Source organism: Miscanthus floridulus, chromosome 16, assembly GCF_019320115.1.
Source record: "Miscanthus floridulus cultivar M001 chromosome 16, ASM1932011v1, whole genome shotgun sequence".
Classification (NCBI taxonomy): Eukaryota; Viridiplantae; Streptophyta; class Magnoliopsida; order Poales; family Poaceae; genus Miscanthus; species Miscanthus floridulus.
Genome location: NC_089595.1, coordinates 118,497,987 through 118,569,146, shown reverse-complemented (window position 1 = coordinate 118,569,146; position 71,160 = coordinate 118,497,987). Strand labels below are relative to the sequence as shown.

Sequence of the window (71,160 nt, the reverse complement as noted above, 5' to 3'; positions counted from 1 at the left end):
TGGGGCATCCCGGAAAAGGACAAGAAGAAGATCTGGGACCACATCGCCGCCATCCATATCCTAAAGGAGAATAGCCTGAAGGGGTCGGGAGTCATTGGGGCCTACTACACAAGGAGAGTGGCGCCGTTGATGACGTGTGCACTCCCACTGTATGCGATGGCGCCCGAGACGTCATTCGACGGAATGGCGCTCGCTGAGGGAACATTCCCTAACTCTGAGGTCATGCAACGCATCAAGGAGGCAATGGAGCCTTCGTGGGATGACACGGGTGCCCCCCTTGATTTCATCTACCCGATGTCGAGACATCCTCCAAAGCGGCCGGAGCCAAGGCACATCGTCTTCATAAATTTTCCTTCCTCTTGCCTTCTCTTCAATTGATTTCCCGACCCCTTGATACTAACTTGAGAGAGGTGGGACCAGCCGAGGGACCTCATCCTCATGAATCACCTGGCATCGTTGCCAAGGGATTCGGTCATGAAGATGGCGAATCATGCCGAGGGTGAGTGGCTGAGGAAGGCGAAGGAGGATAAGAAGGGGAAAAAGTAGTAGAAGCTATACGTGCGGGAACAGGGGGAGGACACTAACAGCGATGACGATGATGATGATGGTGATGATGATGAGGTAGCCGACAATATCGAGTGGGACATCCTAGAGAACGAGGATGCACTGACAGGTATCGGTTCGTCCTTGCAGGCATCGGGACCCTTCTAGTTCCACAGACGGGAGGGTACATCCAGGGAGCCGACGGTGGCGCGCCATATCATCGGTCTACCCTAGGGGTTAATAGGGGCGAGTGGCTCTGCCTGAGGTGCCAGTGGAGGTGGGAGGCTCTACCGTTGTGCCCCAAGAGCCAAGGGGTGTGAGCCCCTTTGCCCAGGAGCAGGGGGCAGGCTCAAAATGGCCTCACTCCGACGAGGCGGAGCAAAGGTTGGGGGGGGGTTGCCCCCCAAACAAATCTGCCACCTGACGGCACTGAGGTGAGTTATTAGTTCCTCTGTTTTTCCCAATTTTGGTCGGATTTCATCGTGACTTATGTTTTTTGTCCCTTATAGTGTCGGTAGGCAATAGAATCCTTTGATGCTAGTGCCAAAGAAAAGCATTGCACTCCAATCAAGGTGGCAACCGTCAGCTGGTGTCATGCCCATTTCTAGCAGGAGTGACGCTAGTGTGACCGTGTCACTGGCCAGTAAGGCATCGCCTATGGTGGCCCCTGTGCCCTCAGTGGGACGGGCAGACGTGGGTGCTCAAGGGGTGCCTTTGAAGGTTGTGGAGCAGTTGGTGATAGCTGCGACACCGCTGCTGATGGCAGGGCGAGCACAGCTGCTGACTGTGCCTGTGGCGCCAACTGTGGCAAGTGTGACGCAGCCGGTCGTGACCCCACCGATGTAGGTGGAGGTGGAGGTGGCCGTGACAGACAGGTCATAGTTGGGCGCAACCGTAGTGGCGCATGAGGCACCAGCATGACCCGCGCCATTGGTGGCCCAAGCGATGGTGCCTGGCATGGGGTAGATAGAGGGGGACATGGCCAAAGGGTCCCCAAGAGTTGTGGTGCTGGGAGAGGGGTCCGCATCAGCATCGCTGACCCCTTCTGTCGCCAATAGGGTTGTCCCAACAAGGATGTCAGGGCGAGAGGGGTCAGAGGCGAGAGGGGTCAGAGGCGCTTGGAGCCGGTGGAGAGTTGTCCCTAGCCCTAACGTTGGTGGGAGGTGGCTCGCCTACGCGGGGCGAGCCCCTGCTTTAGTGGGTAAATTCGCAGGACCCAGCGTCAACACTTTTCACCCTTATGACGCCGTCGAGAGCATGGAGCGGGAGAGCCTCGACATAGGGATTGTGTCCGTGCTTGAGGCCATGAACCATGCTAGGGGTGCCTTGCATGATGTTGTCATTCCCTCTAGCAGGGTATATGCTTGATCTTGCTTCTTGTCTTTTTCTTTCTCTATATATTTTTTTGTATTCTGACCATCATCTCCCTGCAGTCCCTCATAGCTCGTAGCCGGGGGAAGTCTAGGTTCCTTCATCAACAGAAGGAGACCTGGGACCACCTCATCGAGGAGGTGTGGCTACGTGGGTAGGTGACTGCCCAGCTTGTTGCCACCCAGCAGAGTATGGCCGAGCTGACTTCCCTCATCGAGGAGGCGGCCGATCTTGGGTCATGGGTGGCCAAGGGCCGTCAGGATGCTGACGAGGTCGAGAAGGCGTTTGAGGCCCTATCGGCGAGGTCGTGGAAGGACGACGAGGAAGCCACCAAGGTCAGGAAGGAACTAGATGAGCTGCTCTAGAAGGACGTCGAGACCCACCAGTGGATCCTCAACCTTCTGGCTGAGGTTGAGAAGGAAAGGGACCTGAAGCTAGGGGCCGAGGATAAGCTCATGGCCCTGGAGAAGAGGGCGAGCCTAGATGCCTCGATGATCGCTCGGCTACACAAGGAGCGGGATGAGCTGCTCCAAACCATGGAGAGTCTCCGCTTGGAATGTGGCGCGGCACATGAGGAGCGCAACCAGGCCTTCTGAGAGCATGACCAGGACTACCAAGAGCGCAATGATGCTCAGTAGAAGGTTGGCTCCCTCCGGGCCAAGCTCAAAAACATGACAACCTAGAAGCTAGAGGCCAAGAGCATTTCTGCTGAGCTAGTTGTGGACCTTGCCAAGGTGAGGAGAAATCTTTAAGCAGAGAGCAATGAGCTTGGTATCCTAAGCGCCGCCCTCGAAGTGGTCTGCGATGACCTTGAGGTGGTGCAGTTGGAGGAGACCAGCTCGCTCGTGGCCCGTGCCGTCAAGATCATGGCTTGGGTGCGCTAGCTTGAGAGGAATGCCCTTTGTGCTGGGGTCAATCAATCCTTCATGATTGCTCGTTCTCATTATGGGGACATCATTGATCTAGAGACGATAAGCCATGGCTACGCGCTTGGCTATGAAGTCCATGAGCTAGAGGAGATGGAAGCAGCAGTGGCTCCCCTTTCGTAGGACCTAGCGGATAGGATAGAAGACGTAGTTCTTCCCTAGAGAGGCTAGTTAGTTAGATAGGTCGGATGATCATTTTTGTCATATTTGGACAAGTTTCGACCATTGTGTATCGTTTAAACAAACTTATCATTTTGTTTGATCAAATCTGTTCTTTTGTCCCTTTTTGTGTGTGAAAAGGGGTTAATGTGTTCTGACCCTTCCATTTGTTAAGACCGTAGAATTCGAGGTGTATGAGGGAAACTCTGATGAGGCTAGTAAGCAAGAGTGTTGTAGCCGCTAGGGCGTAGGTTTCTTGTAGTCCAACCAGCCTTACTCAGTCATTCATTTCCATGAACATTGCCACTAGGTTTTTTAACATGAGGAAGGGGTCAGGCACAACGTCCATTTTAGAAAGGGTGTAAATATACCCTTATCAGCCTCCTAGTGAGACCCGACCCCATGCCGTTGCTAGGATCGACTGTCACTAAAGATCGAGGAGAGGATAGCAAAACTAGTAGGAGAAAGTGTCTCTTGTTTTTGTACGTACCCCCTCCCTAGGATCTGATCCATTGTTCTACGACTACGCGTTCGGTCTCCTTGTGAGTCCAACTTTCCTTGAGCCCCCGCACGTAGCGGGGGTCTAGTCGAGGGTCAGCTCCTCTTTGTGATCCTTACCACGTCCATGGTTTCCGCAACCAGAGGGGTTGAGCTAACGTCACTTGCCATGATGGCTCGAGTGACGCGCTCGGTGAGCTCGCTAACAGGCATGTTCGAGTGGAATCTGGGTCCGTCGTTCGCTGATGGGTCGACATAGACCTCATGTGGCATTCCACTGATCCTTAACCTACCTCTCGGCAGATGCTCGTGTCGCTCTGGAGAGCGACTCAGGTGGCCCGTTGGCCTTCCCTCGATGGGGATTCTATGGGCTTGGCTAGAGGTTAGGATCAAACAAGAAAGGTCGAGATGTCCCTGTCCGCTTCTAAGCAAGGTCGAGCAAGGCCGCTGGGGCTCATCTATGTTTTTCTCCCCTGGCTCTGGTTGATGCCAGGCGGACTCAACCCCTTCGTGGGCCAGCCTTCGAACCTCGGTCGATCGCAGCTCATAACGAATGAGATGACTACCGCTTCGTGACGCGACACGAAGCATTATGATGCAGCAATTGCATATGCAATGCTTGGATGTATGGGATGAATGTATGGATGAATTTATAAGTGAATGTATGAATGCATGCATGAGTATGGATGAATGAATGATCATGTACTAGAAAAGTGGAAACAGGGGTTGGTAAAGTTATCTCGACAGCTCGAGTGATAGGTTCGGGGAGCTCTTACTGGGTATGTCCATGTGGGGTCCAAATCCGTCATTCGTGATGGAGTTGGTGTAACCTGCATGGGGCATCCCACTGCTCCTTAACCATCTCTCGGCCATGGCCCGAGCCATTTGATCAACTTTGGGCGACCTGCTGGCCTCTCCTCGATGGAGATTCCACAGGTGGGGCCCTCCTAATCCTTCCTAGGAAGGCAGAGGCAAAAGCTCAGGATACGGGGACAAAAACACTGATCATGCTGGTGATCAATAACATCGTAGCCGCTGGGGCGTAGGTTTCTTGCGGTCTGACCAGTTTTACTCAGTGTTTGTTTCCGCACTCCTTGCCTCTAGGTTTTAGCAAAAGAAAGGGGTCGAACATAGAGAATATCTACCGAATAGACACTCTTGCCAGCCCCCGAGCGAGGCCCGACCCCTTGCTATTGCTGGGGTCAGGGGCTCGATAGCGAAATTAATAAGAACAAATGTGCATAAATTAAGGGTGACCCATCTCTTGGCAGCGGCCCAAACCATCCGATTGACAAGGGTGACCTACTGGCATAGGACTTACCTTGATGGCACGAGTGACAGGTTCAAGGAGCTCATACCAGATATATCCGAGCGAAATCCAGGTCCGTCGTTCGTGACGAGGTCGGCATAGCCCTCATGTGGCATTCCATTGCTCCCAAACCGTCTCTCGACAGCGGGTGACCCACGGAGATAGGGGATGAGATCATCCTTCCTAAGAATTTTTGTTAGGCAAATATGTCAGGTGGCGAACTCGTAACAAGTGAACAAGCTCTTAAATTTTGTTATGGCCTAACATATTTTTAGCCCTTCTCCCCTTTTTGTATAAAAAGGTTAGTGCGTTCTGACCCCTTTCCGTCATTAAGGCCGTAAAGCTCGGGGTGTGGGTGAACAAATTCTGATCACGCTGGTGAGCAAAGGCGCCGTAGCCATCGGGGCATAGGTTTCTCGTAGTCCGACCAGTTTTACTTAGAGTTTGTTTCTATAACCCTAGCTTCTAGGTCTCCACGTGAGAGGAGGTTGGGCATAGAGAACATTTGCCAGGTGGACATACTCTTAGACACGCACTGACTCTTTCCGTAGCTAAGGCTAAAAAGCCCAGGGTGCAGAAAAAACTATGATCACACTGGTGAGCAAAGGTATTGTAGCTGCTAGGGCATAGATTTCCCACAGTCCAACCAGTTTTACTCAGGGTTCATTTCCAGAAACCTCACTTCTAGGTCTTAACGCGAGGAAGGGTTAGGCGGAGAGAATGTCTATCGGATAGGTACGCTCTTATTAGCACCCAGGTGAGGCCTGACCCCTTACCGTTGCTGGGGTCAGGTGTCACAAAAGATCGAGGAGTTTGATAGCGAAACTGATAAGAGAAAGTGTGCTTTTATTAAGGGTAAAAGCGACATAGCTGCTCGATGTTCCAGGCATTAATGAAGACTTCGCCGTCGATGGTCTTGAGCTTATAGGCACATTGTCGGAGCACCTCCACGATGATGTACGGTCCCTCAAATGGTGGTGAGAGCATGTGGCAGTTCTTGTTGCTCTAGACGAGGCGGAGCACCAGGTCCCCGACATTGAAGGCCCGACCTCGCATTCAACGGCTATGGTACCAGTGCAACGCTTGCTAGTACTTGACCGAGCGGAGGAAGGTGACGTTGTGCCCTTCATCTAGCTGGTCCATGGCATCTTTGAGGGATGCTCGACTCCCTATTTATCGTACGCTCTAACCCTTGGCGCTCCATAGTCAAGGTCGGTCGGGAGGATAGCCTCGGAACCATAGACCATGAAGAAAGGTGTGTAGTCGGTGGCCCGGCTGGGGGTCATCCTCAGGCTCTAGAGCACCACGGGAAGCTCCACGACCCATCGTCCGCCAAACTTGTTCAACCGGTTGAAGATCCTAGGCTTGAGGCCTTGTAGGACTATGTCATTTGTGCGCTTGACCTACCCATTCATGTGGGGGTGCACCATGGCGGCTCAATCGATGTGGATATGGTATTCATCACAGAATCGAAGGAACATCTTTCTAGTGAACTAAGTGCCGTTGTCCGTGATAATGGAGTTCGGTACTCCAAAGCGATGGACGATGTTAAGGAAGAACAACATGGCTTACTTGGACTTGATCACAGAGATCAGTCAAGCCTCTACCCACTTTGTAAACTGTCTACGGTGACAAGCAAGTGCGTATAGCCCTGGGTGCCCTCTTGAGAGGTCCAACTAGATCAAGCCCCTAGACCATGAATGGCCACGTGATAGGGATCATCTGGAGCGCTTGGGCCAATAGGTGGGTCTGCCAAGCATAGTATTGGCACCCTTTGTAGGTGCGCACAATCTGTTCAGCATTGACTACTATGGTCGTCTAGTAGAAGCCTTGTTGGAATGCATTTCCGACCAGGGTTCTAGGCGCGACATGGTGACTGCAGACCCCACCGTGGATATCGCTTAGCAACTGCTTCCTTTGTTATTTGGGGATGCAGCGCTGCAGAATCCCGGTGTGGCTTTGCTTGTACAGCTCGCCCTCAATAAGGATGAAGGACTTGGCGCGATGCGTGAGCCACCGAGCCTTCGTCTTGTCCATCGGTAGCGCCTCATGGAGGAGGTAGTCAAGGTAAGGTGTCCTCTAGTTGACTAGAGGGTTGGGCTCTGTCGTTGGATCCTCGTCGAGCTCCATGACCTCGAGGTCAGATGGAGCTGATGACTGGTTAGCTCCCAAGCCCGAGGCAGGCGACCCATCACTGGCTTATTCTAGCTCCTCATAGCGAACCAAGGGCTTATGCTAATTGCTGGTGAAGATGCCTGTTGGCACAGGCTCTCGACCAGACATCGCTTTCGCTAGTGCATCGGTCGCCTTATTGAGATGCCTCGGGATGTGATTGAGCTCGAGGCCATCGAACTTGTCTTCCAGCTGGTGGACTTCTTGATGGTATGCAGCCATCTTGGCATTGTGGCAGCTCGACTCCTTCATGACTTGGTCGATGACTAGCTGGGAGTCGCCTCGGGCTTCGAGGCATCGGATACCCAACTCGATGGCGATGCGTAGCCCATTGATGAGCGCCTCATATTCAGCCACATTGTTGGAGGAGGGGAAATGGATGCGAACCATGTACCTCATGCGTACCCCAAGGGGTGAAATGAAGACTAGCCCCACGCCGGCACCTTTCTTTATCAACAATCCATCGAAGTACATCGTCAGTACTCCTGGTCAATGACTACTAGTGGCATTTGGAACTCGGTCCACTCTGCAATAAAATCAGCCAGCACTTGGTACTTGATAGCCGTCTGGGAGGCATATGAAATTCCTTGACCCATCAGCTCAAGTGCCCACTTCGTGATTCTTCCCATGGCATCCTGGTTTTGGACAACCTTGCTAAGGGGGAAGGACATCACAACCGTCACTGAATGTGACTCGAAGTAGTGGCGCAACTTCCTCTTAGCGATGAGGACGACGTATAGGAGCTTCTGGATTTGGGGGTAGTGGGTCATGGAATGGATAGGACCTTGCTGATGAAGTATATGGGATGCTGCACTTTGAGGGCGTGTCCCTCTTCTTCTCGCTCAACTACCAGGATGGCACTGACCACTTGCATGGTGGCTGCAACGTAGAGCAAAAACGGTTCTTCATTGGTCGGAGGAACCAGGATCGGGTCCTTCGTCAGAAGTTGCTTGACCGCATCAAGTGCCTCCTGGGCCTCAGGAGTCCATTCAAAGTGGTCGGCCTTCTTCAGGAGCCGATAGAGGGGGAGACCTTGTTCGCTGAGGTGTGAGATAAAGCGGCTGAGCGTAGTGAGGCACCCTGTGATTGTTGTACCCATTTTATATTCTTAATCGGGCCCATCCTTGTGATGGCCGAGATCTTCTTTGGGTTGGCTTCGATGCCACACTCAGAGACAATGAAACCCAGCAGCATACCCCGCAGGACCCCAAAAATGCACTTCTTGGGGTTGAGTTTGATGTCGTTTGCTCAGAGTTTCATGAAGGTCTGCTCTAGGTCGGCTACGACCTAGTCAGCCCGTTTGGACTTGACCACAATGTCGTCTATATAGGCCTCAATGGTTCGCCCAATGAGGTCCCTGAAACACTTGAGAATACAATGCTGGTACGTAGCCCCAGCATTCTTTAGACCAAATGACATCATGACATAGCAGAACGATCCGAATGGGGTGATGAAAGACATTGCGAGCTAGTTGGACTCTTTCATCACGATTTGATGGTACCCAGAGTACGTATCAAGGAAGCAAAGGGTTTCGCACCTATTCAGAGGAAAGCATGGTGCCAATGCGCACCACTTTGCCCTTGGAGCCACTGAGATCTATGAGGACCTCCTTGGCGCCCTCTACAGGCTCAAAAGATCTGGCCAACCGCTTGGGGTCGGGTGCTTCTTCGACGACCTCCTTCCTAATGGTCGCGAGCTCTTTGGAGGCGATAATTGCTACGACGTGTTCGTAGCACTCAACCTCGCACTCGTAGGCGTGCTGAAAGGAGGTGCCGATGGTGATGACCCCGCTTAGGCCCGGCATCTTCAGCTTTAGGTAGGCGTAGTTGGGGATGGCCATAAACTTCGCGTAGCATGGATGTTCTAGGATGGCGTGGTAGGTTCAATGGAACCCAACCACCTTGAAGGTGAGGGTCTCTGTCCTATAATTGGACAGATCCCCGAAGGTGATGGGTAGATCGATCTGCCCAAGTGGCACAGCCTGGTTTCTAGGCATGATGTCGTGGAAGGGCGCTCCGGTCGATCAGATGTGCGATCGGTCGATGCCCATGGTGTCGAGCGTCTCGGCGTACATGATGTTGAGGTCGCTGCCTCCATCCATCAGTACCTTAGTGAGCCACTTTGTGCTGATGATCGGGTCGACCATGAGCGGATATCTCTCTGGTTGCAGGATGCTCTCCGGGTGGTCAGTCCGATTAAAGGTTATGGCGGACTCCGACCATCGGAGGAAGGTAGGCGCGGCCGACTCGGTCGTATAGACCTTGTGGTGTGCGAGCTTCTGGTGATGCTTGGAGTCATAGGCCATCGAACCTCCAAAGATCATGAAGCAGCCATCCAGCGTCGGAAAAGCCACCATCCATCCCCTTGGCGTCGTCCGTGGTCGGCTTGGGGTCCTTCCTATGCTCCCCCTATTGAAGCCTCCGGACAAGAACCACTTCATGAGGTCATAGTCCTTGTATAGATGCTAAGCGGGGAAAGCATGGTTCGAGCATGGCCCTTCGAGCAGCTTCTCAAAGTGGTCCGGGGTACCCTCCATGGGCTTTTGACCCCCCTCGCGATGATGCTTGTTCTTTTTCTTGCTGGGACGGTCGGAAGCGCCTTCGCCAGCGTCCTCGTCCCTCTTTGCCTTGCCCTTGAGGCAGTCAAAGATTGCTCTGACTACCTCCTCGCCTGAGGCATGGCTGGTGGTAATGTCGAGGAGCTCCTTGGTGGTTCATGGGCCCTTACATCCCAGCTTATGGACTAGGGACTCGCAGGTGGTCCCAGATAGGAAAGCTCCTATGACATCAGCATTGTCAATGTTAGGCAACTCGTTGCACTACCGAGAGAAGCGCTGGATGTACCCACGAAGGGTTTCCTCGGCCTTATGTCGGCAGTCCTTGAGATCCCATGGGTTCTCATAACACTTGTATGTGCCCTAGAAGTTTCTCACGGAGATCTCTTTTAGGTCTGCCCAACTTGGATTATGTTGGGCGAAAGGTGTTCTAATCATGTTCGTACCGAATTGGGCAGGAACAATGGAAGGTTACGGATAATAAAATTGTCATTATCCACTCCACCGACTTGGCAAGCAAGCTAATAATCCTTCAGCCATAGTCTAGGGTTCATTTCCCCAGAGTATTTCAAAATGTTCGTTGGTGGTCGGTACCATGGTGGGAAGGCGGCGTTGAGAATGTGTCGACCAAAGGCCTGAGGTCTTAGCAGACCGAGGCTTAGGCTTCGATCCTCACCACTGTCGTAGTGTCCACCACGATGAGGGTGGTAGCCGTAGCTAGCTCCCTCCTTTGAATCACCGTGGGCATGCCTGTGGGCGTCGAGGGTGTCGCGCACATCATGGTTGCGGCCGAGACGCTCATGCACCGGGTGGCTCTGAGGGCGTGCCCTGGCTAGCATCGAGCTCATGTCATCGAGACAATGAGCTCTCGGCCTGCTGTGTCGCCGCATGCTCGAGTAGCGTACTAATCTCACGATGGGCCCGACAGTCTTTGGACATCGTGGGCCCTAGAAGCCCTCGGAGCAAGGCCGCCACAGCAGCGATGTTCTAGCTCACCAGGTTGAAGTATGGGAGGGCTTCATCATCCTCGATGATCCTCCAGTTCATGTCGTAGGCCATGGCACGCGCGCGTCCACTGTCTCCATGGCGCTCGATCTCTCTCTCGAGTTTCGCGCGTTCCTGCTCTAGTTGAAGTCGTGCTTCCTTAAGCTCTTGGTGCTGGGCCTTCAGCTGCTCCACCCATAGGCGGGGTGGGGCCCCTGTATCCCCCTCGACCTCGTCGTTGAGGTCGTTCATTAGGGTAGCCTCTTCTTCGTGGATGCTTTTGATGTGCCCCTTGGGGGTACCTACCATGAAACACTCACGAGAGGGGTGATGGCCCTCCCTGGTGGAGTCAGAGCTAGAGGACGACTCTGATTCTCCTGCGAGGAGGTCGTGAAAAGACTCCGTGACATATTCGGTCATTCCCACGAACTCGTCGTTAGAGGGGGATGGAGGCGTGTGTTGCGCCACAAGGTGGTCAATGGTCTCTGCGGCGTTGTCGAGACCGAACGGGAGCACTATCGGGGCATTTCGGATGAGATATTCTGGAGAGGGGCTCTCCTCCGGCAAGCTGCGCCATGACGTTGGTGAATGAGAAGGTGAGGTGAGTAGGTCCTTCCGGGATGCTCGAGGTCCTAGGAAGGTGCCGAGTTGGTGCTCTAGCCTCTCGTAGTCGAAGCCAAGGCGTCGGTCACCCCCGGGGGCGCGGACCCTCGGTGCGTGCAGCTGTAGCTCCTTAAATGCCTCGGCGATCGCGTTGAGGCCGGCGAAGTGGAGAGGTTGGACGACAGCGGGAGCCTGCGCCAACTCTCCCTCCGTCGTGACGATGAAGTCCAGGTCCTCGAAGCGCACGTGCGCGCCTGGGACCCAGCTGACGTTATGACTAGCCATCCGAGGCCTGGTGTGGATGTCGAGACGCGCAAAAGGCCCCTACCTAGCATGTCAACTGTCGGTGTTTCGAGTTACCATCAACAAGTAAATTTCTAGTATTACGCGTCTAGCTCGGATAGTGTGCTTAGAGGACACGAGGTTTATACTCGTTCGGACAGAATGTCCTTACGTCCAGTTCGTTGCGGCTGCTCGTGTTACTAGCACTGAAAGTTTGTATTAGGGGTTACAAACGGGCGAGAGAGGACATGTCCCAAGTCTCTAGTGGAAATAATGAACAGGTGCCGAGGACTCGGTCGCTGCTCGGCTGTGTGCTTGTGTGTTTCGATCGGTTGATGATCAGATTGTCCGATCGTTGGTCAGATGGATTGGAGTTTCTTTCATGGGATACCCTGCTTTCCCTTTTATAGGCTAAGGAAAAGCACGGGTTATATCGGAGAAAGAGAGAAGAAAGAGAGGAAGAAGAAGTCCTTCAGAATCGTCGAGTCCTTCTTCTCCTTCGTGCGAGTTCCGTACACCATGTAGACGTCAACAGAAATAGCTCTACGTCGTCCAGATTCTTCTGTGTACGACAGGTGCAGGATTCGTTCGTCATCAGACCTGTAGAATAGGAAGCAAAATCCGGGGCCTTTTTCCCGTTTCATAAATAGCAAAATTCATAAATAAATTCGTAATATTTGATTCATCTACGGAGGATTGATGATTTGATTTGATTGATTATAAAAAAAATATGAATCGGGAAACGTGCGCTGGACGAACCTTCCGGATGCGGCCACGTGCCTGCTCCGACGTCCGCGTCACGGACCGCCGGCGTCGCGCGCGCACTGCTCGGCCTCCACTTGCACGCACGCAGGCGCAGACGCAGCCACAGCCAGAGTCCCCGAGCATGCATCTTCCTCTCCACCTCCGTGCCGCCTCTTACACCTGACGTCTATATATACGGGCGCCGAGCGCGAGCTCGGCTGCACATCCACGCCACGAGTGACACCTCTGGCGGCGACGCGAGCTGAGCGATCCTGACGACCGAGCTGCCATGTCCACCAGCGAGAGCGTCCAGATGGCGGGGATGGGCGACGGCGCCAGCAGGGCGCGTTCGTTACCGGAGCCGCTCCGGCTGCCGCTGCCGCCAGCGCGGGCCGCCTTCGTCGACGGTGGTCGCGCTTCCGGTTCCCCCGTGGCTGCTCCTGCTGCCAGGACGGCGGAGGCGACGGAGACCCCGTACTCCGTCGCCTTCAGCGTGCCGGCGTCACCGTCGGGGCTGCACCTCGGCGCGTGCGCCTCCGTCCGCAGAGTCGCGCCGCCACAGCCGGCGGAGCACCAGCACAAGCACGCGGTGGCGGCGCCGCTGCCGCAGCTGCTGAACCAGGCGCGGTACCACTCGCAGCCGGCGCTGACGATCCGGACCGAGGAACCGCCGCCGCTGCAGCGTGTGCGCACCGTGTCGCGCAGCGACAGCACGCGCGACCGGCGCTTCGACCACTTCAAGACCTTCTCCGGCCGCCTGGAGCGGCAGCTGTCCAACCTCCGCGGGGTGGCCGTGGACATCGAGCCCGCCGCCGCCGACTCCAACTCCAACAAGATGATCTCCGAGGAGGAGACCGACGACGACGGTGGCCGCGAGGTGCCCACCGCGGACCGCTACTTCGCGGCGCTGGAAGGGCCCGAGCTCGAGACGCTCAGGCCGACGGAGGTGTCGGCGCTGCCGGAGGACGAGACGTGGCCGTTCCTGCTGCGGTTCCCGATCAACGCGTTCGGGATGTGCCTGGGCGTGAGCAGCCAGACCATGCTGTGGAAGACGCTGCAGTCGGAGCCGTCGACGGCGTTCCTGCACGGGAGCCCCGCCGTGAACCACGCGCTCTGGTGGGTCTCCGCGTCGCTCATGGCGCTCGTCTCCTTCATCTACCTCCTCAAGGTCGTCTTCTACTTCGAGGCGGTGCGGCGCGAGTTCCACCACCCGATCCGCGTCAACTTCTTCTTCGCGCCGTGGATCGCCTGCCTCTTCCTCGTCAAGGGCCTGCCGCGCCCGGTGGCGGACGTCCACCACGTGGTGTGGTACATCCTCATGGCGCCCATCCTTTTCCTCGACCTCAAGATCTACGGGCAGTGGATGTCCGGCGGCGACCGCCGGCTGTCCAAGGTGGCCACCCCGACCAACCACCTCGCCGTCGTCGGCAACTTCGTCGGCGCGCTGCTGGGCGCCAAGATGGGGCTCCGCGAGGTGCCCATCTTCTTCTTCGCCGTCGGGGTGGTGCACTACCTGGTGCTGTTCGTGACGCTCTACCAGCGGCTGCCCACCAATGCGCAGCTCCCCAAGGAGCTCCACCCGGTCTTCTTCCTCTTCATCGCTGCGCCCAGCGTCGCCTCCGTCGGCTGGGCGAGGCTCTGCGGCGACTTCAACTACGCCGCCAAGATCCTCTACTTCACCTCCCTCTTCCTCTACATGTCACTGGTACGTGTACATCTATTGTCTTTGTTCTCTTCTTGACACACGTGATGTATATATATACAACATGCACTTACTACCATGTATATACATACGCATACAGGTGGCGCGTATCAACCTGTTCCGTGGCGTCCGCTTCTCGCTGGCGTGGTGGGCGTACACGTTCCCGATGACGAGCGTGGCCATCGCGACGGCGGTGTACGCGTCGGCGGTGACCAACGTGCTCACCCGGGCGCTGTCCGTGGGGCTGTCCGGGGTGGCGGCCGTCACCGTCGCCGGCGTGCTGGTGACCACCGTGTACCGCGCGTTCGTGCGCAAGGACCTGTTCCCCAACGATGTGTCCATCGCCGTCACGCAGCGGCCCAAGGCCAAGTTCGGCAAGATCCTCGAGCACATCCGCGCCTCCGGCGACGGCGTCAAGGACCTCGTCTTCGCCGTCTCCAGGCACGGCGGCTCCTCCGGATCCGGCACCAACAGCGCCAGCGAGTTGCCGTCGCCCATGGCGCGTGGCCGCCGCAGAGCAGGGCCGTAGGCCACCATGCATCGATCTCCAAACAATTCTTTATATCTCATCTACTTGTCTGTACAGGCTTCAGATAGACTAGCAGTAGTTCTTGAATTTCCCATGCATCCGTGCAGCAGCCTGCACTACACGTAGCTACTAGGTGCCTGCCGGGATTGGCAGCGATAAACGTGCGTCCTTTGAGCGATTTGCCATGACAGAGAAAATTGCTATTTCAGGACCCTAAAACGACATTTGAAACGTTGGCATTTTGTTTTACATGACATTTGGTCCTTTTAATTACTTTTTTCATTTCAAATACATGTATTTTGCCATGGGATGACCGTATTACCCCTCAGTCATATTCACGTAAGAGTGGGCAGCCGCCGCCGTCAGTTGTGGCAGCCACGCGGCACGGCTCCTCCCTCCCTGCAGCGCGCCCTGCTTTGCGGCTCCTTCCTCCCCGCGGTGCGCCACGTGGCTCGTCCCAGGTCGCCGTCGCCGTCGAGTCTCCCCTCCCCTGCCACTCCTCCCGTCGCCGTCGAGTCCCCCTGCAGGTATGCTCACTTGGCCCCTTCCTCTCGTAATTGGAATCTTGGATGGAGTAGTCTGTGATTTGCTATTGGGCACCTTAATGTGAAAAAATATTTCTTGTAGATCTTGGATGGGAGTAGTAAGAGTTTGTGATTTTGCATTGACTGGAATATGAGAGAATGGATCATGATCTAGTTTATATGATACTGAGAACTGAGTAGAACTCCATATCTTGTACTCTCTATCTCCCAAGCATTTACTTTCCATGTATGGTCGTTGAATTTTGGAAACCTGTTCTGCTGCTCCTTTATTGATGAGCCTTTTACAATCCTGACAAAGCTGAAAGGCGTTCCTTCAGAAGTCATCACTACAATCTTGAGAAGGTTGCTTCAAAATTTATTTTGTAGGCATGGACGCGGCAGCAGAAGGTCCAGCAAAAGGTCTGGACAAGCCGGCAGAAGGCATGTTCACTGCTCTAGCCCTAGCGAGATCGCTGCTTCCAACTGCTCCTCTTCCGTTAGTAGAGTGCAACCTTCCTGTTCTTGAAGTGCAAAGGTATATATGCTTGTATGCTTTCTGTTTGTTTTTTACCACGATAGTAGTACATATTAGTTAAAGTTGATTTCACTTGTTTAGGTCCCAAGTAGATCATGTGGAAAATATGGAAAGAGTTGATTGGGATAAATACAAATAGTGGAGACACATGATGACGAAGGTCGTATTGCACTTATGAGTGAGTCGCAGATTTGTGAGCTTTTAGGCTTGACAGAGGAGGGCACAACAAATATACCTGCACAAGGCTTTGATTGCCGAATGGATGAAGAGGGGAATGATAATGAGATTGGGCAAGATACTGATGGTGCTGCCATTCCTACTAGTGATGCCGTACCAGGTGAGATGGTCATTTCATATGATAAGAACAACCCATCAATGGAGGTGGAACACTGTACCCAACAATGGAGGAGTTCAAGCTGGCAGTGCGGCAATTTGCCATCAATAAGGAGTTCGATTTAGGAGTAGAGAAGTCATGTAAGACGAGATATAGGGCTTTTTGCAAGTCCGGTGATGAAGATTGCCCTTGCCCATGGAGGATAAATGGCACTAAACAAAAAGGCCAAGCCACTGTGGAGGTGAATAATTTTTTATTATTTCATTAATTCTACTTGTTATGTAAATTAATATCAATCTCATTGATTTTTTGTTTTGCAGGTAACCGTCTTAGTCGATAAGCATGAGTGTGTGTCCAGCATGAGGCAGATAACTACAACTTCAAGTTGCAAGTGTGTAGCTAGCAAGGCTGTGAGTATCCTTAGAGCTGATCCAAATATTGGTGCTAAGGAATTACAAAAGAAGTTGGAGGCAATCACAAGTGTCAAATTGAATATGACATTGTATGGCGGGGTAAACAAAGAGCTCTTGAACAGGTTTATGGCAAATGGGAAAAGAGTTTTGAGCTAGTGCCAAGTGCCCACTCAACGGGTCCGTAAAAAAGAGGTATGAATTGATTTTCTTTATCTAGAAACTTGAATGTAAATGTCAATATTAATTTATTTGATTACTTGTTGGAAGCATAGGCAACCTAGAAAGAATGTTACAAAAGCTGCGCCAACAGAACCTAGCACTCCACGGAGGTCGACTAGAGAAGAAATCATACGGGATAGTCCACGAAGGGTCACAAAAAGGTAAGGAATATTAACACATTTATCGTACACTAATTCTTTCCATACATCTAATTGTGGTATCGTATTTATGTGCAGCAAGCTTGCGATGTTATTAGGAGAGGGCACATCTTCACAAACCGACAACACTTGTCCCATGAGGATACCTACAGCAGCAGCACAAAAAAAATGACTTTGAAGAGAAAGCTACATATTGGATGAATTATTTTAGCTACGATAAGATGTAAACTCATGATTTATTTGATATGACTTGAATCTTGTTTGGAACAATATTATGATGTGAGATGAATTCATGTGTACTTAATATTGTGTTATATGTCCAGAATTGTACTCTAATTTTCTAGGAATTTTTACTATATTTTTGTGAATTTTAATAATGTGACATACCCCGGCGACAGCGGCAAGCGTGCCAGCCAGCCTGCCCAGGCGGCGGTGGCAAGCCTGCTAGCCAAGCCAGGCAGCGGCGGCAAGCGTGCCAGCCAGCCTACGCAGGCGACGGCGACGACGGCGGCGGCAGCCAGGCAGCCCATGCACCTGCCTGCCCACTCTTACACCTGCCTGCACACTCTTACGTGAATATGACTGAAGGGCAATACGGTCATCCCATGGCAAAATACATGTATTTGAAATGAGAAAAGTGATTAAAATGACCAAATGTCATGTAAAACAAAGTGCCAACGTTTTAAATGTCGTTTTAGTGAAGTCGACGATTGAAGTCCTGTAATAGCGAAGCCCGTTATTTCGCGTCTATAATAGCAATTTTCTCACCATGACAAGGATGTAATCGCGGGATGACACTAGTTCCACTACAGGAACTGCTGGCTTCCCCGAGTGCCAGTTGCACTCGGGGAAGGCCTGGTTACACTTGGGGAAGCATTCCCCGAGTGCAACACTCGGAGAAGAGCCTCCGGCTAATCCTCTCACGGGGAAGGCGCCTTCCCCGAGTGTCGAAAGTCGTACACTCGGGGAAGGCTTTGCCGAGTGCCGTGCTGGCACTCGGAGAAGACTTGACGTCGTTGGCCGACGGCCGACGGCCGACGCCATTTTTTTTTTATTTTCTTCCCCGAGTGCACTCGGGAAAGATTTTTGATTTTTTTTAAATACTCTTTGCCGAGTGCCGCAGCTCAGACACTCGGCAAGGAAATTTGTTTTTTTTTTAAAAAAAATCCTCTTTCCCGAGTGCCACAGCACAGGCACTCAGGGAAGCAACCTCTAAAATTCTTTTTTTTTTGTTTTTTGCTTTTCCATGTAAACAACAAAGCACACATATATATATATATATACCACAAATCAACACCAATATGTCACAAACCACATTTATATATCACAAACGACCAAATTTGTCCGAAATCCACAATATATTACAAACCACACGTTCAAAAGTACACACTATTCCAAGTTCACAAGTTCAATACATAAAAACGACTCCGAAGGCGGCTCACGGTGACTGAGGGGTGGGACGCCCCAGCGTGCGATCCCGGCGACGGTCCAGGTGGAGATGGCCCGACGTGCGATGCCGGCGACCCTTCGACATGGTTCGACGCCGCCCCCGATTGATGCTGCAAAAAAGAGAGGAGATTGCACGTGAGTGACAAGATAAAAATGTAAGGAGTGTAAAGAAAAGTTGAAAATTTCGGTAGCACCTCCCCTGCACGGGGAGGTTTCCAAAACCTGCAAGAAAAACGTCGGCACGAAGGCCGACAACCACATTTCCGGCACGAAAGCCAACACATCAACAAATCTGGCACGAATGCTGACACATTGTCCTATAGCTAGTCAGACATTTCACGTTGATAGACTGGCACACATGCTGCTACTAATAAACAAGTGCTACTGCTAGTTAGACATTTCATCTCTGCAGCACAAAAAGAGCACAAGAAAGAAGACCACGTTGAGTTGAATGAACCACAAACCTGAAAGCAGAGTCGGTCTCTGAACTTATCAAATTTATGCTGTTATTGATGCTGAACAGCAGCTTCACCACTTGCTAACTGAGATGCTAAAAGACATGCTAGGCTCGAGCTATTACACTGCAGCTGTAGATATCAACCATTGAGCAGCAGCTGAATAGAGAAGAAGCAAAAGACAAATAAGCCATTGTTGCTGAACCGAAAACAGAAGCAGCTATGCTTGTTACTACCTCTCAATACTGATGGTGCAGAGCCAACAGAGGAAGCTCGAAATTTTGTTTTCAAAGCATACAGGTCATGTGGCTTTCCAAATTCTAGTCACCAGCTGATTTCAAGTACAGAAAATTAAGATAATATGCTGCTACTTAAACTAAGGGCAAAAAATGATAAATCTGTACTTGATATTTGCTTGCAAGCAAATTAAATGGCACTACATAAAGAAGGGTCAAATGTTATTAGCAATGAATCAGCACAAAAAAAGGAAGGCCCGTATTGGTTATAAAGTTATACTAATCTGCAGTGCATTGCTCATGTATTGGTTACAATTAATGACATCCACATCGGCCCAGGCCTTAATCATTTTTCATAGCAAGCAGGCAAGCAGGCAAGCAGCTACTCATAAATGGCAGTTACAACAGTTCCTTGGCTGGTAAACTAATTTCATAGCAGTCCCTACTACTACTTGACTTCAGATCTGAGCAAAAGCAAACATTGTTTCAGAAACCACGAGAGAAGAGCAGACCAGAAAACCTCGAGATCTCAGCTGACCGGAGCCGCGGCCGCTGTGCACACTCGCTCGAAGTCCATCTCGCCGGCCTTCCGCCACCCGACGGGGCTGGTGGTCCTCCGCCTCCACCCGACGAGGCCGGATCCAGTGAGAGCTACGGCGGGGAGCCACCCTCAGCAACTCCACGCGCTCGCCGGCGGCGGCGGGGGCTGCGGGGGCGCGCGGCGCGGGGGGCGAGCTGCGGCGGCGGCGGGGGCTGCGGGGGCGCGGTGGCGCTGGGCCGGCGAGCGGCGTGGCGGTGGCGCGGGCGCGGCGAGCGGCAGCGGCGGAGGGGGCTGGCGGCGGCGGGGTAGCGCGTACGGGCGGGCGGCGTGCGGGTGTGGGGTGGCCGGTTATGTCAAGATAAGGCCTGCTGGGCCTTTTTTTTTTTTAATTCTTTTCCAAGTGCTCTGTCCTGGCACTCGGGGACGGACCTCTTCCCCGAGCGTTACGGAAGGCACTCGGAGAAGAAATTTTGTTTTTTTTATTTTTTCTGCCTAATTTTTTTTATGAGGCCTTCCCACATTATTTAAAACTCCATGTTTAAATTTGGCATAATTTTAATTTTTTTTATATTTCGTTAGTTTTTTTCGTTTCGTTGAATTTTTTTTTGTATACTTTGAATTTGAACTGCAGGTGCATGAAATAATGGAATTTAGCGATTCAAAAAATTATATTAATGATATTTGGTGTATGTTGAGGCCTTATCCAGGAACTCGTATGAAATGTCGAGCATCTTGTTGATGTAACATGACGAACAACTTGTGGGAAAAGTGTATTTAAATTATATAAAATCCGAACGAAGTCCAAAAATCACGAAACTTGTCTGGGCGTCGTGTTATCGCATGTAGAGGCTATGATAAAAAAATGAGAAGGTTTCAAGCAAGTTGCGACGTCGGATGCCTAAAACCTAGACATCTCTACATATGATCACTTGTATAGGCATGCGGAGATATCTGGTTTTTAGGCATCCGACGTCGCAACTTGTTCGAAACCTTCTCGATTTTTTATCATAGTCTCTACATGCGATAACACGACGCCCAGACAAGTTTCGTGATTTTCGGACTTCATTCGGATTTTATATAATTTAAAAACACTTTTCCCGCAAGTTATTCGTCATGTTACGTCAACAAGATGCTCGACATTTCATGCGAGTTTCTGGATAAGGCCTCAACATACACCAAATATCATTAATATAATTTTTTGAATCACCAAATTCCATTATTTCATGCACCTGCAGTTCAAATTCGAAGTATGCAAAAAAAATTCAACGAAACGAAAAAACTAACGAAATATAAAAAAAAGTCAAAATTGTCCCAAATTTAAACAGGGAGTTTTAAATAATGTGGGAAGGCCTCACAAAAAAATGAGACAAAAAAAAAATTTCTTCCCCGAGTGCCTTTCCTGGCACTCGGGGAAGGTAGCCTCTTCCCCGAGTGTCCTGTTCTGGCACTCGGGAAAAGGGCCTCTTCCCCGAATGCCAGGCCCGAGTGCCAGGGAAGGCACTCGGGGAAGATTTTTTTTTAAGTTTTAACGGCGTGGGCAGGGTGAACCGTCAAGTAACATATTTCTTTGCCGAGTGCCGATCTTCCCCGAGTGTTGCACTCGGGGAAGAGGGCCTTTGCCGAGTGCTGCTCTTTACCGAGTGCCAGGATCTCTGCGGCACTCGGGAAAGCCTCTCTTCCCCGAGTGCAACACTCGGGGAAGATTCTCTTTCCCGAGTGTCTGATTTTTAGCACTCGGGGAAGCCAGCGACACTCGGGGAATTTTGCCTCTCCCGTAGTGTTCAATTGCTTTTTTTTGGTTGAATTATATATCTTGCCAGCTTCAATGACTGATTTATATATTATAGGGAGATGCTAACTTGCATGTGCCTGAAAAGTAGTCAGGCTCTCAAGCGACGCTTTACAATAGTTGGATTTGATTGAATGACTGAATGATCGCCTTCGATCTCTAGCGTTAGCTGCTGCAAGGTCATTAACCACCGATGGGGCAGTCTAATGCAGCAAGGTGAGGCTCCACTGCAGGACAAGCGGCCGCTCGCCCACTGGTCTATGCGCCTCAGCGCCTGTGGCCCGCAGGTTGGGCGAAAGTAGGAAGCAAGCAGCAGAGCTGCATCGTCTGAACAGCAGTCGCCTGATAGATAGGAATCGTGTATATGATATTTATCATTCGCTGAGAGGCCTTTGTAAATCTTGGGACACTGCACTGTGTCATTCTCGTCACAAATATTGATGCTGCCAAACAAGTCTTCAGTCGAGAATTTGCCGTGGTTATCCATCGGGCAAAGAAGAAATACTTCCCGCATATTGTTTTCATAGATAGACACTCAGTTGTCATTTTCTTTCTTCCTGATTTGCTCTGTCTAGACTTTCTTCATTCAAGTTAATATATTTATAGTAAGGGAAAACCCCTCCTGTTTGCCTCAAAAAACATTTCACATATATCTTGCTGACCTTCAATGGATCATGGATGCTTTGGTTGGCAACCATGTTGGTTGTTTGCTGAACTTCAAATTTTGTTGAGATTACTTCTCCTACTGCCGATGTAGCTCGTTTCCTTGCCAATGCTTGTGGGTAGAGGGTAGACTTAAATGCCAAGCTACAGCAGGGCTTGGTGACAAAGACTTGTGCTCAAACTATTTTCTTCATGATACGAAATCATCTAGCCTTTGCCAAAAATAATTTAGGCCCTAATTGGTATGGCTCCAAAGGGCTCCACCTCCTTGCCGCGGAGGAGCCAGAGCCGATGAAACCAAAAAAATAGCTTAATCAACTTCTAGTTTATATTTTAAAAGGAGAGAGAAAAATAACTCCTCTCTATATTGTACAAAGAAAATCGGAACCAAAGCCGCCAAAAATTCTACCAAAATGACCTTAAGGCTTCAAGTGACCGGGAAAAATGAAAAAGAAAAAGAATGATGGTATATGGTATCCTCAATCTAAAGCTCGCATTTTGTAAGAAAAACTTTTTTTTTAAGAACGCTTTTGACTTTGCACTTGGCCTGAGGTTTTCCATTCAATGTTTATTCCCCAAATAAAATCTATATGTGGGCCATTTGTACATATGTACTATTACAACCTTGTTTTGGTTGGTGCCTTCCGTTGGGTTTCATTGGCCCGCCGGACGCGACGCGGTAGACACTGGAGTACTGAACCAGTTCTAATGGTACACGTCATCAGCTTTGCGCAATGCAAATGTGATGTACATGGCGTCAGCCTTGCTAAATGGAGGAATAAATACCAAATACCCATCGTTGGCATGTCACCCAACCAAACATCTAGATTATTTTCTCTATAGTTATAGTTAGAGCCTATTTGGCATAGCTTCTTCTACGTCTTTTTTCTCGAAAATTATTCTCTAAGAAAAGTAGTTATGTGGCTAAAAGTGATTTTATAAAATAAATTCTATGTAGAAAATACTTTTGTCTCGGAAGAAAAGGTGAGAAGCTAGGTTTTTTTTCTCGAATAACCTCCTAATTCATTTTATAGAGTCACTCACGGAATCATGCTCATTTCCCTATAAAATATTGTTTGACAGAACTACTTTGGATCCAAACTTAGAAGCTGGTTTGAGAACTCTCCCGGTAGACTCTCAATAAGCAAATTTATTTGCACCCAAGTACCAAAAGTTAACCAAAAACACCACCCAAGACATGCTTGACAATTCATGAGAAGAAACATCCTTACTATCATTTTGGTTCACCTTAATCATCGTTAACAATAATAGCTATCTATCTAGCCTATCTCTAAAAGTCACAACTATTCCATCATGGAAAAATAATCCTAACATTATTGTGATTACGCACATTCGTTTTTTCTAATAGTTAACCTAAAGCACCCCTTTAAATTATATATCTCTATCGTTATAAAAAATAATCCGATGCTTGCTTTCAAATTGCCATAATCTATTATCATATAACAAAAACTAACCCAAAGAGTTCAAATTTTGCATTGCTCCACGCACTTTCGAATAAACATTACTCTCTATGTCCTGAAATACAAGGTATCCAACCAATTTTATGACAAAAAAAAATAAAGAGTTTGACAAAGACTAATGTACCTGTCACTAATTTGTTCGGTTGTCAAGTTGCTTAATTTTCTAGTATTCGTACTTTTAATTTTTAAAAGGTATACATGCATGCCATTGATCTCGACTACCAAATATAGGTGTCATTTTGATCAAGATGGTGTTTAAAAGACATGCATGGATGAGATCTAAAAGGCAGGCACGAACGCATGGGATTGAGCAATCCACGGTACTTTATACTCCCTCCGTCTCAAATTGTAAGTCATTCCAAGAATCTTGGAGAGTCAAACTTTTTCAAGTTTGACTAAAATTATAGAGAGAAACACAAAGATTGATGACATCAAATAGGTATAATATGAAAATATAACTAATGAAGAATCCAATGATACTTACTTGGTATGATAAATATTATTATTTTGTTATATAAGGCCCTGTTTGGTTGGGCTTTTGGCTTTGGCTTTTGGCCCCAAAAGCCAAAAGCCCAACCAAAGGGGCTGCTTTTGGAGGGTGCTTTTTCAGAAGCAGCTGCTTTTCCATAGTTCATTTTTGAAAGCTGGTTTGACCCTGCTTTTGGCTTTTGGCTTTCTGCTTTTCGAAATTGGTGGAATAAAAAGCTCTTCCATAGTTGTTTCAAGAGAGATAAAGATAAAAGGTATATTTTATACTTGTTTAACCAAACAGCTTTCAGCTTTTCTACAGCTCACAGCCCACAGCAGCTTTTCCACAGCTCACAGCCCACAGCAGCTTTTTCTCACAGCCACAGCTCAACCAAACAGGGCCTAAATTTGATCAAACTTGAAAAACTTTGACTCTCCAAGATTCTTGGAATGACTTACAATTTGGGATGGATGGAGTAATTTGGAACAAATTTTGAACTTTCAGTATCTTGTGTTTCAAGATAGGGAAAGTACTTTAGTTCCCTTTCACTACTTCCAAGTTATGTGACCAAAGTGAACAAGGAATTCGTGAAATATTGTGCCATCATGGCCACAAAGATATAACGAATATTGCATGAGAAAAAGATAAATAATGTTGCATAAAACACTCATTTATTCAAGGGAATTTGTAATGAAACAGTGTCAACATAACGGCGTCAATGACCCATAGATCATATATAGGTATTTCACATAGATCTGTTAGAACGGAAGGAGTCTTAGTTTTGCAGCACTGCTATCTGAAGCTGCACCTTCTCGAGACAGCAAGCAACAGCCTTCACAAAATAACCCTTGTCTCCAGCAGATCCATGTCACATGTAACCAGCAACCTATTATATATCAAGCAACATTGGATTAAGCCATCACTGCTCAAGACCATTGCCTCGTTTTAAATAACAGCAGCATATGAAATTAGTAGCAAACTTAAGCCTGTCGTAGACTCGTAGTGTCGTCGTAATTGATTTCGTCAGCCGCAGTCGCAGAAAACTACTATAGCAAAGCTCCATCGATGACCTCGAGTAAATTATCCGGCCGACGGCGGCAGATCAGGCCGCGCGCGCTGAATCCCCCACATATTTGTTACTGTTTTGATCTGAGATGGCTGCGCTGCGTGCCCTCAACTTTTGAACGCGTGCTCTTCTTGTTCTCATCTGTTCTTCTGTCAACTCTTTTCTACTGCGTCCCTGGCTTTACCAGCTCGACTCCGGGAAAAATCACCTGCCGGAACACACACCTCCAGCGCCGACCTTGTCATGGCCTCCGATCTCCATGGACGGTCTGCATCGTCGTGCTACATTGTAGGGAGTGAGGAGCTCTTCTCATCCGAGGCTTCGTTCACGGCAAGCAGTGCAAACCTCCAGCTTCTCTCTAGCGTCAGCTTCATTCACCCAAATGGCAGCACCGGAGAGTGATCGCCTTCGCTCGCCACCGTACTCCATTTTGACAAGCGTGGCGCCATCAAAGGAGGCGAAGCTCGACGCGCACGGCCCCGACGCCGGCGAGCCCAGGACCACCCACCCGCAGCCGACGCTGACGGTGAGGAGCGAGGGCCCGAGCTCTCGACGCTCCGGGCGACGGAGGTCCCCGTGCTGCCCGAGGACGAGACGTGGCCGTTCCTGCTGCGGTTCCCGATCAGCGCGTTCCGGGTGTGCATGGGCGTGAGCAGCCAGGCGATGCTGTATAAGACGCTGGAGCTGGATCCTTCCACGGCGTTCCTCCGCGTGAGCCCCGGCGTGAACGACGTGCTCTGGTGAGTCTCCGTCGCGCTCATGGCGCTCGTCTCCTTCATCTACTTCCTCAAGGTTGTCTTCTACTTCGAGGCGGTCCGGCGCGAGTTCCACCACCCGATCCGCGTCAACTTCTTCTTCGCCCCGTGGATCGCCTGCCTCTTCCGAGCGAAAGGCCTGCCGGAGCCCTTGACGTCGTTGCACCACGCGGTGTGGTACCAGCTGATGGCGCCCATCCTGTTCCTCGACCTCAAGATGTACGGGCAGTGGATGTCCGGCGGCGAGTGGCGGCTGTCCCGCGTGGCGAGCCCGACCACCCACCTGGCCGTCGTGGGCAACTTCGTGGGCGCGCTGCCCGGTGCACGGATGGGCCTCCGGGAGCCGGCGCTCTTCTTCTTCGCCGTCGGGACGGTGCATAACGTGGTCCTGTTCGTGACGCTGTACCAGCGGCTCCCCACCAACGTGCCGCTGCCGAGGGACCTCCACCCGGTGTTCTTCCTCTTCGTGGCCACGCCCAGCGTGGCGTCGGTGGCGTGGGCCAGGATCAGCGGCGAGTTCGGCCTCGGCGCCAGGGTCGTCTACTACGTCGCGCTCTTCCTCTACGCGTCGCTGGTGGCGCGCGTCAGCTTCTTCTTCCGGGGCGTCCGCTTCTCGCTGGCGTGGTGGGCGTACACGTTCCCGGTGACCAGCGCCGCCATCGCCACCGCGGTGTACGCGTCCGCGATGACCAGCGCGCTCACCCAGGCGCTTGCGGTCGGGCTGTCAGCTGTCGCGTCCGTCACCGTCGCCGGCGTGCTGGCCACTACCGTGTACCGAGCGTTCGTGCGCCGGGACCTGTTCCCCAACGACGTGTCCATCGCCATCCGGCGGCGGCCCAAGGCCAAGTTCGGCAAGATCCTCAAGCGCACCGCACCTCCAGCGCCGACCTCAAGGAGCTTGTCGTCTCCAGGCACAGCGGCGGCGGATCGGCGTCGGAGACGAGCAGCGTCAGCGAGCCGCCCACCCCGATGGTGTACGGCCGCGCCAGAGCAGAGCCGTAGCCTGCCCTGCTGGCTGCCCGTAGGTGGATGTGGATCATATTCGTATCGGTTGCCTGTACAGTTATTTGGGCCTTTTTGCTGGTGGACCACGAACTAGCCCAGCTGTAATAATCCAGCCAAATTAGGTTAGGCCCAACTAAAGTTGTTCTCATTCCCTAACTAGTACTCCTGTATCGGAGAACTGAATTTCTCCCATATAAATATGATCTTATAAGATATATTAAAGATCACTACTTGTCTCTTCTTGTCATATTAGGGCAGTTGTTTGGAATATTATTGGCTTTAGTAAAGTCTAGGAGCTCGCGATAGACCAAACACTATTCATCAATTCTCGAATAAAACAGTGACTTAAGGTCACTCCGAGTGAGGTTTCATGTCACTGTTTTCAAGACTCTCCTTCGCTGAAAACAGTACGGACAAATTTCATCACATGATACTTTTATCTTATCTCCCTTCATTAATGCTGTTACGTTAGCTTATCTAATGATCATGAAACTCGTGAAACCCCTGAAACTGGTCTAACTGCTATAAATTTGTCCATGTCTTTGGTCTATCGATTATTTGTTGGACAATCTAGAAATCAAAAAATAGTACATGCGTCCATAGAAAAATAATCAAAATCCCAACTGAAACTGTGCCATGCTTATGCTTTCATGAAGCACTCCCACTCGTAATAAAAACAACCAGTCTGCGTGTACCTTCTGCACTGAGAAAAAAGAAAATCATTTGGGGAGGAGATAAACAGAAGACCACCCGAGTAATCTTCGTCGGAATCATTCAGAATTCACTCATGAATAGCAAGCGAACGGAACCGCTGGCCGAGCCGACAAGCATTGATGAACGCCACCAGCCGCTCGTCCGGCCGGTGCACAGCGCAGCTACTCATCCCCCCGGTCTCTCGTGCCGCAGTGCAAATCTACATGGCACCGGCGACCGGCCTCACTCTCCCTCTTGCCCCGAGGCTAGCGTCCAGTTAATTGGGTGAAAATCAGTTTTGGTTTTAGTTTGCAAGAAATGTTAATGGATATTTTTCTTTGTCAAAAGACTAATAGGTACAGTAATAACCGATCAAAGTCGATTTCGGTTCGGCTGATAGGTTAACCATAAGCCTATTATACTTCTACGGGAGTTAATGCAACAACATAATTGGGTTGGAAAGCACGTAACAAAAAATGAATCATGTAATAAAATAAAAGGAAAAGCAACAAAAAATATTTCTGATAAATAAAGTCTCAAAGAAATATATTTAAATAGTGTTTAATATAACGGCTCAAAATCGAATAATTTTCGGTTAGCCGAAATAGCATCAAAGTCTTCACCGAATAGATCATGAAAAATTTGGTTAACCGACTTTTTTGGTTAAATCGGTTTTGCTGAAATTTTGGCCATCACTGTTCACCGTGCAAGAATTTTCTATGAATTATAGAGAAATATATAAATATTTGTATTTCATTAAATTTTATAGAAACATAGTACTCAAAAAATACGGCGTTGAAACAGCATTTTACTTAATCCAATCCACGCAAAGTGCTACATGGTCTGATCCGCTGCCTTCCGTACATATTTCTACAGAAGCAGTTGGTGACTTGTTTCTATCAGAATCCTTAACAGAAAGGTGACTTTGTTTTTTTTTTTTTTTTGAGTTTTACTACATGGAGCATTGTATACCGATGGGAAATCGAATTTATTTTAGAAAAAGGAATTGTTTCTAGCCTTTCCAGTCGCACAGAAATTTTTTTTTTCTTCCGTTCATTTTTGACCAAAATATCCAAGGCACCTCTAATGCTCTTCGTGCCAAAGTTGATAGTCTCCTTGTATCCACAAGTTACAGCAACACCCAAATTGCAACAAGTATTAGCCTGTTCGGCTGGGGCTGAAACGATCGTGGATTATTACTGTTGGTTGGTTTGGTGTGAGAGAAAAATAATGTTCTAGCTAAAAATTTTCGATCGTTTATGACCAAACGAATATGCCGTATGTTCCCTAAAAGTAGCCTACATAAAAGTCGTTTTGCAATATCATATCATTATCTGTGAACCAAATTTAACCCCCGCAAAATTTTTCGGTCTTCGGCTATTCCAGTTAACCAATTTCGAAACATATATTAATCGTCGGCTTATAGATTTAGGTGGGGTTAACCTAACAGCTACTCCTATTTGATTAAGAATCTTGGCATCCTGACATTAATTATTTCGTTATTACAATCACAGGAATATGATATTAATTGTCTCCATATATAGAAATCTGGCATTAATTATTTCGTTACCATCAGGGTGTGTTTGGCAACTCTGTGGGAAGAGACATGGGAATTAGTTGTGGAAGTTGATAGAATGAATTAAGGTGGGAAATTGACTTTTAGCTCAAATCCCTTGTTTTGTTCGTGAAGGAAAATAAGAAGAAAAATTAAAGAGAGAATTCATGTCCACTGTTTGATATGGGGGTTTTAAGAAAGAAATTAAAAGACAAATCATGATGAACGGTGCGGATCTACTTTTCTTTGATTAAGAACACAACTCTCCCTCAATTCCCACCCCTCCCCTAGAAAACTAATTAGTGGGAGTTGGCCCTCTAAATTCTCCTTCCCTTCCCAGCAGAAGAGATTTGTAAACATGTATCTCTAAACTCCCGTTCCTGCTTCCCATTACACCTAACCAAACGAGCCGTCAGAGAAATCGAAATGGGAATGTAGCATGCAAATCTTGCGGTGAAAACGGCGTTCATTTTCCACGGCGGGGCAACCAAACAACCAGCGAGGCAGGGGAGGCGCGAGTGCGCGATGTGTGAGCAATGATTCCCCTGCCAAATCGCAAAACCTCAAATCCAGAACAGACCGGCGGCGGCCCCGCGCCCGTCGCCATCAAAGCCACCGCTGCGGTCGCTCCTCCCGGACCCCTCACCCCTCCTCCTCCGCGGACCACCGCCAGCGCTCGACGGCAGCACGCGCACGCGCACGCCCCACGCGCGAAGAGTCAACAGGAGAGAGACTGGCGATGGCACTGGCAGTGGCAGTAGAATAAGCTTGCGTCGAGTGGGAGTTGGCGAGGCATCGCTCGCTTCCTTCCCCTCCACCCCACTCCGCCCACCGAGTGCCAGTGGAGCGCTTCCTTGACTTCCCCTCTCCGCCTCCTTGTCCTCCCTTCCCTGCCGGTGCCCGTTCTTTGCTCCCCTCGCCGGTACGCCCGCCGCTGGAGCGGAAGAGAGCCGGAGGGGGAATGCAGCCGCCGCAGCACTGCCCGCCGGCGGCCGGCGCCTGGGGCGGGGTCGCGGGGGCCGGGGCCGGCCCCACCACCGTCGACGAGGCGTCCATAGAGCGCAGCAAGAGCTTCATCAAGGCCCTGCAGGTGCTCCCCGAACCGCGCATTCCTAGATCCATCCATACACGCACACACAAAAATATTCGATCGAATTCCTGGTGAGACATTATAAAAAGATTGCAATTCCTCTGAAAAAGTTCGAGCGCCACTGCTTTATTTTTTTTTCCTCCACGTTATTGCTGTTAGATTTGGCTCTTTTTTTTTCCTTTATGGCACTGCTGTCAGATTGTTGGGTGTGAAAAGTAAAAAATACCTTAGGTCTAAATATGTTATTAAATTTTTTAGCATCTTAACGACTTCAAATAAAAAAAATTCAAAACTAGAAAGTTATAGATCTCGTCGAGATCTATAATTTTTATATAAAAATTATCTTCATTTAATTCCGCAAAAAAAAGATATGATTTAATATGATTAATATATATTAGAAAAATTATATCTTTTTTACAGTATTAAATGAAGATTATTTTTATATGAAAATTATAGATCTCGACGAGATCTACAACTTTATAGTTTTGAGTTTTTTCATTTGAAGTTGTTAAGATACTAAAAAAATTTAATGGCATATTTAGATCTAAGGTATTTTCGATTTTTCACACCTGCAGTTTGGCACCGTTAGAACCCAATCTGACGGCAGTGGCATGGAGGAAAAAAAAAGTTAGAGCAGTGGCGCTGAAGTCCGTTGAACTTTTTAATTGGCTCACAGGGAATTACGATCTTTTTAATGGCACGAGGAATTCCCTCAAAATATTCCCTTTTTAAAAAAAAAAACTAGTTCGTGCTCCGTTTCACCGGGGATCCGGCTGGATTTCTGTTTCACGATGATGGTGTGCAGGAGCTCAAGAACCTGCGGCCGCAGCTCTACTCCGCCTCCGAGTACTGCGAGAAGGCCTACCTCAACAGCGAGCAGAAGCAGATGTGAGTCGCGTTCCTGCATCCTGCTCCTGCATTTCAATGCCACAAGGGTGAAGGAATTACCCACTTCTTACCACAGCGGCCAGCCATGGTTGCTCCTCGTACAATTGCATCTTGCATGCTGTATCTAGCACTATTTTGTCATTTCGCGCAAGGGTTCAAGAATTCAATCGGAGCGTGGGTGCAGCATGTGCTGGTAGCAACTACCCAACTACATATGATAGGTGTACAGGACTGAGCCAACTAAGGCAAGGACGGCAACAGGTGTGAGGAAGGGACTTGATGTGGAGACGTGGCTAGAGAACAAACTCTACTGGCTAGAGAAGGATATAATTTTTTGGTATCATCTGGAATTTTGGAGTTACCTGACAACTGTCTGTGTACTGTTTCTAGTCTGAATTTTGTCACTGCATTGAAATTTTAGCAACAGGGACCCACTCTTGTTTCACAGCGCAGAATTAATTTTATAAATAGATAGGATGTGCACTTTCATATCTTTTATTAATGAATCGATGGTGTACTGAACTCGAACTTGCAGTATACTCTTATTTCAACACAGGACATTTTTCAGTTGTAACATTCAGGTTCACTGACCATATTATGACAACTGAAGTTGTTAATTTATGTCAGGGTACTGGACAACTTGAAAGACTATGCTGTACGAGCCGTCGTCAATGCAGTTGATCATCTGGGTACTGTTGCCTACAAATTGACAGATCTTTTCGAACAGCAAGCTTCTGAGGTGTCAACTTATGAACTGAAAGTTGCACGTCTGAACCAGGTAATGCCACTTATCTGCAATACTTGCATTGTAGGGTGATGAAACCATTCTGGTTCAAATACTGATCTATTTTCAAATCTGTAGCAAATCTTCACATGCCAAGTCTACACAGACAAAGAAGGCCTCAGGCAGCAGCAAATGATTGGAGCAAACATAAAACACCACAAGCACTATATCCTACCACGTAAGTGAATGTAAAACTAAGAGCTCACACACTGTTTGATTACAAAAGAAAGGGTGCTGAATTTTGACTCTCCATTTTTATCTGCCAAGCTAGCTGGTTATAAAAGATCCCCGGCGCATGGACACCAGCAAGTAGACACTGATCAGGAAGCCAAGCCTAGACCTTATCCCTTGGGTGGGCCTTCTTGTCTATTCTCTTTGCTCATGATGAAGTTTCAAGGCATGCAATGTACCATATTAAACAAAAAAAATATATTTTTTTATTTCGTTGGTGCAGCAAAAACCCTTTCCTGGCATCTGTCTTCAGAGAACAGTACCAAAGCAAACACACATAAACCTACATTTGCGTAAGAATTCTTCCAGTTTTTGTTCAGCTTTGTATAAAACTTATTTTTTGTTCGTTAGTGCAATGGGGTTTATGTACTTCTGGTGTCATCTGCTTCTGTGCAGCCTAGTGGACACAGCACCATCAAAACCTGCATCAGGTGATTTAATCATTCTGTGTATCAACTCATACTGCAATTTAATTTCCTGTAAGTTGTTTTCTGCTTTGTTTGTATGCACAGATTGAATTCTCCGTATGAATCTCTCATGTTTCAGGTAAGGACCGGTCTGCTTCTCCTATGCGCAGGTCTCTGCAGTTTAACAGGAGCACCAGTTCTGATGCTATGCAAAAGGTTGGCACTAAGGTAAGCTTGAATATGGCCAAATCTGTATCTTTTTTTGTTTAAAAGGTCTCATTGTGTATATTTTGTTTTTTTTTATTTCACTTTGTAAATTAATAGGCCATGCCTTTCTTTTCAGAACCTATCTGGTGTAAAGGAATTTTCAACATTTCATTCCTTCGACAACCCTAAAGGTCGTGCAATCCAAAAGGCCCCTGTTGGCACTAAAAGCATGCTAGCGGCTCTCTTCATCAAGCACAAATCATCGAAGATGAAAAAGATCGCAGTTCGCTGACGAGCTCACATTTGATTGGGGCGACATCACTGTAAATTTCATTTCGTGCAGGAAAGGAAGCCTATTATTGTACATCTGACCTATCGCTATGCGTTGGATATGCTGATGGTTTAGAGGCCGAGTATTCTGTTAGTCATATTTCATTTCAGAATATCTCATCTTGCGGATGACCAAGATGTAATGATTTCACATAAGCTCATACAACATCTTGTCGTGTAATGCTGCCTGAAGCTTTGGCATTTAGCATATATAAATGCATCTTGGAAATACCCTTCAAGATATGTACATGCGCTCATGTGTTAATTGGAGAAAGCATCGAAAGTGCTCAGACCTGCTCATGTGAACATGTGAAGTGGTTGGTGTCCTGTACCAGCTATTATTTTCTGCTTTGTGCCATTCGAACTACTCTACAGCAACGAATTTGGTCACAAGAAGTCTTAAATATTTGGAAGTTGAGCTAAACAATATTTTATGATACATTATTGATTCTAGTACTTTTGCACTGGAGGAAATGGAAATTAAAAGTCGAGCTATGTTCGTTACAAAGTATAATCTTGTCTGGTATCGTCACCAGGGACTGTCATACAAAGCCAGGTTTCTCACATAAATGATCCAGTGACCAAAAAGAAAAGAAAAAGAGGGAGAGAGGATCAGAAGGCACATCGCATTACTTTTTGCCTGATATATGATAATTTGGAACTGTATTACAAGCCCATTTCTTACATAAAAGATCCAGAGGCAGGAAACATTAGACCATAAGGCACGCCTCATTAAGGATACATGGAAATATCGTAAGATGAGATGGTAGAACATGGAAGCGCCAGAAAGAACCTCCTACCATCCATGTAGATGGGGCACACAAAGGCAGTCAACCATGATTGGTAACTTGTCCAAGTATGGAATATCATTGCACAGGTGCCTGGCTGAGGGTTCCACTTCAGAGTATGAGTTGCTCCCCTCTCTGACACTGGAAAATATCTTAGAAGCCTTTTTTTTCAATTAAACGTAGGACTGGTAGGAGAGCCTTAAAACATGCGCCTCCGATTTGGAACAATATCGGGGCTATTATTCTTCATCATAGCAACAAACTCCTGGTAGTTGATTCTCCCATCCTACGTAGTAAAACCAAAAGACAAATAGCACTTAGCAACTGAACTAAGCAATTCATGTGAATTTAAATAGCAAACATCACAATTAGTTCTTTCATCATTAGTCTTTTCTTAATAATGTGAGCCATATGGTTCCAATTGTTAAGAGAGGACCCGATAACATGATGGTTTAGCTTACCAGTAAATGTATAGTAAAGACAATGGTTTCTTGATTACTAGCGAAACAAGTTGAACCACTGTTCAGACTCAAGGTGCTTGTTATTGGTGTAAATAAATTTCATTACTTTATTGCATTAAGAAAAACTGCTTGTTTTTTAAAAACAAAATCTCCTTCAATGTGCCAAAAGTCTCCAAGATCTAAACAGTGATAATGCTTCCTATGAAATAATAGCAAGTGATATTATTTTGGGTTTCCTGGAATTACTCACATGATCTGTATCTACTTCAGCAATAATTTCTTTAATTGTTGCCTCATCACCCATATCATACTTCTTCAGAGCTTCTTCCAACTCATCAACTGTAATGTGCCTGTACAGGAATGTGCAAGCAACAAAAGTTAATGTTAAAGGTCAAACTCAGTACATAAGTAATGAAAAAGTAGAGTTAGAAGTGAAATTACCCGCTATGGTCCTTATCAAAATACTCGAATGCTTTAAATATATGATCATCCTTCTCTAATCTATTCATGTGCATTGTTGCTGATATGAATTCAACATAATCAATGGTACCATTTCCATCAACATCAGCCTGTTCATGAAGGGAAAACAATTAACAAGAGTGGAAATGGTCCCAGAATGGTTCTGGAGAGAATGAACTTGAACGAAAAGCACATGATCCATCAGACTACTAGAAATGTGAAAGGTTCAAACTCACACAATGTCATCATACTGATTAAAGTCATATGGTATTATTTATTTCCTCCCTTATCAAATAAGAACACATCCACTACAACTATTTTGTGCACCACTGGCATTTTCACATAACAGGCAGTTGCATCACATTATGTGAACAAGGGAAGCATTATGATTTAAGGCTATGGGGCTACAAGATAAGAGTTTACCGCTTCCATCAACTGCCTTATTTCTGATTCAGAGATTTTGGTGCCGAGCTTTGGTAAACCAGCTCTCAATTCTTCCAGCGTTATAGTCCCACTGTTATCAGTATCCAGGGATTTGAACATTTCTTTCAAGCCCACGATCTCTTCCTCTGACAAGTTCTCTGCAACAACCTGATTGTAACAGAAGCGACGTCAAGATGGTTCATGTATTATTAAGGACTGGAGTGCTAAAAAGAGAGAAACAGTAACAAAAATCCGGAAGATCTGTTTACCTTCAAGGCAACCTTCTTAAGCTTGTTCATTGCCCGGAACTGCTTCATTCTGCTTATTACTGTAATGTCTAGTGGCTTGTCTGAGGCCTCTCCATCCTCTCTAATCCAGGGATGGTCTGTGTGCTTAATGTATTAGATTGAGGCACTATATACAAACAGAGCAAGAATGAAGGCTCATTTTGCAAAGAGAGCATAAAAAGCTTGTATACAGAAGAAGATAAATAGGCAGTGCACTTGGCATGATGAGCAGCACCCCCAATCAGTAGAACCAGGATTGGCAATGGATGGGAGGGGTCGAGAAACGTGTTCGACGATAGCGCTAGCGGATACTTACTCAAAATTTCAGCAGCAGTAAGCCGCTCCTTGGGATCTTGGCGCAGCATCTTCTTGACCAAATCTTTTGCGCTATTCGATATGGAAGGCCAGGGATCAGATGCGAAATCAATATGACCTCGCAAAACAGCATCAAATATGCCATCCTCGTTCTCTGGTAAAACCAAGACCAAAATCAGGGGAGACAGAAGACAGAGCATCCGTGTCGTGTTAGTAAGGGGACAATGGCATTGGCATTCAGGATGTGGCTGGTCGGTTTACGCAGCAGGGCGCAGGGACACGTACCGGCCCAGAAAGGAGGGACGCCGGATAGCAGGATGTAGAGGATAACTCCGGCACTCCATATGTCCGCCTCAGCTCCGTATCGCCGCTTGAGCACCTCCGGGGCGACGTAGTAGGCGCTCCCGACAAGATCCCTGAACTGCTCGCCTGCATTGCAATCCAATCATCGATCGTTTTCAGTTTGAGTTGAGTTGGACACGCTACAGAGTGGGAGCTGGATCGCTGAGACCAAATCAAACAACAACGATTCCTCCTCTAGACTCTAGTTAAAGCACAAGGCAATCAAACAACAATGATTCCTAGTCTTGGTATGTGCTGAATTCCCACATGAGGATGAGGATGAGCATCTATCTATATCTATGGAATGGAATCGAAGCAGAATCATACATACATAGTGAGTAATCGAATCTCAGCAGAATCATACATAGTGAGTAGAGTGAGTAGGACTGAAATCGAAAAGGCATCCGAAAACGATGGATATCCCTGTGAACACAGTAGTGAAGAGCGAAGGGGATTAGTTAGTTACCGGGCTTGAAGAAGACGGAGAGCCCAAAATCCGTGGCCTTGAGCGGCGAGTCCTCCCTCTTATTAAGGAAGAGGAAGTTCTCGGGCTTTAGGTCGCGATGCATGACCCCCATGGAGTGGCAGCTGTGCACGACGGAGACGATCTCCCTGCAGAGCGCGGCGGCGGCGCGCTCGGAGTAGTGCCCCCGGGCGATGATGCGGTCGAAGAGCTCCCCGCCCTCGCAGAGCTCCATGACGAGGTTGACGGAGTGGCGGTCCTCGTAGGCGCCCCGGAGCTCGACGATGCTGCGGTGGCCCGTGAGGTGGTGCATGATCTGCACCTCCCGGCGGACGTCGTCCACGTCGTCCCGGTGCGCTGAGTTTGCGGGTGGCGATGGACTTGCACGCGTACCGCCGCCCCGTCGGCTTGTGCGTGGCTAGGTAGGTCACGCCGAACTGGCCCCGGCCTAGCTCACGCCCGAACGTGTAGGATGCGCGCACGTCCTCCATGGGGCGGCCCAGCACGCGGCCGATGTTCGTCGCCCCGCCCGGGGGGGCGGGGGCGGGGGAGGCGGATGTGGGGGCGGGGGGAGGAGCATGCTGTGGCGGCGGAGGACGCGGAGGTGGGGGCTGCTGCTTGGGCTTGTTGGGGTTGTGGTGGTGGTGCTTGGGCGGCGGCTGCGGAGGCTGGGAGGAGGCGTGGTGGGAGGACTGGTCGTGCGGCTGCGCGCGGTGGCGTGAGGCGCGGCCGCCCATGGCGCGCGAGCGAGTGTGATCAGGAGCTGCGGGAGAGGCCTGATAGAGGGGCCGAAGAGGATTTGGGGCAGCAGGAGGGGACTGGAGGGAGCATGGGCAGTTGAGGTGGAGGAGGAAGACGAGGAGGAAGCAGCAGCATTGCTGATGGCTTTGATTTGGTCAGGGGTGGAGGGTTTGCGCGTGGAGACGCACGGGTCGGCGGGCGACCGGTCGCCGTCTCCTCTCCACGGACGCACGGACGCGGTGGGGCGGGGGAGCCAGCCAGCGTGCCAGAGCTGATGCCTGCTGGAGCTGAGCAGCCCGCAGCGTTCGAGTGTGTGCTTTGGATAACGAACGAGGCAGTTGCGTCGCGGTTTCCGGGCGTTGACGGAGACGGACGCCACGTGTCTTGTCCAGGCTGCCTCTCTCTCTCTCTCTCTCTGAACCTTCTTGTCCTGTGTCCGTCTGCAGCCTGGACAAGACACCTCACTCACAGTGTCCTCACCGTAGACCGCACATTGCAACGGTGGGCTCGCGTGGCTGTTCGCTGAAATGAGTACTGTTACCGGAACCAAAAGCCAAACTAGCACTTTTTTTTTACAGTTACTCCCCCGTCAAAAAAAAATACACAATTCTTTGAACCTATACGAAGTTAGAATTGTGTTTGGCGACTCAAACCACCGTGCACACGTGTTCCGGTTAGGGCAGCTCAAGACCAGGGGTGGATCCAGGGCCCGGGCTGCCCGGGCTACAGCCCGGGGCGAGTCCATGTAGCCCCTGTAAGATATGTGGTGTTTAGCCTAAAAATTATGATCTTAATTAGACAAAAGAAGATCTAGAAAACAAGATCAGACTGTTTTAAACCGTGCACACGTGTTCCGGTTATGGCAACTCAAGACGGTCTCCGACAGCCATCACCTAAACACGAGATGCATTCGTTCGTCTGGGTCACGCAGAAAAAAGGGTCATGCACCCAAACCTTCCGTTTTCCGACAGCGGACCCAAAAGGAGAGGCCCCCAACAGATCCCTGCATGCGCCGCTCGCTTCCCTCCCCGCCGAGCGTCGAGCCGGCCGCGCCGGCCGCTCCCCGTCGCGGGCCCGGCTCGCCATCATCGTCCGTGGGCCCGCCTCGCAGCGTCGGCCGCGCCGGCGGCTCCCCATCACGGGCCCGCCTCGCCGCCCCACCCCACCCCGACGCCTCCTGCGCGGTCTCCTAAGGGCCACACATGGTCACGGCGCATATTTGGGTCGAGGAGAGAGACAGACATTCGCAAAAATAGGTCATCCCTTTACCGTAACGTGATGCATAGTCCGTTGGGGACAGTAGGTAGCCGTAGCCATAGGCTCATAGCCGCCGCCCGCCGGCACCAGGACGGGAGTCTGGTACACTCACCTCACCCCGCGTCTGCCTCTTGCTGTGTCCGTCCTCTCATCATTCACCCGATAACTCCATGGGCCGCATGGGAGGATGGGCCATGCCAAATCAAGCTCAACCAATGGATTGAATGATGATCGAAGCATGCATGGGAGATAAACAATAGTTTCCATTACTAACGTTATTTATGATATTATCGATATCTGCTTTTGTGTGCACAGCTTCGTAAAAAAAACAACTGAAAACTCCGAGATATCTTCTGCTAAAAAAAACTGACAACTCCGAGTCAGAGAACGCTTCACCAACCTCGTCAGCGCGTTGCGCGTGCTGCCGAGTCCACATCAAATCCTGTGTATCCACCTCTCATGTCATGGATGCCGATGGACCTCTCGCGCCTCGTCGAAGCCAGACCCGGGCCCCGGACCGATCGGAGCACAAGCGCTCGCCCGAGAGATGAACAGAGAGAAACGCACTGGCCGTCTGCTGGCATCGGACTCCGACAGGCAACGATTGGCCTTCTCCAACGACGACTCCACCCGTTGTCAGGTACTCAGGTCACAGGCAGAGCCATGTCAAAGTCAAACCAAATCCCACTAGTAAAAGTCCTGCTCGTGCATGGTTTCCCTCCTCTCAAGGAAATCCGGACGCGGACAGCCCAGCGCGGCGCCAGATCCCCGTGACCGCCACCGGCATCGGTGTCAGTTCATTCCTTGCAGCCTTGTGTGTCAGAGCTGCAACTCTGATTTCTGACTGGCTGGGACCAGGATCGATCGCTGCCCGATTTCGACTGCCTGGCCTGGGGCTACAACTGGAATCGCTGACCGGACAGCAGGTTAACTGGGACTGGGAGGAGTGTGTGTGCAGTGTGCTCAATCGCTGCTTCTCTGCCGGCCTCCCCTACAGCTTGCAATGCAATCAATACAAACTCCCAGAGAAGCCTGGAATGGAAACCCATGACTTGCCACTAATATATTGCTCCTAATAAACCAGGCCAGGCACCAAAGGCCTGTTCGGCAGGACTGAAAAATAAGTCAAAATACCGTTCCGGCTAATTGTTGTGAGAGAAAAATACTTTTCTGTCTGAACTGCTTATCAGCTATGGTATAGTATTTTTCTCTCACAACAACCCTGTTCGGCTGATAAACCAGCTGATGCTATTTTTTCATTGCTTTACTACAAGATAGTTTCTTGCAATCAGATGATGGCACACCAGGTACTCAAGCTTCTCAAAATCCAACCATACCAGCAGAAGCAACATGAATTTTCGGACTACAGAGCTAAACGAAACAAGGTCAAATGGTCACTCCCCAGTCCCCACCCTGCTTTTCACTCAAAAGAAACTTGCAATGCTTATGACACAAACTATCACAAGGATAGTAATACTTCACAATGGAACACCAAACAAACTTGAGATTTCTGTCTGCTAATAGAGCAGTCAATCACGGGCAATACAGAATGCAGACGCCACGCTACACAGAGACACCACCACAACGACACTAATTAGTACTAATTACAACAATAACTGGACAAACTTCACACTATGACCTGGCCACCCCCTTATTTCTGCTACATGGGGCAGCTGTTTATGCGGGATCCAAGCATTGCGGCAGCGACAGTTTTGGCGATCCCCAAGACACAAACGACACTACTCAACACCTCCAACCCAGGAAACCGACCGACCCATCCTCCACGAAAATTGCCCCCCCTACAACATCACATCCAGGTGCACATGGCAGACGAAGTCGAGGCCGCGCCATTGACAGAGCAGCTGGCAGGCGCTGACATGGCCTCTTCCGGAGAGTAGAGCTAGCAGCCCACTGCCATGAACCCTGCCCTCTGGAAACGGGGTTGCACTGGGCTGCGCCTCGACAGAATCATCATCGTTCCATCCCAGGAAAGCTTCGTCTTCTCCGTTCGCCATATCAGCATCGCCCTTCATTGCAGCAGCCTGCATCTCATCGGACTTGCAATCAGCTGTCAACTGTCTGATCGCAGGACCTAATGAGCCGCCGCCATGGACGCAGTGATCCTCAACCAAAGCGCTGTGACCTGCACAAAGACCAATCTTGCTACGAGCAAACTTGTCACACGGCGGACCACCAACCCCAAAGCTTGAGCCCTCCTGGCCCCATGAGCAGCGTTTGCCTCCGCCATGGGCCTTGCAGAAATCGGTGCTCCCCTGCGCGCTCTTGGCACAGCCCTCAAACTTGCATCTCTTACCACCGCCGTGGCGGACACAGTATTCCGTCCTCCCTCTGGCACTCTTGGTACAGCCTGAGACTAAGCACCTCTTCCCACCACCGTGAGCAACACAGTACTGCGTCCCACCGTGGACACTCTTTGGGCACACACCGCCACCCTGGTAGGAGCAGCGCTTACCTCCACCGTGCCCCTTGCAGAGAGAAGTGCTACCTTCAGCTCCTTTGGTACAGCCGGGGAATGTGCAGCGCTTCCCTCCACCGTGTGCCTTGCAGAACTTTGTGCTTCCCTGGGCACCCTTTGTACAATCTGGAAACTGACAGCGCCTTCCACCACCATGAGAGATGCAGAGGCCAGAGAATGCTTCCGCACTTCTCTTGCAGTTCTCCCTCTGGCACCTCTTGCCGCCTCCATGCTTGATGCACAAGCCAGACTTTCCACGTGCAGCGCGTGAACAGCCTTCCTGACTACAACGGCGACCGCCACCATGGGCTATGCAGTGGTCAGTGCGGCCATCAGCACTCTTCGTACAGCCAAGATACTGGCATCGCCTACCACCACCATGTGCTTTGCAGTAGATGGTCCTTCCCTCAGCTCCCTTCTGGCACCCAGGTTTCTGGCATCGCCTACCACCGCCATGGGAAATACAATAACCAGAGGCTCCTCTTGCTCCTTTCTCACATCCTGGGAACTGACAGCATTTAGTGTTAATGCTCTGTTTTTGGGAGTTAGTTCCCCCAGAAGTACAGGTAGCTGGGCTTTTCACACTCACTGTAATGGCTGATGAGACATTTGGAGAAGGCACAGCATCATCAACCTTTTCAGATATCTTTGGCAATGAAAAGTTATAGGTTGCTTCAGAAGCATATGATGATGAAGCTATATAATGCCTGAAAACCCAACTAGAGGAGGGCTCGAGTTTTTCCCCAATAGCATCTGTCACCAAATTAGGTGCCACTGTCTCTAAGCCATCATTAACATTTATTGATGCAGTACTTGCATTGGTGACAGCTGATTCAGGTGAACAAGTGGACAAACTCAACTGAAGATCCAGTTTGGGAGCACCTGCTGATGGCACATGCTCAGCACATGGCTTTTTGTGATGATGTGCAGTATCATGACCAAGACAAAGATCAAAATTGAGACCAAGATCCATTGATGACTCCTCATCAGTCTCTTTCAGTGAAGATGGAGACATCATGCAAGCTGTGGGGGAGCTAACCTTGCTATTTTCAGAGGAACTTGGTGAACGGCCCAGACCAAGGGTGAGCAGTGGATTTTCAGGACCTTCCACTCCAGCCATATCAACCCACTTCCTTTTCAGTGCTCTCAGATTGTCTGTAGAGAAGTTGGAATACAGTAGTGTGCCAATGGCAGTACCTTTGTACTCAACTGCTTGCTGAACTGTGCTCCGAGTGACAAGGATCGTTCAAGGAGTTAATATTACCACCAGATCCAAGGTTTAGGGAGGCCCTGTCCATTCCAATCAAGAAACATAACCAAAGATGAAAAGAAAAGAACCCGCTGCCTGACTTCCGGAAATCAAAACTCTACTGTCATCTACTGTACTGGGTTAGAAGTCTCAGCAGGAATGTTTGCAACCTCCACTAACAAAGCCAGCCACATCATCACGATCCATTTCTCGCCACTTTCAAGAATGAGAGGAGAATGGTGAGGTTTTGAGCTGAGCTTTCAGTTTCTGGAAGGAGCCAATAGACCTGCAGGTTAACAAAAAGCAATAGTAGATTAGAAAAGGCCAGGTAGAGGGTAGAATCTGATGTGAAACCAGCTTTTGAAAAATTTCACATCCTATTGTGTGGGAAAAGAGTGAGTACTAGGCAACACAAAACAAATCAACAGTACTTTACAGAGAAACAGGAGGCTCCACAGTAGCATTAGGCAAGAGATTCAAGATAGCCCACTGAACAAATCCCACATGCCTTGTGTGGTTGATATAGCACAAAGTAGTACGAAATAACAGTTGTTTAACCATAACCCTAGATTCTTGTACTACTACAAAAATCTGTTTATATGATGTATGAGCAGAAAGGTTAACAAAGGTGACCACTAGGCAGACAGGGGGGAAAAAAGGTTCGGTAAAAGATGATGGCAACTATGACCACGCGAAACCACAGTGCAGGACTGCAGATTGCATGATGCCTAATCACAAGTACTCCGTAGATGGGCAACTACAGTCTATTGCACGTTAGCGGGTGCTGTGCAGATCGCACTACACAACTTGCAGCGCAGATGTTTTCCTTTGCTATCACACAGCCACTTCCACCGTCTGTCTGTCGTTTGCACTTTGCAGGAAATTTCATCAGTGTAGTACAAGAATAGACAGACGGTGGAAGTGGGGGACACCAATCTTTTCACTTCTGTAAATAAATATTCCTTTTTTTCCCCTCCTCCAAGTGTCTTCTTTTCAATGGAGGAGGAATACCACATACCAGCGCTAGTATTTGTAGTGCAGGTGAAATTTGAAGATAAACTAATTGGGGGAGGCAAGAACAAGTTGACAATAAGAACAGGAAAAAAAAACTAAATAAAGGAGAGCAATTTGAACTCGAACTCTATTTTGAAACCGAAGGAATCGGCAGAGAGGGTCTCGTGGAGCGCATTGGAAGCAACAGCCAAGGACGCCGCGGAGGGAGTCACAGGGAGACAGACAAATCCTCCATCGTTTTACATGTTAGACACACGAACGGCGGTGGCTACAGATCCGGCCGGAGCCAGCAGCGCCTCTGCCGAAGCGGAGCACTGGGTACCTACCGGAACGCCGGGAGCAGACTAGATCTCTTCTCTGCCTGAAAGCCAAACCGGGAAACGAAACAATAACAAGAGAAGGAACGAACGAATGGAGAAGCTCCTAGTTTTCTTCCGGCGCCGGGAGGAACGGAATTGGTGCCAACAGAGTTTCAATCAACGCGTATACGCACAAAATAGCATGAGGAAGGAAGGCAGGGGGTCGCCGGTGGCTACCCCCGCTCCGCGACCATCCCGAAAGCCAAGGCCCCTCATGCGTTTCCCCGGCTAGCTCCAGCACCGAATCCAGCGACAGAGAGAAGGAAGCGCCGCGACAGAGAGAAGGAAGCGCCAAACAGCACAGGAAGGAAGGAAGGCGAGGAGGAGGTGGCGTAGCTCACCTGGCGGCAGCGGAGCGGGGGAGACGAGGAGACCCGGACGGACGGATGCGGCGGGCGCGCGCGGGAGCCGGGACGGGGACAGGGATGGGGGGCGGCGGGCGGCGTCTGGTCGACGGTGTTGGTGGTTTGGTGGGGGATAAATCGAGCACGCGAAGCGAGGGGGGCAGCCGGAGGAGGCGCAGCGCAGGCGGCTTATAATAAAGCGGCTGCGGGAGGGGGGACGTGGTGGGGTGGCGCCGCGGCCGCCACGCCCGGCCGCGGCAAATCGCTGGAGCCACCCGCCCCGCCCGCGCGCCGCGGAGAAAAGACGATGATGACTTTTGTTGCGCTCTGCCTCTGCTCGCTGGCCATTGACTTTCTTCCCGCTGCAGTTACATTTCCTGCGTTTTCTTTTCCTTCTTCGGCAAATATTTCAATGAAACTCAATTTCAGATTTTTATTTGAATTCACCTCAAATCAATCAAAAGCCATTACTGAAAGGTTCAAACCCACGGGAGCTCGTCGAATTCGCTTTGCCACGAGGAATTGATCTTCGCGGCTGCTTTTTTACCATTTTACCATTGCTTGCTTTTACTGGGCATGAGAGGAGCGGTGCGAGAAGGGACGTCACGTCGTCTGGGTCCCACCCACGGCTACGCCCCCAGGCCGATACTGTTGCACGGGCCCTGCGCGTCCGTGTCACGGGGCAGGGCGGGCATGTGCGCGTGTGCCGTGCCGGCGGGCGGGCGGGCGGCGGCAGCGGTTCGCCGCCCACCGTCCGTGGTGCGCGCGCCGCTGGGGCCCGCCGCCTTTGGACGTGCTGGTGGCCTGCCGGTGCCCGTCAGTCCAGACGAGGGAGCGACGAAGGAAAGCCGCCGTCTGCTCCAGCTCAAAAAGCACTCCAGATTGTTACAGTGTATAAAATTGTACAGTTTCTTCCTAGCAGATTGTCACGGGGCAGTTGCTCCAGCGCAGGACACGATGCGGCGGCGACCGGAGAGACAAAGAGCGTGGACGCCGCCCGCTGCTTCGTTGCCGGGGACAACGCCAGCGGCAACATCACGCACCACTTGGCCCGCCGCTACGCACGGGATCCTTCCACCTTCGCCAACGTCAGCCTCGCCGACCTCATCGCCATCCAGCCCTTCTACGCCAGCGAGGAGCGCACGCCCGCTGAGCTGCGGCTCGTCGGCGCGCCCCCGTCCGCGCGTAGGGCCGAGCGCGCCGGTGCTCCTCCCGTCCGCGTGTAGTACCGCACGCAGGACACCGATGCGGCTGCGACCTAGGGCGATGAACACCGATGCGACGGCGACCCGGGGCATCGAATAGGCTGTATATTTTTAAAGGGAGCGTCCCGGGGCATCGAATAGGTTGTATATTTTTAAAGGGAGCGTCGGGAGTGGAAGGTATGCACGAGGCATCCGAAACGGCATCATGCATCTCTCCGTACACTTATGTTGTGTTTGGATGTCTTGTTTGTACTTTTTGCCTGCATCTTTTCATTTGTTTGCCCTCCTCCATCTCACACGTCTATGTCTTTTGGATTTCTCCTTCCCTTATAGTGTAGGATGACTTGATTCACCCAGGATGAAGGGACCCATGCGTCAGACAAAAAAAAACTGATACATGCATATAACCAAACACAATCTTATTTTGTACTAGACCAACAACAAAGACAACCAAACACGACCATTTGCACAAGCTCAACCTAGCTTCTTTGGTCCTGTATAGCCTGACCATCCTGGCTCACGGCTTGATCTACAACCAATCACACCCAGAGAGACGAGGGGTCTTTTTAGCTCGGCTTGTCTCGACTTATGTCAGCTTAATTTCCCTTCCAAAATACTATTGAACCAGCCAGACAATAGCGCCGGCCACACCAGCCGAACAGCCGGCGGCAGCCAGCCGAACAGATCCGAGATGGATAAGGAGGACCGGAGGAGGAGCAAAGCCCAAAGCTTGCGGCAACCGGCAATGGAGAATCTATCTATCCTTTCCTTGAGCCCAGCTCGCCCATCCATCCATCGGCTCAATAATGCTGTGCTATCATATGCTATATGCTAATGCTATCACCTGTCTCGTCGTTGCTCCCACAATACTGTCACTCACTACTATACGTAGCTAGGAGTGATGTATGTACGTACTCCATGCATCTCTCAATGAGTCAATTCTCAACACCTACCGTAAGCTACCTGCTGTGCTCGGTGAGTGTAGCTAGGCAAGATAGCTTTATCCCTAAGTCCCTGAAAAATATGTTGTTTTCGTTTTCGAGAAACAACTCTGACTAAATATATATTTAAAAAATATAAATATTTATGGTACATAATTAGTATAATTAGAAAGATTTTTGAATCTAGTTTTTAATAAATTTATTTGGTGATATAAATGTTGCACGTATTTTCTGTAAATTAAGTTAAACTTATGGCATACACGCCAACGATGATAATTATTTAGGAGCGGAGGGAGCATGAAGCATCTGTGCTGTGCACTCGTCTTTCCTCTCTCTCTTATGGTGTCTTCTCTGTTCTCAAGATATATATTGTACTCATTGTCCATCCCACTGGAAAAAGGTCCACTGCCAATTTTAGCAGCAACCTTTTTTGTATTCAGCCGTTGCAGGCAAGGTTTGCAAAGGAGAGTAGTATCCTTATAGAGTGTTTAGTTTAATAAAATGAGTTAGTCCACCGTCTACTTATTTATCGCTTTTTTTGTTTGGTTTGCGCAATGAAATAGATCGATGCATCATCTCATTATTTGTCACAAGCTAATAACTAGTGTTGGACACTACTACAAAAATGATTTGTAGCGACGCCTTCCTTTCTTTGTAGGGGCGGCTCAATATATTGAGCCGTTGAGCCGCCCCTACAAATAGTTGCCAAATGAGCCGCCCTTATAAATGGATTTGTAGGGACGGCCGGTGTTATCAGCCGCTCCTACAAATGGCCCGATTTGTAGGGGCGGCTCTATATCCAGTCGCCCCTACAAATCGAATTTGTAGGGGCGGCTCAATATTGAAGTGCCTCTACAAATAGACGTCGAGTATTAAAAATTAAGCACTAAAATTTAAATTTTGTAAACGACCTCGGATGGAAAAACAACCAAAATGAAAGTTGTAGATCTCGAAAAGTTATGAAACTTTGTAGTTGATAACTTTTTGATTTGAAATAATCTCGTCAAGGAAAACTATGTTTGAATTTCCAAAAATTTGAAATTTGAATTTTTTAAATGACAGTTAAAATGAAAGTTGTAGATCTTGAAAAGTTATGAAACTTTGTAATAGATAATGTTCTCATTTGAAATCATCTTGTCATGGAAAACTACGTTCGAATTTCTCAAATTTAAAATTCAAATTTTATAAGTGACCTTGAATGAAGAAACTACCAAAATGAAAGTTGTAGATCTCGAAAAGTTATAAAACTTTTTAGTTGACAACTTTTTCATTTGAATAAGTTTAGGGCCTCAAATAATCAATTTATGCTCAGTTGTGTATAATATGTGGGAAACCAAAATGGAATATAGATAGAAGCGATCGTGAGGTGCAGTGGTAGAGGAGTTTACGCGCGAGTGAAAGGTTGCGGGTTCGAAACCCGGCCGACGCAAAGTGTGCAAAAATCGTGAAAAAATGCTGCGATGTGGCTGTCGGTGGGGGACCTCCTCGAATTAAAAAAATTTGCTATTTTTTTTGCCCCTTTTTCGTGATTTCAGAAAATTGATTTGTAGCCGCCCCTACAAATCGGGGCGGTCTGGGAACCGCCTCTATAAATCAGCGATTTGTAGCCACCCCTTCGTAGGGGCGGCTGGCAAAACCGTCCCTACAAAGAGTTACGAGCCGCCCCTAAAAAACGTTTCTTACCTAGTGGGAATGAGAAATGAAGTCATTCCACCAAATTTGAGAAATAGACTCATGATGCACCACCATATATCAAGATAGAGTAATTCTTCGAACCAAGCACCATATTAGTTCTCTCTTTGTATCATAAAAGGAGTGCAATTATAAATTTGAATGAAGTTAATTTTTTAAAAAGTTTAACTGAGCACATAAAAATATAATGTCAACGCTTATATTCCTAATAGATTTACTACGAAAATATATATTATATCTAATCTAATAATGATTTTTTGATATTATAAATGTTAGTATATTTGTTATATAGATTTAGTTGAATTTAAAAATACTTGATTGTAAAAAATAAAAATATACTTTCCTCACCAAAACCAATCTCCAATCCTCGCATGCCACATGCTCCACCGGCTGTTGCAGAGTCCTGCAGGATATCTTTTTTCTGCTTGCGTTGGGGCATTGGTCTCTGCGTTCTTGGCACGTCCACGTCAAAAGCAGCCATTTTGGTACCGTCCAGAGTACAACAGAACCACTCCATGAGCATATCCTCTCCCGATGCCCTCTTTCCTTCTCTTGATCTCTTTCTCTTCTCAGAGTCGTAGCGAGTGCTGCCTCTCAAATCACTCCTTTCTCTATTTCCCTTTGGCTGTCTCGCATGTCCTTTTCGTTTAGCTGATAAGCTATGACTGTAAGGTACTATTAGTTAATTTGTTATAGAAAAAAAAATACTATCTTATTGGCTGAAAAAAGTACAACTTATAAATCCAAGCGAACAGAGCGCTAGCTACTGAGGGTTACTGTGGCCCGGCGGCTGATAACATGGACTTTTGCGTTTTCTAGTTGCTCATTGCACTGTTATTAGTATTGCTACGGTGAAAACCTTTTTTTCTGACCTAAAAAAAACTTTTTCTCTCTCTCTCATCCTCTCTCTCTCTCTTTACTGGCCGGTGGCTCAAAACAAGTACGAGGATGCTATATACGATGCAGACTCGCAACGACCTCGAGGATCGGATGTGATTTGTGATTCTGGGCATGGGCGGCTCGATGGCGGCAATCTAGATTATTTGCTTCTAGATCGGCAGATCCGATTGTTCGGTCTGGTCGCGGGTTGGTTTTTAAGCTGATAAGTCCGAATGGTGCTGATTTGTTATGAGAGAAAAATACTATTAGCTAGCTGATAAGCCCTGGTCGAAACCAGAAAGCGAACAGACTGGTTGTTGCTTTCGCCTTAAGCATGTGATTATATTTGGTACCAAAATGGGGCGACTGACACAGTAATGGGATATATTACATGCGTCTCGGGAGTTTATGTTGCTGTCACGTTAGTTGATGCCCAGGAATCTTTCCTAGTAGACGATGTACGGTGCATTTCTTTTCTTTCCTCTTCATGTTTTTCTTTGCTCATCGATCTGCCATGCCACTTGTCGCCTTCTCCCTGCCATGCCAAGCCAAACCCACATGCTGCCACAGTGCCACATGGCACGTCTCACATGAAAAATATATGTATTAATTACAACGAGGTACTAGTAAGCTCACAACCTTCAGATCTTACTTACCTTTAATTTCTTTATTTAAGCACAAAAGCAGAGAGGTGTAGTTGCAATTTCGCAAATTAAAGCTAGGAACAAAAGGGATAATACCAATAGTTAGAGATTGGATGAAAACAGTCTGAATTAGCCAGGAACGATTAGGAGAGGCCTAAATTGTTTTCTTTTTCGTTCCTTTTCATGGAAATAAAAGTCGAAAATGGTATTACCGCAAATGAATAGCCACCAATATTGTGGTATGTCAATAAAGGTCAGTAATTGATAATGGATAGTAAAGAAAAAGTCTACATTATATCATACCATACATAAGAATGATAAGCCAAATCTCCAAAGACATGTTTTATTGATTTTTTGAACGAACAATCATATTTTACTACTCACGCAAGTTCACATAAACATGTTAACTGATGGGTTCAAATATCACAAAATTGTAGAAGTGTATGATATATGAAAACATGGTTTAATATTTTGGGGATTTTTTTTTGTTTTAAACTGTAAACTGGTAAAATGGTCGAGAACAGTAGAATTGCGGAAACCGTTATCATTCCTATTTTTCTTTCTGATGAAAGGCGATAAAACCTAACAAAATGTGCCCCGGTAGCCGATATATATTCCGTTTTCACTTTCATCCCTGTCAATAATGCTGCAATACAATGATCTGTTTGGATTCTAGAAACATTTTAAATGGGCGGTAAAAGCTTTTGCCTTGCTTATCAATATTATTATGAAAAGAGAACCTGACTCTGAGAAAAAGGCCAGAGCCTAAGAATTGTCACTGAAGAATTGGCAAAAAAAGAAAGAACTGCCACTGAAAAACTGTAAATTAGAAATGGTGAAAGCAGCAATGGAATGGAACAGTGCGTGTGCGTGTGGCCCATACATGGTGGGCTGCCCAGTGAGCGACCACCATGCATCGACGAACTCACGGCTGACCGGAGCTCATTGCCCCGGTCATCAGTCATCACATCCATAGTATTAAAATGAATCTATCCCCAGCAGGATAGAACGAAATAATTAAATAATCCTAAGACAATATTTTCTCTATCCAAAAAATGCTAGATTAATTATTATAGAACAGGATTTTATAATAAACTTATTTGAAAATAACAATATGGTTCTCTATAAGTCTAGTTAAACCTAGGAATTAGGATTATTCCGAAGGCGAGGTTTTATTTGGAGACGGAGTGAGTATATAACAACGTGCTCTGATTGTTGTTGTTTAATTATGACATGGAAAACGACGGGGTTTATTATTGAGTTGTGACCACCAAGCAGGACGATGATAGATGATGCATGAGCATGATGCCAAAGCGCCGCGCGCAGATGGATCGATCTTTCCTCCACCCGATCCGTGCGTGCATGTTCGTCAAAGGCGACGCAGATTTGACGACGACGGATGGGGAGGGGAGGCCACTGAGAGCGAGCGTCGCTGTCATGGCGATCTGCTTCCTTCTCGGCCGATCCATCCCTCGATCGGACCGGGATAGAAAGCCAAGCTAAGGTCGTAGGCACGCCCAGAAACCGACTTGTTCGGCTTATTCAGAAACTGGTTTGTTCGGCTTGTTTTTTTTCAGTCAGAACAGTGTTTTTCTCTCACAACAATTCAAAGTGTTTTTTAGCCAGTTTCAGTCAAGTTTCAGCGAGACGAACGGGGCCTGCAGTGCAGCAAATCGATCGATAGGTAGATAGATTTCTCCAGCACTTGTGTGTTCATGCATGCATGTGAGATTCGCTTTGTGTGGTGGTCTGGAACTGGAGCCCCCGGCAGGCCGGTACTGCTGCCTCTCCTCTCCTTAGCTTTCCTCCTGATTTGATGCGTCGCAGGCAGGCAGGCAGGCATAGCATTGCCAATTTGCCATGGCTGCGGCTGGCCTTTTGCTTCGTCATGGAGCCACTATGCGTTGTGCCGTTCCTGTCTGATGCCTTGTTGGATTCTGTGGGGGCGGCACTTGCTCTCTGGTCTGGTCTCTGGACACATCAACAACAAACGGACGGGTAATACATGACACCTTTCTTGTCTCTGTCAGTAGTGGTTGTGTAATCCTGCAAAACAAAATTTGTGCTAGGCCATGTTTAGTTCATCCAAAATCCAAACTTTAGCACTATGCAAAAAGAAGATTCTCCGTCACATCAAACTTGCGGTACATGCATGTAGTACTAAATGTTGATGAAATCAAAAACTAATTGCATAGTTTAGTTGTACTTTGCGAGACGAACGTTTTGAGCCTAATTAGTCAATGATTGGACAATTATTATCAAATAAAAACAAAACGCTACAGTACGCTACAGTGCTACCGAATTCAGGCGTCGCCGAATCCGACCGGAACTAAACGCGGCCCTATTCTCTCTCCCTTTTAGATCGACCAAATCAGACATCGGCTCCAATCGGTTCAGGTTGGGACGAAAAAAGTGTCAGGTTTTTTTTTTTGGTCCGAACCTGACCCAACGCATAGGTTTTTTTTCCACACTTTGGCTCAGGTCGTTTCAGGATATGTCCGATCATAGATCGAAAAATCATGACCCGAACCCAATACTGGTGGGTCGGGTGTCCCGTGATTAGGTCTATTCTCTCTATATAAATATATGTGCAATAAGGATCAATAGGACAAGCAGGCGTTTTGTTCCTTCATCAAGAGCCTTTTAATCAGCATGCTTTAGATTGAGGGAAAAGGCAACAACAGATCGATGTACGTATATGTATGCCACACCCTTTCTTCCCTTGCTGAAGTTGACATGATGATTCTTTTTTTTTATCAGAGCACACAAGCTCATGAGCTACTCCGTAGTAGTTTGGAGAGAAACCGTGTGCGTGATCACCGGCATAAAATAAAGCATCAGCAGCTGGCAGAAGAAGCGGAGGACGAACTGAACTTGTCCACTGCTGATCGATCCGGGCATGCATTTGCCATTTCGTAATTGGTGCTATGCACGTATTCTGGTCAGACAAATACAGTCGCACCACATGGCAATAGGTAAAGTAGACTACTTTATACGGCACAGATATTTTACTCTCTGATGTCCTGTGAGCATGCATGGTTCATTACGGATCACTGAAAGTGAAGGCTTGTCAATCAAATAGTGAACGAGAGGGAGTCGTATTCCACCTTGCTGTTTCAGTTTCCTCCTCAGGTCTCAGGTGTCCGTGTGTGGTGTGGATGGTTGAACAGTCTTCAGTAGTTGTGTTGTGCCCACCGGGAGAGAGAGAGTGTGCGTGTGATTGCGAGTGCCTGCCCTGCTCTGGCTGCTAGCTAGCCATATTCCAGTTTTCCTATGGCGATATGATATGATATGATATGAGCAGAGATGAGATGAGAATCTGAAACGGCATAAAGTGATACTATGACACAAGCCAGTGCTAGAGGTTGTAGCAGACCACCGATCAGTTCTGCACAAGAACGATCGAGGGATTGAATTTGAATTGCACAGTTCTTTACGATCTAGCTTGGTGCTTTCTTTCTTCTCAATCTCTGCGACGGCCGAATATCATATCATTGGCAGTAGTCAAGTATGATTTCAGATTTTCAGTCCAGAAAGAGAACGATCTAGCGATCATGCCCTTGTTGGAAATTAACTCTCACTGATGTTCACTGCGCGCCAGAAGGCAACGGATCTCTGTAGGTGGTTGATCAGATGCAACGTCTGCTTCAAAATCAAAATTCCAAAGGGTCGATCAGATTAAAGGCCCTTGATGCTTGAGGGATTCCATGGGCCGGGGCCCATTTGCAGGTTTATCTCCCTCCAATTCCATGTCGGAATGACGCTACACTGCACGTCTGCACCTATTATTGGGAGTCAACGACGCCGTGGGCCCTTCAGATTAATGGCCAGCGTCAGGACGTCCGGACACTCACGTCTGCCCAGCTTGATGCGTACTCCCTCGTCCCATAATAAAAGCACGTTTAGGTGTAGTACAGTGATTGACAGTGTAAGTACAGATAGAGCAGCCTGCCGCTGGACAGGACTCTAGTGCAAACGAGCAAGCAAATGAGTGGTCCAGACACTTCCACGTAGCTCCCAGTCAAAATTTTGTTGCTCCCAACGTGATTGTCTACAGCTGCTGAGCTGCGGCAGCTGCCAGCTAGCCCCAGTACTGTTCTTATATTTACCTTCATTTGTGGGACAAAATTCAAACTCTAGACGTGCTTTTATTTCGGAACAGAGGGAGTATGCTGCTGTCGCCTGCGCCTGCCGCTGCTGCGCGCCTACGCATGCTGGTCCTGTTCGGTTCGCTAAAATTTGGCTTATTCTGATTTGTTACGAGAGAAAAATATTGTTATTTCGCTGAAAAGTACTACTGAAGTAGTTTAAGTGAACAGTGCCGATGTCCTGCCTGCTGCTGCATGCACGTGCCCGCATGCTCACAATTTTTAAGCAGGAAGCATACGCGCGTGGCCCTAGTCTCCAGCAATGCATGGTCACCGAAACACGGGAGCTGCAACCGGTCATTGTCGTGGACCTTAGCTACAAGTATGAGATTTTCTAGTACTCCGTATGCGCCTGTTGCACGTGCCTGCTGCTGCTGGTGTGCCTACACACGCCATGCTGCTGCGCATGCGCACGGGGACCGCCTCCGCCTACGCTCTGTTTCTCGTGCCCACTAATGAAAACACTTGCGGAGCAGCCCCTGGGCGAGCACCGTCCCGTCGAGCTGCGCACCGGGCGCCATCCTGTACAGCGGGACGACACGCGCCATCATCAGCGCCGCCCTCCTCGCGTGATACGCCCCGATGACACTGGCCCCACGGAGACCATGGTTCTTTAGGAGCACGATGGCGTTTAGGAGGTCGTGGAGCCTTTTCTTTTCCTTCTCCGGAGGTCCCTACCCCCACACCGGCGGTGCCTCTTCGATTAGGCGTTCGATGAAGTCTGGCATGGGAGCGGGGACGACGTTCTTCACGTAGAACCAAAGCATGTGCCATCCCTTGTTGGACCTCGATAGCGGGCATGGAGATGGAGAAGAAGTACCTCCACAGCTCGAAGTGGGATTCGATCCCCAAATACCCTTCGCACAGCGCGATGAAGGCCGCGATATGCTGGATCCCATTGGAATTCAGGTGCTGCAACTCGATCTGGTAGTGGTGCAGCAGTTCCTAGAGGAATGGGTTAGGAGGAATCGCGAGTCCACGCTCATCGAAGGGCGCGAAGGACACGACATAGCCATCGGGCGCCGCCGGCGCCTCCTCACGACCGGGCACGAGCCACTCCACCGCCTCGGTTCTCCCACAAAGAAGACCACGCTTGACGAGGCTCTCCGTGCGCACGCGGGTGACGTCGGAGCGACACCATGACTCCATGGAAAGCAACGGCAGAGGAATGAGAACTTCGCTGATGATGGAAGAGCGAGAGCAAGAGATTCGAGCGAGAAGCGAAGAGGATGAGGCTGCGGTTAGGCGTATCAAAGACGAAGGGAAAACCCCTAGTTATAGGGGAAGGTGGAGCGAGAGGCAAACTGTCTGCCTCGATCGATGTGCCTACTGCACCTCATCACTTCGCCTCTCCGAGAGTCATGCGCATGCCACCCCTGGCTGCCCCCTCGAAGGGCGTGCTAGACGACGGTCACCCCTCGATGGGCCAAAAACCGCCACAGGTAAGAAGGGATACGGAGCTGAAAATGCTCCCACGGCCCATTAAGGCCCAGGAGTTCGAAGGTTGGCCCATTGACGGGTTCACAACTGCTCCGAGGCACCTTTAGAGTGAGGGTGGTTAAGGATGGGGCCGCTAGCGACCAGCACCCAAGCGTACGAGCACCACGAGCATTCTGACCCATGTTCGAGTCTTGGCCGGTGCACGGTCCATGGTTTTACCTCGAAGAAAGGTAACGAGCCCTTAGGACAGATCGAACGAACCCGAGAACTATATGGACTGGCCGTCAAGAATCTAGAGTCAGTCACCAGCTGACCCATGCCAGACCCCCATAAATGGGAAGCCAGGGCCCCACTTGAACTAGCCTGTTAACAGCTCACCGAGCACCATGATTCATCCATCGAGGAAAACATGGCACGGCTCAGCCCCTCCGTTTTATCAAAAAAACACTTGAGGGAGGACGACCATAAGATGAGCTGACCTCTCGACCGGACCCCTGCTACAAGCGGGGGCTTAGGGGAAGTTAGACTCATAAGGAGATCGAGTACGCGGTCACATATCAATGACAGATCGATCGGATCCTAGGAAGGGGTCGGAGTTAAGAGAAATCTTTTTTGACCCCTCGAACCCCACAGCTGAATGCTCCCGAAGAGTCTGATCACAACAGAAAGGAATCACAACCCTACCAAGACAACCTGTGGGCCGCAAAAGGGGGATCATGACCCTTAGAATCCTTCCGTCTAAAAAAGCCTTCGATGGAGTATCCTACTCCTCTGCAGGCTCGGGGGCTACTATCGGGTATCAGTATTAGGGATACCTAGAAGAAGGAAGCTGACGGTCATGAACGCTAACTCGCATAGAAGGTCAAGAGCGTATTTTGGTCTCACCCGACCCAAGGGTGTGGGCTCCATGTCGCCTGACCCCTCGGGTGCAGGCTCCATCACGTCTGACCCCGAGGGCGCAGGCTCCGTCATGACTGACCCCGAGGGCGCGGGCTCCGTCATGTCTGACCCCGAGGGCACAGGCTCTGTCTCGCCTGACCTCTCGGGCATAGACTTTGCCTCGCTAGACCCCTCGATGGGGGATTCCGCCTCGTCTGACGGGGGTCCGTACCACCTCCAACCACTATGGGCAAAAGAGTACGAACCTAGTGTCAAACTTCTAACACCAAAAAGGGAGTAGGTGCATCTTGACATGACATGTGGCCACGATGGGCCATACCTGATGACTCGCGTCGCTAATAGTGTCGGGCGTGATGGCGCTATGCTACCTAATCCCCGTACGACTTCCATCAGGGGTACCTATTGACCATACTGCCCGCCAGGATGGAATGGGGCGCCACGACCGGCTAACGACGCCATCGTGTTGCGCCAGTGGTGAACAAGGTCATGACATGGAGCTATCCCCATCGTCATCTACTGGACTAGCAGGACTCGCGAAAAGGAGATGAAGGACAACATGACCCCAGAGGACTTCTTCCTCTTGGCTTCTCTCTCTCTCTCTCACTTTCTCTCCTGTAACCCATGCCTTCCCCTTCATCTATAAAAGGGGAAGCAGGATGCCCCACGAAGGGCATGGTAGAACGAGTTTAAGTAGACCCAACTCCATTCGATCTTTCCATCAGAGACTTGGGGCCTTCTCTCTCTCTCGCCTGTTTATAACCTCTACTACAAACAAGTGCTGATAACACGAGCAGACTCAAACTGGACGTAGGGACATTTCGCTCGAACCAGTATAAACCCTTGTGTCCTCCGATCACACCATCTAGGCCAGACGCGCAAACACAAATTTACTAGTCGACGGTTCAAAACACCGATAATTATTCTCCCAAACTTTCTATCCTTGCATATGTGCAAGCTTTCAAATCCAAACTCTTAGTACATATGTAGGGGGAGCTAATACTACCAATTTTGGGTTTATGAAACTTCTCCATAACCTTTACACATGGCAATATGCCTAGGCAAGCAACATGAATCCAAAAAGATTTTATTGAATATATTTGTAAATAGATTGTCATCAATTAATAAAAAGAGAGAGATTGAAAGCTCTAGTTTGGTTTTGAATAATTGATGAAACCTATGCACTAACCTTTGGCATGAGTTGTGATATGAGCTAGGTTGGTGCAATCCAAGTTGTGAAGCATGGTGGCACTGAAATGGTGATGTTGATCACATGAAATGATAAGATGGCCACATGTGATGATGATCAAGTGCTCAACTTGGAAAAGAAGAAAGAGAAAAGCAAAACCCTATGGAGATCAAGGCAAAGATATAATTAGGGATTTTGTTTCGGTGATAAAGACACTATAGAGAGTGTGATCACATTTAGGATAGTTGGTCGTACTATTAAGAGAGGTTCTTAACTAGACAATTTGGTTATCTAGTGCCACTAGGTGTTGGACTTCATGCATTGCATTTAGGCCTAGTGCACAATCGGTGAGAAAGTGATTAACCTTTGAAAAATGATTGTGAAAATGCTAACACACTTGCATGTGATGGTGAAACACTTGGAGTGTTAGCACATTTTGCAAAGGTGATGAAAAAGGTGAAGAAAAGGAGGTGTAGCCGGGCTTGAGGTGCTGCCATGGGGGCACCGCCATGCCCTGTCCAGTGCACCGCACCCCTGTGATAGTGACTGAGTGAGGAGGCCAAGAGTGGCATGTTCAGTTGGGGGCACCGCCACCCTATTCGGTGGCACTGCCACCCCTAGGGCGGTGCCCACCTGGACTAGGCCGAGGAGTAGCAACATGGCGCACGGGCACCGATGCATTCGGCGTACACCATCATCATATGGGCGGTGCACCGCCTGGTCACTACACTGGTAGGGCTGTGTCACCACCATAAAAATCCAGAGAGAGGGTTTTTCTCGGGTAGTGGCTGGGTGGTCACCGCCACCCTAGGGGCAGTGCCACCACCACCCTATTCGGTGACCGCCTGACCAGTCAACTAGCCATTGGATTCGACCGTTGAGGGCACCGCCACCCCTAGGGTGGTGCCACCACCGTCGTGTCTGGTGCCCTCGCAGAGGCTAGCTCCAAAGGGTAACGGCTCTATTTGCTTGTGGGCTTATAAATAGAGCTAGTGGCCAGCCTTGGCCACTCTCTTGGCACCTCATATACTTGTACACACCCTTTGGAAGCTGAGCAACACACTCCACTCACTTATTCCCTTGATTTCATCATCTTGAGTGAGATTGGAGAGCCTCTAGTGCAGTGCATTGAGTTGCATCATCTTGTGGCACTAGTTGGGTGATTTGGGCTGGTTGTGAGCTTGTTACTCTTGGTGTTTGCCAACACCTAGATGGACCGCTGATTGGAGGATCATTAAGCAGAGTTGGTGATTGTCTTCGGCCTCGATCGGTTGCTTGTGAGGGGTCTTGTGCCTTCTCTGGCGGAGCACCAAAGGCAACTCTATAAAATTGCTTGTGTCATTGAGCTACCTCACTTGTGGGTAGGTTCTTGCGGTGTTCAATTGTGTGGACGAGATTTGTGCAACACCTCTTAGCCACTGAACCACCAAGTGTTGCTCTACACAACAGGGACTAGCGTGCCGACAAGCACGTGAATCTCGAGAGAAAAATTGGTTGTCTCTTGCCCTTTGGTATTCTCCCAGTGACTGAATTGGTATTCATCTTATGATTGGTTCACTCCTCTACGCGGCGGTATAATCACCCTACTCACTTATTTACATTCCCGCAAACTAGTTGTAGCAAGTTCTTTAGTGTAGCTAGAATTAATAGCTTGCTTTGTAGTTTAAGTTCATCTAGTGGAGCTCTTTAGTGTAGCAAGTGTGAGAGCTCTTAGTGAGTAGTGACTTACCCAATTGTGTGCCTAGTAATCATAGTACTAGAATTGTTGGATAGGTGGCTTGCAACCCTTGTAGAGCTAGAGCAAGTTTGCATTTCGCTATTTGTCATACTAATCAAATTGCTCTTGTGATCATATAGAATTTTTAAATAGGCTATTCACCCTCCCTCTAGCCATATTTGGACCTTTCACCATCCCGGGCTTTGCTTTACCAGTTCATACATCTAAGGATTCATCTTCCCATCATCCACCATTTCCTAAAATGGAGTTCCCCAAATTTGATGGTAGTAAGCCTCACCTATGGCAGGACCAATGCAAGGTTTACTTCGAGGTCTACATGGTTCAAGAGGCGATGAAGACCCATTTTGCGTCACTCAATTTCAAGGGATCTACAGCTACCTAGTTGCAAACCATGGAACGCCGTGGGTGGATTGCGGATTGGACGAAGCTCTATGATCTGGTGATGAAAAAATATGATAAGTGTAAGGGACCATGATGCCTAAGAGGGGGGTGAATTAGGCAACTTAAAACTCTAACTCTAACCTATGGCCTCTAATTTCTCCTAGTCAAAACCTATGCGGGAAAGTAATCTATCTAAATATGCAACTACGGTTTTGCTAGGTGTGTTGCTATCTCTACCGCAAAAGAGTGATGCAACCTAGGTTCCAATCCTATCAACTAGCCTATCAACTAAGCTAGGGAAGTAAAACACACAATCAAGGTAGCAATGTAAATGCGGAAGGTAAAGATGAGGTAGAGGTGCAAACTCCCATCGACGACTCTGGTATTTTTACCGAGGTATCGAGAAGCGCTCAAACTTTCCCCAAGTCCTCGTTGGAGCCCCTTGCAAGGGCCAAGCTCTCGACTAGGTAACTCCGTGGATAGCCCCGAGCCTTCCCCATATGCAAGCGGGTCTTCGGTTAAGCCACTCATGGCAAAGCCTCTCCTAGATGCTCCCTGTCGTCTTCACTATCAAGCTTCCAGCCAAAACGCTGTGGGCCTTGTTCCCTTCAGTACACGGTGGCGGCCACACCACAAACACGGTTGGTGTGGTCTCATAAGACTACAAGCCCCTCTGATATACATCCATTGGTGCGCGCAAGCACCAAGAGATAAGAGGTATTTTAACCTTACTAAACACTAGGCCTAAACCTAGAGCAAGTGCATAAGCGGTGGTCTAACTAACCTAAGCACTTCGCAAAGCACCTACACTAATTACCTAATGAATCACTAAGTACTATGCAAGTGGAGATCACTAAAATGGTGTGTCAACACCCTTGGTATGTTTCCTCAGCTCTCCTATACTCAAATGGCCTGTTGGGGGTCTATTTATAAGCCCCATAGTAAAAGTAGTCATTGGGGGCGAAACCCAGCTTTCTGCTATTGACTGGATGCTGTTGTCATCCTAACCAGACACGTCCGGTCGTCTCGACCATTGAGCACGCGCGTAGAGAACGGACGCACTGCTGAGTCCGGTCATCATTGACCGGACGTGTCCGATCGCATTTATGCTGTTCTAGAACCTCTCCGGACATGCTGCACTTTGTGCGGCCGGTCATCTAGTGCCGCTGTGTCTGGTCCTCACTGAGTTGTTGCCGTGACGATGGATAGTGAAGTCCATGCGTCCGGTCATTGCCTTGCTCAGCGTCCGGTCACTGCTGCTGATGCCTGCTGTTGCCGAGCAACTGATCGAATGCGTCCGGTCCTCATAGGGCCACGTGCAGTCACCTCTGCCGAGCTCATTTCTTCGCGATCTTGTGTCTAGCTTGGTTCCCATCTTAGTGCTTGGACTTTGCTTGATATCATGGGTCTTCTCTTGTGCTTCTAGGGACTTGCTTATGGTGTTGATCGTGGGATCATCATGTCACCTTCGTCCAAGTCATGTCTTGTACCCTATTGAACTACAAAACAATTACTTACAAATTCATTAGTCCGATTTGGTTGTGTTGGTCATCAAACACCAAAATCCAAAGTAAATGGGCCAAGGGTCCATTTTCCTTACTGTAAGGAAAATGGACCCATGGCTCATTTACTTTGGATTTTGGTGTTTGATGACTAACACAACTAAATTGGACTAATAAATTTGCAAGTGTTTATTTTGTAGTTCAATAGGGTGCAAGACGTGACTTGGACGAAGGTGACATGGTGATCCGATGATCAACACCTTAAGAAAGACCTTAGAAGCACAAGAGAAGGCCCAAGATATCAAGCAAAGTCCAAGCATGAAGATTGGAACCAAGCCGTACGAAAGATCGTGAAGAAATGAGCTCACTGTGGTGACTGAACGCTGGACCGGACGCTAGACAAGTGACCGGACGCTGCGACCGGACATTGACCGGACGCTGGCGGCAACCGACCGGACACGTCCGGTTAGGATGATTTAGCATCCGGTCAGTAGCAGTTTCGTGGGAATTTGACCCCAATGAGTACTTTCTTAGTGGGGCTTATAAATACAACCCCCAACCGGCCATTTGAGAAGTGTGGAGCTGAGAAAACATACCAAGGGTGTTGATACACCATTTTAGTAATCTCCACTTGCATAGAGCTTAGTGATTCATTAGGTGATTAGCGTAGGTGCTTTGCGAAGTGCGTAGGTTGATTAGACCATCGCTCATGCGCTTGCTCTAGGTTTAGGCCTAGTGTTTAGTGAGGTTTGCATACCTCTTGCTACCCGGTGCTTGCGAGCACCATTGTTGTACATCAAAGGGGCTTGTAGTCTTATGAGATCACACCAACCACGTTTGTGGTGTGGCCGCCACCGTGTACCAGAGGGAACAAGGCCCGTGGCGTTTCGGCCGGAAGCTTGATAGTGAAGACGGCGGGGAGCATCCGGGAGAGGCTTGCCGAGTGGCATGTCGGAGACCCACTTGCGCGTGGGGAAGGCCCGAGGCTATCCACAGAGTTACTCGACCAGGAGCTTGGCCCTTACGAGGGATTCCTTGCGAGGGGCTCCAACTAGGACTAGGGGGAAGCTTGCGTGCTTCTCGATACCTCAGTAAAAATACCAGAGTCGTCGATGGGAGTTTGCATATCTCTACCTTGCTCTGTAGCTTTCGCACTTACATTGATTACATTACTTCTATTGCGTAGAGATAGCAACACATTAGCAAAACCGTAGTTGCATATTTAGATAGTTTATCTTTTGCATAGGTTTTGCTAAGGGTAGAAAAAGAGGCCATAGTTTAGAGTTAGATTTTTTAAGTTGCCTAATTCACCCCCCCCCCTCTTAGGCGTCACGGTCCCTACACTTACAATAAGGACCAATACCAAGTTCTTCTTCCTCAGTTGGATTCCTTGAAGCAAACAACATCAATGCTCTAGTATCAGGCTACCTTCGAGAAACTGGCTCACGGTATTGTGCTCTATAATCCTACAATTGATGATACCTTCTTTGTGACTCGGTTTGTCAGTGGGCTTCGTGATGATATTCGTGTGCCACTATTGCTCCACCATCCATGAGATGTTGATACTGTAGCATTTTAGCATTGATCCAGGAGCAGAAATTGGAGATGGGATGCACCAAAACCTCTGGGCGGGAGTTCACCAAAGGGGTGCCAGATTGCGGACAGGCATGGACAAGAACAAACAGGTGGAAAATAATAAAGCAATGACCAAAGGATAGACAAGTGAAGTAGATGACAAGTTGGCAACTCTAAAATTCTTCAGACATGACAATGGGCTTTGTTTCAAATGTGGAGAGAAATGGGGACCCAATCACAAGTGCCCTGCTCATGTGTCATTGCATGTTCTAGGAGAGCTATTAGAAACAATGGACATTGAAGCTAAGTTAGAAGAAGTTTAATCAGAGGTAGAGTTGCTAACCGAGGATCAGGAAGTCCTGCTAGTATAGACTGCTCCTTCAGGCCATAGAAACCCACGACAAACATTGAGGCTGTTAGCCAAAATTGGGAAACATTCAGTGTTGATTCTAGTGGATTCTGGGAGCATTGGTACTTTTATCAGTGACCAGCTGGTCAGACAGTTGAAGCTCAAGATAGTACCAACTGAAGCAACAACATTCAGAGCTACAGATGGCAGTCAGATGCTGTGTAATCAGAAGATTCCAAAGCTGAGGTTGGTTATTCAAGGCCAGACATTCTCATTAGAGGCCAGGGTGTTACCATTGAGGTGCTATGATCTGATATTGGGTGAGGACTGGTTGGAGGATCACAGTCGAATTTGGGTGGACTATAAAACCAAGAAGATGAGCTTGATAATAGGAGGCCATACCATTCCATTACAAGGAGTTGTTGATGACACTACCACCTATTTGTCTATTTCTATAGCTAAACTGACAGGCTTGGTTAAAAGAGGAGTTGTCTCTCATTGTACTCAGATGTTAGTACCAGCCATTGATATGGGAGTGCCTTTTATCTATTCTGTTGAGATAGTGGAGCAGCCTAAACTCCCTAACCCTATCAGTGACCTGCTGAAATAGTATCATAGTTTGTTTGATAAGCCTACAACTTTGACACCAAGAAGAAGTGCTGATCATAAGATTCCTCTCATTCCAGGAGTTCAACCAATTTGTTTACACCAAAATTTGGAAGAAGAGTCATAGGGACTTGAAAGTTCCTAAGATCATATCATCAAGGAATCAATTGCATGCAGATCGGAACCAGTTGATTCAGATGCAAAACTAGAATCAGCTTTCTTCAGATAGCGACAGCGGATAACGACAAAGGCTATGATCGGCTTCAGGACGAGGCATGTTGGACTCTCCAAAAAAGGGAAAAATTAGAGTCCAAGTTATCTTAAATTAGGAATATTTTCTCTAGGGTCAAAAATTGTGATAAGTCATGCTTAGACAGGAGTCATGCGTAGGTCCCGGGTATAAATATCAAACCCCGGCTATTGTAAAAGACACACAATCAATCCAATATACAAGTCATTTACTTTTTCGGCTTCGGCCACCCCTTAGGAGTAGGAGTAAAGTAGATCTCGGTGAGTTCTTCAGCAAGTACGGCTGCATTGATCCGGTCGACCTCCACTGCTTGTTGTAAGTACCATCATGGCTTATACCTTTATTCGTACGGCTGCATCGATCCGGTCGACCTCCACTGCGACTCTGGTATAAGTTAGTTATCGATTCTTGCCTAGTTCAAGTATGGATGCATCGATCCGGTCGACCCCCACTACATGAACTAGATCAAGGTCAAGTTATTAGTTCTATCTAAGGGTGGTGTTTCTTCAGATAGATTCATTAAGTTACCGATATTGCTTATTGCTTCCATTATTTATTTAATTACAGCAATATCACTTCGCCCGATTGGGATTGATCTAGATTGGCCTTATATCCTTTTTAACCCATCGTTTGCTAACCTAAAACTGATCTAATCTGTACTTTAAACGATGAGTTATGTTTTATCGGCTGTTTTACATCAATCTTGATCGTGCATAGCGTGCGGTTAAGACGTGTTTGATCTTGAGTAGATCTATTGGTTAGCGAAAACTGTTCCATGGCCTGTTATCACGGCCTGTGTGATTCTGCCTCACACCCCACTGTTAGCACCATGGAGTAGGGATTGTTATTTGGTAGATCCATTTTTGAGAGGGCATGGCCTTAACTGTGCGCTATGCCTAAATCGGCTATTTTAGCCAATATCGAGCGCTTTCATGAATAGTTCACATCACGAGATCGTTGAAGTAGCGATAGGTTAAAAGATGTGTTAGCCCCATGATCTTATTATTGTATTACGGCATGCATGATTCTGTCTCATGCCCCACTGATATTAGTAATAAGTTAGGGTCATCAAGTCTATTGTTGTTTCTATGGCCTGCATGATTCTGCCTCATGCCCCACTGGTCATAGTTATAGATGAGATCTAATATGTTCATTAGATTTATTTCTATTAAATGGTTGAATGATGATGAACTATTTCTTTCATAAAGGAGTTCGGTTACTTGTAGTCATTGGCTTAGCATGAACTAATTACTGTTGATATCTTTTTGCCAGTGACCAGTATTAGTTTAAACTACGACATTCATAATGATAACCAATTCTTCTTACATAACCCTATGAGCTTTAACCGATTTATTCTTATGAATATGCTAGAATCGGCTATTTAGTCAATCTCCTTTCATATCGGCTCTCAGAGCCGCACATTTGGCACTATCTGGCAACACCAACATATTCCACCTTTAATTACTGATAAGCTTTCTCTCCTTATCAATTATAGGGTCAAATTGATTGGCACGTCTCGAGAGGAGTGCGCAGGATCGACCACCCTTGTGCTGAAGCTAGGCGGATCTCCAACTCCATCGAGCGGACCCTTCCGGCTTGCTATGTGTGTCCTCGGCATGGGACAAAATTCTATGTCGACACACGTTTATGGCACACCCGGTGGGACCCCACAATTGTTATGGCGGTTCACAACAACAACGACATCCTTATGTTGCATTATGAAGATCTACCTGATGGGGATAAGGGTATCATCAGCAAAGCTACAAAAGAGTTTCAGAACAAATGTTTGTTGTCCTACGCCAAAATAATTGACAACACAATTGTTTAGAAATTTCCACTACTAAGAGTTGTACTACACGGGCAGACAGATACAACTGAAGATGAAGACAGACATTTCTTTAAGGAAGTTGTAGACAAATCTGTTCTTGATGCCATATCAAGCCATAACAAAGCTTTCGTGGACATATTCCACAACGCCATGAGAGAAGCGATTCATGGGTTTCTAGTTGGTCAAGGTGGGCAGGCTTATTACAACATTCCAGATCCATTGACCCAAGGGACTAATCAAGTCAGTACCAGCCATCAAGAAGCAGCACCGGCTGGTAGTGGTGATGTCTAGACAGTTCAGGGTTCATCTGAACAAACTCAAGGAACTACTACAAATTAGACACAGTACAATCCTAGACCATCAATACAGCATGTGCAACAGCCAGTGGGGCAAAGTCAGAACCAGGTGATCAATTTTGGCACATCAGGCCACATACCATTGTCGGCTCAAAAAATAGCACCATCAATTGAAAGGATCTATAGAGATATAGATCCTTATATCTACAATCAGAGTCTTCAAGCAGCGAGTCAGCATAGGACCTAGCAGATCGAGATTCCACAAGGGCATCACTTTGGCACAGATTATAACACCCTTCACATGATGCCAAATCTAGGATATCAAGGCGCATGAGATTTCAATCCACAGATGGGTCAGCAGGTATAGAGAAATCCAAATCCACAAGCTGATGAGTTATTGTTGAGGGTGACCGAGATAATAAAGAATCAGTTCGGTCTAAAGCCAAAAGGGTTGACTTTTTCGTACAAACGTCTATATCCAGAATGGTATGATTTGGTCGCCCTTTCCACAAATTATAGGCTCCTAGAGTTTGCTAAGTTCACCGGCCAAGACAGTACAAGCACAATAGAACATGTCAGTCAGTATCTTACACAGTTGGGCGAAGCATCAGTTGAGGATGCCCATCGAGTTTATTTCTTCTCCTTGTCCTTATCAGGGCCAGCCTTCACTTGGTTTTCATCATTGCCAGTCAATTCCATTACTAATTGGGCTGACCTAGAGAAGAAGTTTCATACATATTTTTACACTAGGACTGGAAAAAAGAAGATTACCCATCTGACAACTATAACACAGAAGACTAATGAATCGGGCACTAAATTTCTTCAAAGGTTCCAAGAAACCAGGAACTTATGCTTCTCCTTAAATTTGGTTGATGATCAACTGGCTGCTTTAGCTGTTCAAGGAATACTGCCAATATAAAAAGAAAAGCTGCTGGGACAAGAATTTGACAACTTGGGACAATTGGCTCAACGAGTGGCAGCGCTCAATAGCCAATTCCAGAGTATGCGCAGAGATACCCAGTTCTAGAAGAGTACCACAGTAGCCAAAGCTTATGATCCATACTCAGTCGATGATGGCTATGAAGATAAAGAAGAAGAGGTTGCCGTGGCTAAATGGAATTGGGGCAAGAAGACAGTAATGGTGCCAAATCCCTAGGGAAGAGGAGTCGATGAGAGCTATGACTTTGAAGACCAAATCAAATAAGCTCTTCAATTTCTTGCTTGAGAAAGGGCAGATCAAGTTGCCCAATGGTCATGTCATGTTGCCCACTGATCAATTAAAGAATAAGAAGTTCTACAAATTCCATAATGCTATATCTCATTCCACCAACGAATGTAGAATTTTCCGACAGCATATACAGAGGGCTATTCAGCAGGGGAGGCTCAAATTTGATATGCCTCGGAAAATGAAAGTTGATGATAATCCTTTCCTAGGAGAACAAAACATGGTTGATGCTGGGCTACTCAGAAGAAAGACTAAGGTCCTAACATCAACCAAATCAAAAGAAGCTGGAACGGTCGACCCCAAGATGCAAATATTGGCTGACGAATACAGAGAGATTAGAAGATATCGTGTTGAGCAAAAGAGTCGATACGAGCAGGGGGAGACGTCAAAAGCAGAGACGACAAAGCCATGGGTTACATCTCGAATTCTGTTGAATAAGTGGCAGCGGCAAAAGGAAAAGGATTATCAGCATTGGTTAAAGGATCAAGCATACCAGCATCAACTGAAAGAAGAGAGGTATGAATGGAAATGAGCCGAATTATATTGGAATTGTTCTTTCTTCAGATATTGCTAGAATGAAGGTTTGAAGTTGCCTACCAGACATGACTGTCCAGAATGCAGCAATTAGTATTGGGAGTTTAGGCAATCTCAAACCAACCGTCGGTCTATCCATACTCAAGATATATATCATCATGATAACAAGGATTGGCGTTTAAAAAATGGAAGTGTTCATAATCGGCTAGGAAAAAAGAGTTGTTAACCAGGACTGGGCTGATTATGAAGGGGAGAGCAACAAAAGAAAATATGTTTGGCAGGAGGGCCAATGGTGTCCAGGAGGTTTAACAAGAAGCCAGAAGAGAAGGGTGCAATGCCTAAGGAATAAAGAGATAGAACAGGCTCAGGCATCCGGTAAATCTCAAGTATGGCGTACCAAGCAAACAGCCGATAGAAAGCAACCATCGGCTAATATCCAAATAGCTTTTCTATTACCATCAAAATTCAGAGCTCCGGTAGATCAAGAAGTTTATTCAGATTTCGATGAATCAGAGTATGAGGAAATAATTGCCAAGTTAACGGTTGTACATCAAGCAATATTTGACAAACCAGTCAAACATCGGCACTTAAAAGCTTTATATATGAAAGGTCTTATTGATGGGAAGCCGATGAACAAGATGTTGGTGGACGGAGGCACTTATGTTAATCTTATGCCTTACACCATTTTTCATAAACTTGGCAAAGGACCAAAAGATCTAATGGAGACTGACATGATGCTTAAGGATTTCGGAGGTAATACGTCTAAGACCCAGGGGGCAATAAACGTCGAACTAACAATCGGAAGCAAGACTCTGCTCACCACATTCTTCGTCATCGATGGAAAAGGGTCGTATAGTTTACTCCTCAGTCATGATTGGATTCATGCAAACTGCTGTATACCATCAACCATGCATCAGTGTTTGATTCAATGACATGGGGATGATGTCGAACTGGTTCACGCTGATGAGTCTGTGAGCATCGCAACAATCGATCAAGTCTTTTGGGAACTAGGAGACTTTGAATGTTTTTCTGGCAAGTCATGGGAAGAAGGCTTCATTAAGATCAGCAATGAAAGCCAACAGCTGATGCAAGCGATCGGCTCTGAGTTTGTTTTAGTAGAAAAATCATGGCTTCACGTCGGTCATTGGATTAAAGGAAAAAATAAGCATTGAGTCCTGGAGATGAGTTTTGGTCGACATATGTGGATGCTGAGTCAAATTGTAAGTGCGATTCAGAGTTAATGGATTTCTTAAAGAAGTTCTATTTCGCTTAATAGAATGCTTGACCTGGGTTGGTTAACCGTTTAAACTTTGATATGAAAAGTTCTATGGGACGTTATCCTAACATCTGGTCAACATTTGATAGCCGATTCGTTCTCAGCTCTAATAGCTGGTACCAGGAGGGTATCGCCTCTAGTTCAAAAAATGAAAATATTTAAAGACAATAAAAGCCGATACGATATGTATCACCTATAGAGCAAAAACAAAAAGCAAAAACAATCATACATAAGGGCATTGCACTGAGGCACATTCATGAAAGAGAAGTCTTTATTCATTGGTTCCCCTAAGTACAATCTAGTCGAAGACTTTGTTCACCATATCCTAAGTGGATGTGATGTCCACGATGGCCTCTACCGCTACGATGAAATCTTCTATCAAATCTTCATGTCCCTTAGGGCCATCGCCAATCGGGAAGCCAACCTCCATGGCATGGAGATCATGCCTAGTTTGGACCTGCGCCATAGTTAGCGCCACCGACGTGCCGTGATGAACGCCGTGAAGGGCAATCTCCTAGACGCGGGCCAGGATGTCTTGGAGACGAGCGTCAATGAGGGAATCCCTAGCATTGACGGCGTCTGCGATCGTGTTTGCCGCCAATTGGAGAGACTCCTATTGCACCGTTGGAGCTGGTGATTGTAGAAGAATATCAAGACAAAGACAATGGAAACCAGAATAGAAACGTTCATGGAACTCATCTTACCTGCTACCGCGGTGTCAGACTCAGCCAACCATGCTCAAACGACGCTGGCCTCCTTCTTAGCCACATTAAGGGCCACTTGGAAGACCCCTAGATGAATCTCAAGCTGGCCATTGTTCCAAATTGCCTCAGAATAGCGGTCCTCGGTCGCCCTCCATTCTCGGAAGAAGCGCCTGTTGACACCATTTTTTGCACGTGTCAAAATGATCAGAGTGGGCTAATCGGCAGGAGGAAAGTTACTGTATACGCTGACAGCCGATGAAAATCAGCTTGTAAAGATGGTTGCCGATGAATGATGGTGATCGATGGAAAGGTTGATTTAGACTCGAGCGTTGCCGATAAGGTTGGAGATGTTATTGTCGATGCCAATGAAGGAAGGCTTGAAAACTACTGCCGATGAAACAGGAAGTATGCCGATGGAAAGGAGGTCGGTGAGAATTCCATCGTAATTGAGGCGGATAGGGAAATAGATAGGAGTTGATTTCCTTTTCTATATTTGTTAGAGTATGATTCATGTAAGAGTCACGTGTTTCCTTAGATATGGACTTGGTGTCCTAGTCGTATTTGGTTATGTCTCTTTAGATCAGGGTATAAATATAGATTGAGGGGCAATGTAATATAGATCAATCAATATCAAAACCAATTTTTACTCCTATTTGCATCTACTTACTTTTCGGCGACTTCGTTAATTTGCATATTTTTCCTTTTTACGAGTTCTCATTGATTCGGCGAGTTGCATCGCTTCAGTGCGACCTTCGGCGATTCTCGAGTTCCGCGTGAGTACCTCTTGGCCATGACTTCCGGGCGTATCGCTGTTGTTAGGACCAAAGTGCTCGTATCTTCATCCTTATCGATTAACAGGTCAAATCGACTAGCACGCTTTGGATATCGATTCGGGTATTAGCCCTTTGTGTTTGTAGATCCACTTTTGCATCAACACATCTTTTGGCACGCCTGGTGGGACAAATCAATCTGATCAACATGTTCAATCCCGAGATCGATTCAGGGAACATTATCGCGGTATCAGAAGAAGATCTTAAGGAAGAGCAGAGGCAGGCTATGGAAAAGGCTATAGAAGAATACATGCAGCTTTGTCTGAGATCGTTTAGCCTGAATAAGAGTGGACAAGTCATCCAGAAGCAAGATTTGTCGTTGCCTCGGTAGGTTACCTTTGACTCCAATCATGGTAAACTTCAAGAGATGGTTAATTCTATAGTAAATTATGCTTTGATTAATCATTCCAATGTGCTATCCAATACTATTCATAATGCTATGGTTCGAACTCTCAAAGAAGGACAAGCGTCACCGCATTACGTTGGGCTTGCCTATCACCAACCAGAGCCAGCATCTGTCAATACTCCATTGGCTCCCTCGGCCGTTGTGCATACAGAAGTTACTTCTCCTCCAGTATCGGCAGGCTTACCTAATATTCAATCTACACCGATACGATCAGATCCGGTACTACTAGGAGGACGAGTTTAGCTTAATATAGATCTATCGGCATCAGCTATGTCAGGCCCTATGTCTCAGAATAGCCAGATTCCTGCTAATTGGTGGGGATATGGTATGTCTCTGGAGTCATCTACTTTCAATCCTGGGTTACCTCAAGTGTTTGATGCAGTAGGAAAAGCTCCTATACCATTGGCTGTTTCGCCGATGGCTCAAGTGCCTCAATATGCCACAACAACTACTGTGCAACCAACTCCAGGAGGTTTCCAGATGCCTTTGGTTCAAACACCCAATTCAAGTCCATCGGCAAGCTTACTGTCAATGTAGCAGAAAGCCCCTGCTATGAGTCAAACTGGGGTTCAGTTCATGCCTCAAGCTGGTTATAATTATCCAACAATGTCAGCAAATTACCAACCATCGGTAAGTTTTGTACCGATGAGTTCTAATAATGGTTGGTCAGGACAGTTACCTGTTCAACATACAGTTCAGCAAAATCAGCAGGTTGTAGGGATTCAACAAGGTCATATGCAAGCTGGTTTCCAGAATCAAGCATCGGCAGCTCAGCCGATGAATCCTTTCCAGCAGGTTAATGGACCACAAGTAACGGCAAATATGTCGATTGCTAGAGATCGTGGGCCACAAAGATATGTGGAGGGATATCAGCAGGTACCTCCTGTAGAAATTCTGCCAGTTCGTCAGCAGGAGGCTGATGCTTTTTGGGCCGATAAGATAGCAGAAATTATGAAGGATCAGTTTAGGATAAAGCCCAAGGTCAATACTTATT

At 48.0% G+C, this 71,160-nt stretch overlaps 3 protein-coding genes, 1 long non-coding RNA gene and 2 pseudogenes across 5 annotated transcripts; 3 read left to right on the top strand and 3 right to left on the bottom strand.

Annotated features, from left to right (window-relative positions):
- Positions 1-12,149: 12,149 nt before the first annotated feature.
- Positions 12,150-14,474, top strand: LOC136513587 (S-type anion channel SLAH2-like). The gene is made up of 2 exons (XM_066507560.1): positions 12,150-13,850; positions 13,948-14,474. Exons 1-2 carry the CDS (start codon positions 12,435-12,437, stop codon positions 14,374-14,376), a joined length of 1,845 nt encoding a protein of 614 aa, XP_066363657.1. The 5' UTR covers positions 12,150-12,434; the 3' UTR covers positions 14,377-14,474.
- A 3,387-nt stretch (positions 14,475-17,861) lies between these two features.
- LOC136513588 (uncharacterized) lies at positions 17,862-19,599 on the bottom strand. 2 transcript variants are annotated; one of them, XR_010773388.1, is made up of 3 exons: positions 19,212-19,599; positions 18,473-18,622; positions 17,862-18,118 (listed from the first exon to the last, which is right to left on the bottom strand). It is a non-coding gene; the product is annotated as an uncharacterized lncRNA (long non-coding RNA). The 2 variants fall into 2 exon arrangements; XR_010773387.1 differs by having other exon boundaries at positions 19,220-19,595.
- A 5,352-nt stretch (positions 19,600-24,951) lies between these two features.
- Positions 24,952-26,465, top strand: LOC136511378 (S-type anion channel SLAH3-like; annotated as a pseudogene).
- Positions 26,466-29,216: 2,751 nt separating this feature from the next.
- LOC136511519 (probable protein ABIL4) lies at positions 29,217-33,127 on the top strand. Its single transcript, XM_066505565.1, has 9 exons — positions 29,217-29,806; positions 30,612-30,694; positions 31,322-31,472; positions 31,557-31,656; positions 31,750-31,830; positions 31,933-32,002; positions 32,106-32,140; positions 32,256-32,344; positions 32,460-33,127. Exons 1-9 carry the CDS (start codon positions 29,678-29,680, stop codon positions 32,613-32,615), a joined length of 894 nt encoding a protein of 297 aa, XP_066361662.1. The 5' UTR covers positions 29,217-29,677; the 3' UTR covers positions 32,616-33,127.
- A 140-nt stretch (positions 33,128-33,267) lies between these two features.
- Positions 33,268-37,117, bottom strand: LOC136511517 (calcium-dependent protein kinase 15-like). Its single transcript, XM_066505564.1, is given in 9 exon segments — positions 33,268-33,727; positions 34,153-34,252; positions 34,344-34,471; positions 34,785-34,952; positions 35,054-35,169; positions 35,388-35,540; positions 35,672-35,815; positions 36,195-36,549; positions 36,551-37,117. Coding segments are annotated over 9 exon segments (1,629 nt in total). The 5' UTR covers positions 36,929-37,117; the 3' UTR covers positions 33,268-33,640.
- Positions 37,118-39,666: 2,549 nt separating this feature from the next.
- Positions 39,667-42,192, bottom strand: LOC136511516 (uncharacterized; annotated as a pseudogene).
- Positions 42,193-71,160: the final 28,968 nt, after the last annotated feature.

Coding starts and splice junctions, on each gene's coding strand:
- LOC136513587 (XM_066507560.1), top strand. CDS start 12,435: ATGTCCACCAGCGAGAGCGTCCAGATGGCGGGGATGGGCGACGGCGCC. Junction 13,851..13,947: donor TCTTCCTCTACATGTCACTG/GTACGTGTACAT, acceptor ATACGCATACAG/GTGGCGCGTATCAACCTGTT.
- LOC136511519 (XM_066505565.1), top strand. CDS start 29,678: ATGCAGCCGCCGCAGCACTGCCCGCCGGCGGCCGGCGCCTGGGGCGGG. Junction 30,695..31,321: donor AACAGCGAGCAGAAGCAGAT/GTGAGTCGCGTT, acceptor AATTTATGTCAG/GGTACTGGACAACTTGAAAG. Junction 32,003..32,105: donor ACACATAAACCTACATTTGC/GTAAGAATTCTT, acceptor GCTTCTGTGCAG/CCTAGTGGACACAGCACCAT.